Raw genomic sequence first — 64,091 nt, forward strand, 5'->3', positions numbered from 1 at the left:
ACGTTTCCTTTTGTCATATATGTTTCTTGTACTTCGACTCCTCGTCACATCCGTTTATAAGCAACTGAGTCATTTCGGGACAACAGAAATATTGTTTTTGAAAATTCGTGAATTCGTAAATACAAATTTAAACAGCTTACACAATGGTGTAATTTGTTTTAAGCCCTTTTATAAAGAAAAACAATTCGGAAAATTATGGTTTTCAAAAGTTTTGCAAAAAAGACTAGCGGGGCATTCTAACTGCATGTTTGTTAAAGCATGTGAAGTATCCGGAGCATTTCTTTGTCTCCCATGTTAAACATTTTCGTCAATGCACTAAACAGAAATCGCATTTAAGATTGACACATCTGAAGAGATTTAAAAGCTCCAACAACATTTAAAACATACATTAATTGATGTCTGCAAATGTCATCGTGAGGATGTAATTTATACACGAATAAGACATATGAGGCAACACTGGGTCCACCCAGTTGCCTTATTTATAAATGATGACACAGATAATTTATCAGAAGCATTAAAAATGTGTCTCACTTGTTACAAGGTGATGTCCACTGGGGTGAGCCCAACACGAAGCTATATGATCCAACAGGTAGCCGCTAATCTGCAGCAGTGTGCCCTACAGAACTCTCCCTGGGACTTGTACATATATATCATTATAAGATTACATTCTTCGATACTGACAGCGTGTCTGGTGTAACATTCAGCGACTGCATGTATTTGTCATTTTCTATGGCAAAGCCAGACGCTACGTGAAACGAATGAATGACGAGGACGACCATACACAGAAACATTTACGTAGTCATTGGTTACAGACATATTTTTTTGCCTTCTTCAGGTGGGCAAGTTTTTGCCCCTTCTTCATCCACCTGAAGAAGGGGCAAGAACTAGCCCAGAAACGTTGTGAAATATAAACCAAGAAGTTGTTATCCATAAGATTTGTCTTGTATTAGAGGGGGGAAGGTCAATAATGGGTAATAACAACAATCTAAGTTGTCGGAGTAAACTAAGTACTAAATACTAAGAGAACACTACATTAACCCTGATGCTAATTTTAGTCAGTTTTTTGCAATCAGAAAGGGTTACCCTACCAGTTCTGTTCCGGAGAGCAATGGGAACTTGCTTCATGTATTGAATATTCATTTCACTCCGTTTAGGAATACATCTCACTATTTGGTTCCGTCATTTCATCAGGCGAAAAGAAGGAATTCGTATTAACAGGATTAAAATATCAAATTATTTCTGAGCGAGAGAACACATGCAGTAAAGTCATGATGAAATAGTGAACTTTAAGCTAAACGTTTTGGGGAGTTGAAATAGTTGTTAAGAAACATGGACGCGGGAGAAGTAGAAATTCCTTTTAATGACTAGCTACAGATCATGCCTGACCCTAAAACGCTGGACGTCCTCGCTGGTAACATATATGTGTAATTTGGTGTTACAACATTAAGATACGAAGAAGGCATCTTCTTGGGTATCAATTGTGCTTCCCTTCATGCTGACCAGCATATTGGTGTATCTGAATCGGGATGTCTCCTTGTGCAAAACGTTTAAATGAAACTGCCACACCCGGTTCATGTTTAGATCTATGCATAAAGATTCAGTTTGAGGCATTTTTGTCAGGGCAACAGTAATATTGTTTATGAAAATACAAATACAAATACAAATTCAAACAACTTCCACAATGGTGTAGGTTTGTTTTAAGCTCTTTTATAAAGAAGAACAACAACTCAGAATGACCTCAACTGTCTAACATCACTTGTCCCTTTGTGTCAAGCAGTATTCTAGCAGAGGCACCATTTCTTTATGCGTTTCGATGTAGATGTTATCAAGCAAGGTATTCAGCAGTTCCATCCTTTTTCCATTTACGTCAAACAATATTCCAGTGATTCCAGCCATTGATCAAAGCAGGAGAGGCTTTGACAACGCATACTAAGTGTATATTGCAGAAGTATCTGAGTTGTCAGACAGACGTTGGAGTCTTGACTTGAACTAATAATTGATAGGGCTGTTCTGAGAACAAATGAACAAATTTTCCATTTCGAAAAAGTGGTTACTTCAAAAGGTAGGGAACCAAAGATTCCATACTGAAATGGCAATGAAATTGCTGGTACGCATGGACAAAATCCTTCAGATAACTGTTCCCTGTACATACTTTCCATTACAAGTTCCATTTCAATTTGGGGGCGGTGGGGTAGCCTAGTGGTTAAAGCGTTGGCTCGCCATGCCGGAGACCCGGGTTCGAATCTCCACGTGGGTACAATGTGCGAAGCCCATTTCTGGTGTCCCCCGCCGTGATGTTGCTGGAATATTGCTAAAAGCGATGTAAAACAAACTCAGTCAGTCAGTCCATTTTAATTTGAAGTCATTTCAATCTGCAATAGGAAATCGAGCTAAGGATTGGTAACTTTCGGCATATGTGTGTTCTCACAGGTGGAATTGTCCCTATCCTTGCCTCAGTGTTTTAGTCTAAGATCTTCTGGAGCCTTATCTTGCTAAGACTACAAGACAAGACCTTAAAGTGCTGCCGTGGCATCCATGTTGACTCTCCATGTTGCGCCTTCATAAGAATATATTATGGCTACCCTTGCCTCCACAGTAACACAACCACATCATATTAAAAGTGCTAGCACCATATTGGATTTATGCATGAGATGCCGTGGCATCCATGTTGACTCTCCATGTTGCGCCTTCCATGGCAGTAACACAACCACATCATATTAAAAGTGCTTGCACCATATTGGATTTATGCACCCGTGGCATCCATGTTGACTTGTTGCGCCTTCATAAGAATATATTATGGCTACATGCAATCAGACCACATCATATTAAAAGTGCTAGCACCATATTGGATTTTTGCATGAGAAACACATGCAATCAGATGTGTCCTTGAGGAGCCTGCATTATCACACACTCATTTGAGATGTCACTGTCTTCTACATTATTCCAGCTACATTAATCCAACACAGCTTTCAATATGTTTCAAACAACTTTTTACATGGTGGTTCATGAGTTTAGGTGAAACGGTCAGGACAAATAGACAGCAGCTATTGAAGTTCGAATCCGATATTCGCGTGAATATTATCATCTCACCAAATCCGGGGTCCTAACAAACTGGAAATCTCGTACCCATACTTCGGGTGTCAAAATAAGCTGACATGCTGCGATACTACAACTGTCACATTCGGGTTTCCTTTCAGTTACTTTGTAATAAGCTGCTCATACGCACTCTTGGAGTGATGTTACTTGGAGGCTTCTGCTGGTGCTCGTGGATGCTTCCTTTGGTTTTATGGTGCTAAAACACTGAAACAGCATTCTGCAGTTTATAATGACATAACACTCAGGCACGCTACACTGACTCACTTGTTATTCCGGGCAGGGCAACAAAAATACCGTTTTTAACCTATTTCGCGAACATCTGGTATTGGCACTACATGAAAGTGCTTCTTGAGCACATTGTTATAATATGCTTGGAACTGGACAATGAGTATCGATAGTGTTGTTTGCAACGTGCTTTTCGTGCTGAAAAACCGTGATCGATTTCCCTACACAACTACGCCGCCTCATAACTATCCTACTAATCGCGGCGTAAAATCATTTTCACTCAAAACTCAATGCATTATGCACAACATTATACAGTCGTACGACATAAATATTCCTTGAAGAGTCTTGATATCACGTCCTCACGCAAATCACAACACATTGTGCAATCTTTATGATGTAAATAACAGACACAGAACAAAATGGAATCCTTTAGAAATTCCACTCGGTATTCGTGACCACCCTTTGAACTGATACATAGTACTCAGTTCAAGTATTCTGCTGTCATTACCTTAAACACGCTTTGTCTGTTTTGTTTAACGCCAAACTCAGCAACGTTCAAGCTATACGACCGCGACCTTGAAGAGACAATCAAGTGGTGGATGTTATGATAAACGATGGGTATGGTCGGAAGGAATGGGTCCCTGAAATCCTGTTCCAACTCATGACAAAGTTTCTAAGCCATACAAATTCCCAGTTAGCAAAACCGTTCAGGAATACTGTAGAAAATAGCATTCGGGTTCTAAATGGTGTTCAGCAACCCATACTTGTCGTAAGAAGCGACTAATGGGATCGGGTGGTGAGGCTCCCTGAGAAAATATCATTCGGGTTCGATTGCTGTTCAGCATCCCATACTTGTCGTAAGAGGCGACTAATGGGATCGGGTGGTGAGGCTCGCTGACTTGATTGATGCGTATATCCCGATTGTGAGATTCGATGCTCATGATGTCAGTCACTGGATTGTCCGGTCCGGAGTCGATTGTTTACAGACCGCCGTCATGCAGCTGGAGCATTGCGTTAAACAACAAACAAACAAACAAACAAACAAAAGGCAATACTAGTACCAACCCTTTTAGTACTAAAAGCTGGATACGTTCAGTACTGTAGTTTGTCCGACAGTTGTCATAAATGTGATATGGAAGACAATGGCCACGCGTATTGTTTCAAAATGTGTGTGTCAACCCCACGTCCTTCCTACAGCCCTTGAGGGGCGGTGGGGTAGCCTAGTGGTTAAAGCGTTGGCCCGTCACGCCGAAGACCCGGGTTCGAATCCCCACATGGGTACATTGTGTGAAGCCCATTTCTGGTGTCCCCCGCCGTGATGTTGCTGGAATATTGCTAAAAGCGGCGTAAAACCTAAACTCAGTCAGTCAGTCCTACAGCCCTTCCAGAGTGAAACATGAATTGTCATGATGATGAACCAGACGCGGAACGCCCGGGTTTCTTCAAGCACCTTCAGATATGTTTGACTTTCCGTATGTTGTTGAGGCTCATACTTATCAACACCAGGCAGTCTGTTGTCTAAGCTCTGTAGCCAAGAGTTGCACACTTAATGTTTGTGTGATATGTTGGAGAAGGAGAAAAGGATGTGCCATTAAAACACGTCGTGTTTGCATACCTTTGTTTGCAAAGGTACATTTGAGAGCTACATATAAGATATGGCGTTACTACGTTGTGACCTTGCAACGTGACATCATGTGACGTCATCAGTGAAATGTCACTGCACGTTCGAAACTGAGGGAAATACGTGAACGCGCAAGTTGTTATCCACTAGCCCAAATTGCACACACCAACATAAAGAAAGAATTATGTTTTCGTGAAGAGAAACGCCCTATCTATGGCGTGTTAAAATATTTGTAACAATTTAAATACTATTTATCATATGTTAAAAGCAAAACTGTCAGGACGATATATGAGTTAAATATGAATCTGTCGGTGATTCACATTGAAATGTACAGTAAATCCTTTTTCTAATGTTTGGTGAGATTAAACAAGTATTAATTTACCAGCGTACGCCGCTCATTGGTAACAGCGAAACCATTACCACGATGACCCAGCATGGCAAACCCATCAAAACACAAGCACACACTGCGATCAAAACATCACAATATATTCATTACGTTCACATGGGCTTTTCAAACATCGTGTAAACGCCAAACACATTTTATTGTATGGAAGGTACATGTAAAGAAACTCAGGTCCTGAACCTATATTTACTGTTGACAGATCTTCAAGAAGATGGCTGGGGCCCCGTTACACAAAGCCACCATAGCTCTAAGGTGATCGTAACTCCCATACTTTAACAGAGGCTTACGATCATCGTATCGCTGATTTCCTCTTTGTGGGAAGGGGACCAGTAATGTTTACTCTTCTGATTACCTACTTATTACTATGAAATATGCCAAACAACCCCAAGTTGCTCCCCGATATCTTCATCCGTACCTAACAGCGGCAAATGAGAGGGCAACCCCTTTAGGGAGTGTTGCTAGATGAAGAGACGCCTAATACGACTTGACTGCCATACAAGCCCGGGGATAAGCGCCCTACAAGATTGCTTTCGTCCATTGTGTTAAAAGTCGCACTAGTAAACCGTGGTTGATATCTGACGGTTAAATTAAAACCCTCGTCGCTTGAATGTGTCATTAGGGAGCGATGATTATATTAATTTGTACTATTGTCTCTTAACTATAGGACAGGTGTGAAACACACTGGGTGAAAGGATTGCTCCCCCAACAATAGCGACACTATGGTGAGGCTCGAACCTTGTGCCAAAAAACGAGATTAATTCTTAGCCTTTTATTCTCCCATTGAACAGATTCAGGGGCTAATGGCAGTAATAGGCGCTCGGACTGCTGACAACCTCCGGCTATTGGGTCTATCAAAGGTTTGAGGGAGGCGATAGAGACCGGCCCTGTTCACTACAACAATACCCAACGAGAAAGAGTCCTTGGCGGAGAATTAGCTGGATGATAGGCGGCGGTGTTTATTAACCAAATAGGATTAGAGTAAATAAGCCTGCATGGGCACGCACTAGGAGAAAGCTGTTGACCAATATTTAAAGGATTAAATTCGATTTTAAAATATGAAATTGATGAGTAAAATATCAAAGTCAGAACTTAAAGTAGATTGACATTAAAGGATCTGAATGTAATTAATGTTTATTAATAAAATAATAATCATCCAACATGTCAACATAAGCTCTTTGGTCCAGATAGGATACTTAACAGTGCCTCTGGGGAAATTAAGAATGGCACTTGTTACCATGTCTGGGGCTCTATTTAGATAGGATGAAACAAAATGAATGATTTCTTAGCTGTTGTCTTGGATAATGAGTCAGAGCAAGTCAAAATATTGCTTACACAACAGTCTCGTTTCCTGTTGACTGAGTTCCGTCCTATTGCGCAACTTAGTACAATAACCAGTCCAAACTTTTGAGACCAATTCATTTAGCTGGATACATAAATATTAATCAGTATAATTTCATACATCTAAGCACTTGTATATTGCGACACTACGCTCCTTCTAATCCTTGCAAACACGTCGTGCAGCGTGCTCTGTCGTACAGCGAGCTCTGACAAACGGAAACCTGGAAATCGCGGAAATCTCAAAACGAGACTCTGCCGCTAGAAAGTTTGGCGGTCTGTTACGGAATTGATATTATATCAATCACATTGTGCGTTACAGAACTACACTGAATAAGTGCAAAAACACATATCAGGTGTAACCAGTGAGCCAGATGCATTGTGAATCATTTTACGACCTCATCAAACAGGGGCAGTCTGTGACGTCTTAGTTAAGGTCATGCTGCCTACACCTCGCCATAAAATATAGAAATAGGATGTTATTGAAGATTAAAATTAAAATTCATTTGTAAATACCATTTTCTTATGAAACAAGGAATTGGAATTCAGTGTAACCATAGTTGTTTGAGATGTCTATTTTCACTTCCACACGAGAAAATTCGGATCGGCTGAAAAGTAGGTCATTGTCTGAATAGGTTAATGAGACTCGGTTTGAGGGTATCCATATTAAAATTTGGATGAAACTGTGGCTCATATTGTCAGAAATTCATGATCACAGATGCAGTCAGCACATTATTGTTAATATAATTGTTCTTGTTTCTATACTACCCATCAAAAGTTTAGACTCACTGGTATACATATAGCCACTTACTTCAGGCAACTGTTCTAAACTAGATTTTGCAAAATATTCCATGCTGTTTAGAGGTACCGTTTACACATTAACTAATGCATTGTAAAACAAATTCATAACGTTGAAATGATTATTGTCATGAGTAAAAAAAATGAGGAAACTCAGTGAAAATTGGCGAATTCTTAACAAAACTTTACACCAAACGCAGCTGTTATTATATAATATTTGCACATGCTTTTCAGCAATTTACTGCATGATCCTCGTGCAATTCATCTGCATATGGTTTGCAGCTGGTTCCCCCAAGATAGTGGAGAAATTCATCTTTGATGTAGCCATACATATATAAATAACATATTGTGAGTGCTTTAAGTGAGTCTAAACTTTTGATGGGTAGTATATTTATGTATGTTTTAAACGTTTAGCAGTTGTTCGAGTTCACAGTTTCATCACGCTTGGACGATATGGTTTATTTGTTGTTTAACGCTGGACCAAACAATCCAGTGATCAACAGCATGGGCATCGATTTACGCAACTGGGATACGATAACATGTATCAACCAAGCCACCCGATCCCGTTAGTCGCCTCTTACGTCAAGCATGGGTTGCTGAAGTCCAATTCTAACCCGGATCTTCACGGGTCTGGAACATATGGGGTTGTTCAAGTAGATATCGGATTTGTCAAAGCAGTTGGTGTAAAGGTTTGGTGGTACTAGTACGTTCTCGTGGAGATCGCAGAGAGACTCCTCTTACTTCCTCTGACATTAATCATAGGTGTCATGATATACCTTAAATACCTTGAATGTGTTTCTAGGGTGTCCAAGAAACACTACGGGGCCCCAGCAGTTTGGGCCACCGGTACCCAGGAATCCATACTTCAGCTTCATTTCGTAACAACTACCTCAATCTCGCTCTTTGAGGAGTAAGTTAAAAAAAAGAAAGTTATGTTCAGAGTCGATCCGTTAAACTACTCGTCTGAGTTTTAACGTTTTATTGTTCAGGGCACGGTGGTAGAGCCAACTGTATTTCTTAAAAAGGTCATGGTAAAACAGTCTGGCATATTGTAATTTGCCCACAGTGCGATGTTAACCATTTATCATTGCCAAGACAGATAGTTATGAGATTACCAAGGACATCTGAATACATGAATCAAAGGTACGCCATAAATCTGGCGCTTCCTGTTGTCAGAGATTCAGTTGACAAACTGATCAGTTGTAATTGTCGCTGATATTTCAACCAAGCTGGCTAGCAAACTTCCGTAATCATTTGGCAGCTCTGGTTACACGCAAACATATAACATGCGAGAATGTTTCTTCAATGATTGAACGAACGGAATGACGGACAGACAGACGAATTAAATTGAATGAATAGAATTAAATTGAGCGAACGAACGAACGAACGAACGAACGAATGAATGAATGAAAAAGTGAATGAATGAATGAATGAATGAATGAGATGAAAGAATGAATGAATTGTGTGAATGCACAAATGCCGTTGCGGTGCATGTCGTAATTGTTTATTCATAAACACACACTTATGATATAATCGGATTCGTACAATGGACTATATTTTAGCAGATTTTAGCAGTTTTTATGATTTTGGTAATGGTTTGCGTGCTTCTTTTAAGGTGTACAGCATCAACAGTAACATGTTTGGATTTCACAAGCCTGTGTTACAACCGGTGGTATCTGATATTCTTTCCGGACATTTCGTAATACACTTTTATACCGTGGGAATATTTGAAGCTGAGAGATCTCACCGAACCTTTTACTCATCAAGATTCTAAAGCTAATGTTTAAAGGTAAAACCAAGTGTTTTCCACAGTATAATATGTTAACTTTGGCTCCATTAGGTGAACAACTGACAACACTTAGCATATGTTCATGACGGGTGCCACCGGTGAGTGAGGCAGGATACGCTCACCTTCTCGCGAACACCTGGTATCATAACTATTTCTCAGTAATCAAGACATGCTCTGTTATCGTATCGCAAGGTGACAATCACTGGATTGTCTGATCCAGGCTCGATTTGTCTACAAACAACGTCATAGAGCTGCAATACTGCTGAAACAAATATATGCTCATGATATAGTCACCATTGTACAATCGACTTTGCTTCAAGCAGAGATTTCTTATATATGAGTGAAAAGGGGGTTTGTCGTTTCTTTTTACATCATTCAACGAACACCACCAGATGAAATACATGAATTCATACGAAGGGGTCTAATTAAAGTCTTACACGATGTCCACACCTTGTCTTGATAGCTATGTAGTTTTACATTCTGAGAAGGGTGGACTGACTGAGTTTAGTTTTACGCCACTTTTAGCAATATTCCAGCAATATCACGGCGGGGGACACCAGAAATGGGCTTAACACATTGTGCCCATGTGGGGAATCGAACCCGGGTCTTCGGCGTGACGAGCGGACGCTTTAACCACTAGGCTACCCCACCGCCCCTTGGAGAAGGGTGGGAAACATTCCAGTTATGCTGACGTTTTAAAGAAACGCATAACAATGTATCACTTAGCGACATGTGTTCAGCTGATATAACTTTTGATTAAGTATTATACCATTAACTACCGATATCCATACATATTTTGTATATACGTGCGAATCCCTTGTTTCCACACTGGTGTAGCCTTGCAAGCCTTTCTCAATCTCTGAGAGTTCCCAAAGTCCCAAAACTTTCAAAGTTAAATTTTTGCTTACCCGATTTTTAAACGTTGTATATTTGTTCCTTTAAATTTCGGCTAAACTCGTCCTACAATCGCCAGCGGTTGAAGTGATGGTGTAAATCCAATTAGGGTCCATGCAGGTAGCAAAGGCACTCTAAGTCCCCATGGTCCCTAGTATGGTGATCTACCTTCAGTTGTTGGCGATCTTTAGCCCATTTTACATTGTATCGTCCAGAAATAATTTTCTACTTTTAAAGATATATGCTAGCTAGTTTTAACTCAATCTGTGATAATCTAGTGGTTTTAGTGTCCTTTTGTTGACAGGGTTTTATATATTATATGTATGTATTATAAATTTAGAACTAGTTTTAGTCACGATATGGCTGAAATATTGCCGATGTGACTTTAAATCTTAACTCACTCACTCACTTTCTCAAATTTCCATCAACTTTTCAACTGTAACGACCATTCAACTGCAGAACATATGTGTTGTTTGCAAACCCAGAGCAATTTGAAACATAATTCGATGCTTTACCGTCAGGAGAAATATATTCAAAACCATCTAAAGTTAAAATACAAGAAAGCAATATGACATTTCTGAAATGTGAGTCCTGTAACTGAAATTAACTACTACAGCTGTCATCTTTAAGATTTTATTATGATTGTTATAATTATCAAAATATTAATCGTATTATGATATAGAAAGTCAATGTCGAAATGAAGCCTAACTGATGCCTTTCACAGGCGTAGTGGACATGTCCAAATATGTCCGAAATATCGATAAAGCATACATCATTTTATTTCAGTAATAGAGCATCAGACCCACGTAGTGCTAATACAATAAAAGTAATTTGAAAAATGGCGCAACGGCACCAAAGTACAGTTGTAAAGATTTGCGATTCAATGTAAGTTAAGTTATTAAACTACCTCTTGGAAGTATACAATCCAGACAAAGAGATTATTATAGCCCTACCCCATGCAATGTTTTCTTAAAGTTAATTTGAATAAAGTAATAAAGTGGCGAGACTTCCGCGTGAGTTCATGTAAAGAACGCAATGATGAGACCTCGAACCCAAACCCAAGGGTTTCCACTTAGAAATTTTAATTAACTTCACCGTTGCTGAAAAGTCTCGTTTGCTCATTTAACGAGGCGCGGTGGGGTAGCCTAGTGGTTAAAGCGTCCGCCCGTCTCGCTGAAGACCCGGGTTCGATTCCCCACATGGGTACAATGTGTGCCGCCCATTTCTCGTCCCCCCCGCCGTGATATTGGGATATTGCTAGAAGCGGTGTGAAACCATGGTCACTCACTCATTTAAACGACATATGTCTCTAATCTGTCCCCGTGACTGATAAAATCAGTTCTGTTTCCACCAACAACATAAAGTACAGGAATATTTATTAACGCGCTCATAAGATTACAGATTGAAATCAGGATATTTTGTCCTTGTTTGTGAGTTAATGTGGTTGCCTTATTGAGCGAAGTCACTGTGAAAAAATACATGTCAGTATATACTTATGTAGGAATGAAAATATCCAATTGTTCAGGTCACGATATGTAATGTACATGTTATTTCACAAAAATAAGCCACATGATTTGTGTCTACCCATGCCCTTCAGACAGGCTGAAAGTAATTCTGGCAAAACGTATGATTTCAATTGAGTATATCACCTAAAAACGACAATTGTCCTGTTTGACAATGCATACGGCAACCAGAAATGTGTTGAAAATTGTAAACCAAACCCACTGATGAAATTGGAAACTTAAAACTTTGGGAAGATACTTCAACATATATTTGTAATCACTAAGGGCAGCATTATTATTTCTTGTGTTTCACATCGCCCGACCGACCCTTCTAAGATTTTTGACCCCCACAAAAACAAACCCAAAACAAAAACAAACAAAAAACAAACAAGACAAATCACAAAACAACAAAACTAACCCCAAAAACAAAACCAAAACAAAACAAACAAACAAACAATGAAAAAAACCAACAACTTTTTTCAATTCCAACACCGCCGACTCGAACCTAAAGCATACCGCCTCGTCATATAAAATGTTTATCTTTTAATCAGTTGCTGCCACAAGTCCAAAGAACGCGAGAAATTACAATAAGAATTGCAATAAATGAGAATCAAGAACATTATTCAGATAATTTGGTCTTTGTTAATTTTTATTTTTCCCGACCGACCGACCGACCGACCCATGTTCAGAATTTGGTGGGTACGTGAAACACATAAACAAAATGATGCCCTAACAGACATGATGAGGACATCCTTCTGCATTACTCATTACTTGTATAACAGACAATGTTTCATCATACAGTTGGTTGGTGTATCGACAGATATACTTTGAAAAACGATAACACATCTTCAAGAGTAAACATGGAGAGATGAGATCATCGCGTGTTGGGTTTTGAGATGATAAATGACTACTGTGTTTAGTTAACCATAGGTCTATTCTTCACACGTGAATTTCGTGCAGATAGCTATGTAAACTACAAGCGACAAGCTTTCCTTATTTATCAGATTTCTCCGTTTAAAACGGCCATGCGGCACTCAGTTATTAATTACTATCATTTTGGGCTGTTACAGGGAGTTCATGAAAGGGTTTGTCAGTCTTGTCATATTATATATTTGGGATTACACTTTTTTAGTAAAGTACACTTCTAGTACTTTTGTTGGGTTGAGTCCCTTCCGGGATTCGAACCCACACCCTCATGTCAGACACCTAATCGCCAGAACACAAAGTCAACCGCCGCTCAACCACCGCGACTTCTACAAAAATGGAAGTCGAACAACTGGTAGTCTTGACTGCGGACTTTGTGTATCCCTCTGATATGTCACCTGTCGCAATCACGATGACAAGAAGACGATGACGTGCGTTTTCTTTACGTCGTTCCGTTACATTGTCCAATATTGTAATAGCTTGGAGGAATAAGTAATATAAACTTAACAATATCAAATCTAATAAAAGTTAAATTATTAAAATATCGGTATTCTTTTTTTCTCAACTCGTTAACGTTAGATCTTCAACTATAAAGGGCATCAATGCATTTTATTTGATTTAAGTTCTTCATGTAATTTCCATATACCCTTTTTATTTTAAGGTTAATGCTATTACATTTAACTATGTTTGAATGTAATGTTATTACATTTCACTATTAAGAGAACATTTCCGACTTTGTGACCAAGTAAATTTGAAGTGATAAAGTACGTAACCCAGAGACCCTCGAAACCGCCTCACGAATACGGTTCCCTGGAGTATATCATTACACAGAATATTGACAAAACTCTTGTATAGTTCCTGGAGTGGAGTCTCATTAAATGTCATCACAAGTGGATTATTTGTTATATTGTTGTATTCCTTTTGGACAACGGCAACTTTAATGATGTTAGTTGGGTGAAATTTTGATCGGTGAGCATTAGATCGGTAGTTCGATAACCTGCCCGCTTCACGTGAAAAGGTCCTCATTTTAACCTGACTGGCAAGCGCGCGCACGCACGCACACACACACACACACACACAGAGCCATACACACAGAGCCCCCACACACACACACACGGACGCTCATACACACACGGACACACGCGGACACATGCATGCACCTAGTTTCTAATATTTACAGTAGTTGGCGTTAGACTGATTACTGTTCTATAATATGTGCCCAACACATTACATCTGTCACTAATTGTAGGTTGTCCACATATCTACTATCTGCAGTCTTCCACTTAATGAAACTAACATGAAAACACCTCACTCGATCGAATCTTAAACAATAAAATAATAACCTCATAAATTAACTTCTTTGAGAGGCATTTTAGAAGTTGTATAGATGAAGGAAAACTAAGTTCTATGGATAGTCAACTTCTTTATTGCAACGAGTGCGACGTTTCGTTGTAGGTACTAACACCGTTATCAAGCAAGCGATACATAGAGTTGTAACATGGAGAATATATTGAGTATTGCATTTGACAAGGTTGATATACATTGGATTGCTAATTAGTGATGAGAGCAGAGTAGGTCGATGTACAGAGTGATAGTGATTAAAAACAATATGCAGAATGAGTTTATACAATAGATGAGTTGATGTTCACTGAGATGGTAATAGTGAGTTGAAAAGAGTAGATGTGTACATCAACGTTTCCCTCATAAATTAAACTCATTTTTGTTCTTCTATTTGCAATACGTATAGCAATTGTATAGTACCATTTGATACTAAAGGTTGCAAGTTATCTCCAGCATGGGATCTCAAGATTCTCAAGATTCTTTGAGAAAGTGGGTGGGGGTAGGGGGTGCACACTCTTGAGAAAGGGTGTGTGTGTGTGCACACTTCATTTTCATCGGTTTTCACGAAAGTTTCAATGGTCATTTAATAAACTTTCAGGAGAAAAGGGGGGATGCGCACCCCCCCCCCCCTCCTATGTAACTGTGTGATGTTTTCAAATGAAGTTTATGTGCTGTGACATGCGTAGCCATCGTGACAGTAAGTACAACGTGGCAAGAACGCTGTCAAGAGTTACTTCCCTTGCATTAAAATCCCTCCACCGACAGTTGAATGAAATCAATGGAAAAGCGTGTGTCGTCTACAGTGCAGGCTTGTGAATCACACCAGAGGGACTTTTCTTGCTAACTGAAAAGAACTCACTTGCACCACAGATACATGTCTACAAACCTCTATACTATCTAAACCTGTTTGCTTCAGGTATCTGCGCCCATTACAATTACACTGGATGCATTAAACTTACCATACCCGTGAAGATCCGGGTTAGAGTTGGTCTTCAGTAACCCATGCTTGTCGTAAGAGGCGACTAACGGGATCGGGTGGTCAGGCTCGCTGACTCGCTTGACACATGTCATCGTATCCCAGTTGCGTAGATCAATGCTCATGCTGTTGATCACTGGATTGTCTGGTCTAGACTCGAGTATTTACAGACCGCCGCAGCTGGAATATTGCTGAGTGCGGCGTTAAAGAATAAACCAACCAAACCATCATCATCATCATCATCATCACATTTGTAATGCGCTGGTATCCATGCAGTCCATGCTCAAAGCGCAGATAGAATGTAACAAATTACACAGTTATAGTTGAAAAGGCTGTCCTGAACAAATGTGTTTTTAACTGGGATTTGAAAGTGACAAAGTCAGTACAGTCCCTGAGATTCTGTGGAAGTTTGTTCCAGGCCACTGGTGCTGCATAGGCAAGGATCTGTTTCCATACTGCACTGTTCTAGTTTTAGGGACAAGAAGAAGACTTTTATCTTGTGAACGGAGCGAACGAGAAGGCTTGTACAGAGAAAGAAGACTGGATAAATATGTAGGGGCAGTTCCAGACAAACAGCGGAAGACAAGGCAAACCAACCATTAAGCATATCCGCCACATCGCTATTTAAATAACCTATCTACAAGTCTCTACAGTACTAATTTTACACTGATCCTCAATGCACATACACGAGCGCTGGGGTAGACCGTTCGCTTGTCATACATACCAAGAACCACTGTCGATTCCCGATGTAGGTTCAATATGTGAAGTAAATTGTCGATCGGTGTCCTCCTTGATATTTTGGGGGCGGTGGGTATAATGGTTAAAGCGTTGGCCTGAAGACCCGGTTCGAATCCACATGGGTACAAATGTGTGAAGCCCATTTCTGGTGTCCCCAGCTTGATGTTGCTGGAATATTGCTAAAAGCGGCGTAAAACCAAAATCAGTCAGTCAGTCAGTCAGTCAGTTGATATTTTGGAATATTGCTAAGAGCAACTTAAAATACTCACTCATGCACTTCATTACATGAGAGTCTTTCGAGTATATTCCGATTATTTATGAGCGCCAGATTGTCAAACAGGCAACTAAAATTAGAATTGAAAGTTATCCATTTTTATCTCACCATTCCGAGCTACTTCCATTTGGACGTCGCTTTCGATTACATTCCCTTAAAACAAACAGAGCTCCACAGTCCTTCATAGCATCTTGTATTCGTATTATTAATGCAACAAATTTTTGAATAGTCATCATGCATGCGATAACTACTAACTCAGCATCTTTACCTATGGGGCGGTGGGGTAGCCTAGTGGTTAAAGCGTTGGGTCGTCACGCCGAAGACCCGGGTTCGAATACCCACATGGGTACAATGTGTGAAGCCCATTTCTGGTGTCCCCCCGCCGTGATGTTGCTGGAATATTGCTAAAAGCGGCGTAAAACCAAACTCAGTCAGTCAGTCAGTCTTTACCTATGTGGTTAATTGTATGGTATCTTCAGCATTCATTTTGTGCATGTAATTATTGTGTATATTTTTGTGAATTTTGTATATATTCATTTTGAGGTCGTTTTTGATAAAAAAAAAAGTTCCTCCAGGATAATAAAGTTATATCTTATCTGATCTTAACTGTGCTATACTAAACACGTTTCTTCATGTTTCAAACACATTGTGCAGGTCTCAGACATGGGAGCATAGTTTATGTTTGTTAGAAACATTTGTATCCCATTGAGTAGCTTCATGCAGAACTGACCGCATGCTGGTTTTAAGAAGCGACTACGGATCGAATGGTCAGGTTTGTTGACTTGGGTCGTGTAACTGTACTCACTCACTCACACTATAACCCACCCCCAACCAACACACACACGCACGGGGCGGTGGCGTAGCCTAATGGTTAAAGCGAGCGCTCATCACGCAGAAAAAACCGGGTACGATTCCCCACTTGGGTACAATGTGGGAAGCCCATTTCTGGTGTCTCCCGCCGTGATATTGCTTGAATATTACTAAAAGCTTAAAACCACACACACGCACGCACGCACGCACGCACGCACGCACGCACGCACGCACACACACACACACGCACACACACACGCACACACCTTAACACATCACAAGGTAACACATTAACACAAACACACATTATGTTCCGACGTTTTTAAGTTCTAGATTTGAAACTTCAACAATCATTGCTGCATGAACGTGATGTTTCTCATGTGATGCAGATGGTATAATATGTCATTTTGGTGTACATCTAAATCTGTTATGAGGAGTGAAAGTACACGGGTCACTATAATGACTGCAACATTCGCTGTCGACGTAATTATTACTTTCGACCCCAAACTGGCACTTCCAACGGACAGCGACTTCTGTAGTCATTTTACGCGCTTTACGCTTTAAAGGGAAACAGAAGCTCACCTGGATCGGTTGTTTCTTCATTATCGACTGGTTTTACTTGTGTTCAGCGCCATTCTCGAACTGTCAATCAGCGTATTAATCCTTTGAGGTGAGGTGCGGTGAAATTGGGTTTAACGTCGTGCTTGAGAATATTTCGCTCATATGACGACGTGCATGCGTGTGTATGTGTATGTGCGGCTGCTTGTACTAGCCCAGACTGAAGCTGGTTTTATAGTGCTAGCCCACTGAGATACCATACCACAGTGAAGCATGCATACCCCACTCAGACACATTATACTGACTCCGAGCCGACCAGTCCTTGTTGTACCCATTAATGCCGAGCGCCAGGCACGGACCAACAAGTACCATATTTTAACATCTTTTGGTATGACGCGGTCGGGTTTTGAACCCGCGACCTTCCGCTCTCCGGGCGGACGCTCTAACCACTACACCACGGAGGTGGTCTTTAATCCTTTGAATAAATTATGTTGTTTCTATGTAGGCGCCAACATACGGATGAATTCCGTTTGCTGCAGTATGTATATTAACACTTTTGAGTGAGTGAGTGAGTTTAGTTTTACGCCGCACTCAGCAATATCATCCCAGCCATATGGCGGCGGTCTGTAAATAAAAGAGTCTGGACCAGACAACCCAGTGATTAACAGCATGAGCATCGATCTGCGCAATTGGGAACCGATGATACCAACCAAGTCAGCGAAACTGACCACCGATCCCGTTAGTCGCCTCCTATGGCAAGCACATGGGTTGCTGAAGACCTATTCTACCCCGGATCTTCCCCTGGTCTAACACTTTGAGTGCGAGATAACATTGATTAAGCAATAACCGCATTATATACTTATATATATTTACTCACTTAAAACACTCACTATATGTTATGTACTCCGCCTCAGTGAGGCTTTACTATGTATAGCTACATCCCTTGATTTCTCCACTAACTTGGGGAAACCAACTGCAAACTTTATGCAGATGAATTGCACGAGGATCATGCAACAAGTTGCTGAAAGCATATTGTGTTAATATCGTGCATATGAACAGCTGCATTTTTGTTGTAAATCTTTATTACGAATTTGTTTTACAATATTTTAGTTCTTTTGCAAAATGTTAACAGTACCTTTTAACAGTATGGAATATTTTGCAAAAGTTAGTTTAGAACAGTTGCCTGAAGTAAAATGGCTATATTAACACACATGAGTCTACACTTTTGATAAATTTGAATGACATTTTAGAAGTCGATGAATAATAAAAAAGGTATGATACATTATGGATGGCAACCGTGCTTGACAACAGTATACCCGACTGACAGAGGTTTTACGCCGCTTTTAGCAATATTCCAGCAATATCACGACGGGGGCCTAAATAAAGCCGGGGGACACCAGAAATGGGCTTCACACATTGTACCCATGTGGGGAATCGAACCCGGGTCTTCGGCGTGATGAGCGAACGCTTTAACCACTAGGCTACCCCACCGGGGCTGACAACGGTATGAGAATCTATACCGAAACGGCACATCATAATATAATAAAGGAGTTGTTATCCATAAAGTATCATTCCTTTCTGACTAAAAGTTGGAATTTTGTTTCCCTTAAAGTTTCCAGGGCTAAGTTGCACTGGTTAGTCCAGTAACTGAGTAGTAACTGGCCTGTCGTTCCATATCCCTAATTCGCTGGGAATCAGTGTCTCTCCAACTGACCAATCAGAGTCCGCCTTTCATATCAAGTGAAAAGGCGGAGCATAGTCAAGACGATCGGACCAATAATCTTTATCGCAAAAAGACAAAAGAGTTTACCGAGCAAAGAGCATAAAGTCACTTGAGCTTTATGATCAAATACTCGAAACGATTTTAAAATTTTGAGTTCACCTGCTCTGCAAATCCTTCAATCAACCGAAATTACACGGCTTTCGCCATGTTGCTTATGACCCGGATGTCTGTTTCGTCGTTTCGAGTTTGATTGGACCATTCACACACTCGTTAGCCAAGCTAAAATATAATTTCATAACTTTAGCCTCCAATAGACTCCTCGGGTAGAAACGCATATACATGACTCGACACAACCAATGACTACACTAATTGAGACTTATTGTCTTCATACTACTATCATTCACTACAAATGTCTACAGAAGTCCATACCACTATCACCAAAACTCATCCATATGCCTCTTCAGCAACCAGGCGGGGGTAGCCTAGTGGTTAAAGCGTTCGCTCGTCACGTCGATGGGTCGGGTTCGATTCCCCACATTGGTACAATGCGTGAAACCCATTTCTGGTGTCCCCGCCGTGATATTGCTGGAATATTGCTAAAAGCGGCGTAAAAACTAACTCACTCACTCACTCTTCAGCAACCGTTGCTCAAAATATTGATCACTGACGTTTCTGGTCCATAGTCGATTATTTACAGACCACGGTCATATAGCTGGGATATTGCTGCATGTGGCGTAAATCCAACAACGAACAAATATATAACTTCAAGTCAATGTACATATATAATGATTCAGTTTCTAAATGAATATGGTCGACACAAAGAGTGAGTTAGTGAGTTAATATTTATCGTCACATCGGCAATATTTCAGCCATATCGTGACGAGAACATTTTATAATTATATTAAAGATGAATAAAGTTAGAAATAAAAACCTGTTGACGAAGAACAGTAAAACTACTAGTGTAGTCGACACAAAGAAAAAATATAGATGATTATCTTCTTCTTTCCGCGTGATTCAACAGGGTCACTGAAGCATGTTAGTCTTTATGATAAGAAACATTAGTCAAACTGACACTTGCATCCGATATTGACTTGTGTAATCATATTACGGTCCTGTTGATGATGCACGAAAGCGAGTTCCTCTAATTTTAGGCCGCACTCGGCAACATTCTAGCAATATGGGGGCACTCTGTAAATAATCGAGGGTGGACCAGGCAGTTCAGTGATCAACAGCATGAGCATCGATCTACGCAATTGGAATACGATGACGTAGGTCAACCAGTCGCCTCTTACTTTTGACAAGCATGGGTCACCAGGGTGTACACTCTTGAGAAAGGGGGATGGGGGTGCACACTTCAATGGTGATTTAATAAACTTTCAAGACAAAAGGGGGGTTTTCAGTAAACCCCTGCATCCCCGCCTCTGGATCCGCCGGTGGTTCCTGAAAACCAATTTCTGCACGAAAGTAGTGCTTCAGATGAGCTGACGCTGGTGTTTTAAGTTGAATAAAGTGAAAAACAAAATTACCTGATAGTTACATTGATGTGATCTGTTTATCCGAAATACTTTTCTTTCAACACCAACATCATTTGGTTCGACGTAAGTACCAAAACTGTGATATTCTTGCTTTGAACATGACATCGTGACCCTAGACATTAAATGCTGTTGTAGCGAAACGTGTCCTCTCACTTCAGAACACAGAGAATAAATGCTTAAATAAATCTCAGAGATTTACACTTGTTGCCCATTAGACATCGGGTCAGTTTCAAGTTGCTCGTCTTGACGTACAATGCTCTCTATGTTGAGTCATCGCCTACTTATTTCAGAGATGTACACTGGTTGCCAATTAGACATCGGGTCAGTTTCAAGTTTCTCGTCTTGACGTACAATACTCTCTATGCTGAGTCATCGCCTACTTATTTCAGAGATTTACACTGGTTGCCCATTAGATCGGATCAGTTTCAAGTTGCTCGTCTTGACGTACAATACTCTCTATGTTGGGTCATCGCCTACTTATTTCAGAGATGTACACTGATTGCCCATTAGACATCGGGTCAGTTTCAAGTTTCTCGTCTTGACGTACAATACTCTCTATGCTGCGTCATCGCCTACTTATTTCAGAGATTTACACTGGTTGCCCATTAGACATCGGGTCAGTTTCAAATTTCTCGTCTTGACGTGCAATGCTCTCTATGTTGAGTCATCGCCTACTTATTTAAAGGACCTTCTATCGGTCTACCGTCCATCTAGAACCTTACGTTCTGCCCAGAAGGAGGAACTGGTTGTTCCATCAACATCAACAAAGCTGGAGATCGTGCCTCCTCAGTTGCAGCTCCCGCCCTGTGGAACGCGGTCCCCTTGACACCATGAACAGTGACTCTCTCTCTCATCTTTTAAGAGAAAACTCAAAACATTTCTTTTCTCATCTAGTGATTGAACTGTAATAAAGTGACTTCTAACGTGTAAAGCACCATTGAGCAGCTGCATATAGCTGGAAATAGGGGCTATGCAAAGCAATTATTATGTTTTACAGATTAGAGATAGTATGCAGCAGAGAGTGTTCGGGTGATCCTGGCACAGTCAGAATGGTAAGGCTCATCATCAGCTCAGGATCCTTGTCCCCTCTACACGCAGCCCAGGCAGCGAATGGGACTTCTCCCAGGAAACGCTGCCTAGTCGAACCCACCAAGAACTTTCCGGAGAATATGAAGGCTCCCCAACACTGCAGCCTTCTGCATTACCCAGAGTATCAGAAGGGCTGTACTCCGGTTGAGAACCCGGCACTCTCCTGATCTGCGCCAAGAGATCAGGAGGTACCAAACCAAGGGCACCGATAACAATGGGGAGCCTGGCGACAGTGTACTTGGGATGCAAGCGAGAGACATTTCAAAGGCGAGGTCCGCATATTTATCATGCTTTTCCTGAATCTTGCCAATCACATTGGTGTCAAAAGGGACAGAAAATTCAATGATATAAAATAAATTCATTGTTTTATTATTATTATTGGTGTGTTGTTGGAACATTAGAAAGTACATACAAACATCTAGGGTACGAAATAGCCCGTGGCTTGTAAAATCCAGTGGGGCCAGTTAATCTCCACAGACTCAGTGATTTTCATGGAGTAATTCTGTAAATACAGCTCTCTCTGACTAAGTTGCAATACACTTTTAAATCATGCATGATTATGGCTTGAAACAAATGTTCATGATATTAGCAGCTTCCCATTGCATAATCTCTTGCTTAGTTTCTACATTCAAATGTCGGGCTAATGAATTATTTTGTGGGCTAGTAACTTTCAGGTACAGCTAGCCCGACTGGCAAGCAAAATTTGGAAACTATTTCGCACACTGCAAACATCTATCTCCAACGTTTTACCGTAAAAATCAAATAAGTCACTTTAAGTCACATGTTTTTAAACGAAGAATATGTTCACTCTGAGAAGAACACTGGATACGCTTCCTCGTCTTCCTCCGGCGTGATTCGGCGAGCTTTCTTCTTAGGCGGCACGCCATCTTGAATATTGTGTTCTTGCCAAGTTTCCATGTATGGATCCGGGTCAAATTCACCAATGTTCGGCAGATTATGGAAAATTCGCAGCTGGTCGCGCACTTCATCTGCTAGAAGACACTCCTCTTTGTTCCGTCGCTGAAGATAGTGAAATCCCTTCTCTACCTCAACCGACTGTCCAGGAATGGTAAGAATAAACGATAGAACAGCTAGGACATTCTCACACTTTCCCTTACAAGTCGGTATGATGCTTTCCCACGAAGTATTGGCAGGACTTGAAAATCTGTCGTGATCAAAAACAAATGTCAATACCCAACACTAATGAAAGCAGTCACATTTCAAGAATGTAATTTTAATTTTCTCTTTTCTGATTATCAACTCTACACCATTTATATCACACTGAGAACAAAGGCGTAGTCAACTTAATGAGCGACGCGTCGAAGAAAATAGATTCTATCACAGTCCCTCCAACATTAAGAATATCATATAAATGGTAACAATCAATCTATGTTATGTAGCCTGGCTTGTTATTGCCAGTTTGAACTTTAACATTTTTTACCCATCCTTTGTGTAATTGGCGGCGTGGATTTGATTAATGTCACCGCTGTCATACATACGTCATAGATAGCAAAGATGATGTGGGCTGCTGTTTGATCAAGGTTACAATATTCATGGCCTCAGTAAAGCTTTCAGAAAGTTTCATCGCAGACATCTGGAAGATATGTCCTAACTTGGTCCATAATTATAAGATAATAATAATAATAATAACTAGGATTGCCTCCTGGGCAATACTGACGGTCTTCAGACCTCCCCATAGACCCCTCCGTGGCTACCTTCACTTGTACCGTTTCTTTTGACGCCAGCTGGACCGTCCATTTGAACTCCCGGACTTACGGGTGTTTGAAGTGTATTGAAGTGCTAGAAAGCGTCCAAAACGCAGGCAGAACATGTTTTGACACGAGAGCGGATCGGTGAAATGCAGCCGGGGTCATGTAGCTTTTTAAGTAGTTCCCACAGAAGATATAGTTCTATCTTTAACTGGCCGTAGCTCCGCTGTCCTTGGGTGTACTGTTTAAACGATTAGTGTTCTGGAATCGCCACCATCCTGGGTATCTGACGCATAGACGTATATGCATATACTGCACTTGTGAAACAACCATAGATTTATGTGTGTATATAGAGTGCATTCAAAAATTGAAATAAAACTCATTTCTCACTCTGTATTTGCAGTGTTTATTAATGCAAACTTGTTCTCGGCGCTGTATGGGTAGGATAATGCCGATGTATAAATGTAAAAGGCCAATTCAAGGGAAACTATTTCTTTAGGCATTGAATAACGTTTCAGCAAAGATTTGACAGCTCCTTGTCATTGTCAATTACATCTGTCGGTGAAATTCACATCGTCTCCCATATTTGCACGTGGACCACGCTTTGCAATGGTAGTTTCTTTATAGGACGCATATACTACAAGATACATTACTGGTAAATGTTGCAGACTTTGTTGTGGTCAAAAAGTCAAGTGTATTCTTCTCACAGTGAGGCTGGTAAACAAAGTGCTGGAGAGATCGCATCCTGGCAATTCCAGAACACGAATTCTTTTGAATGTAAACCTAAGAACAGCGGAGTTACGGCCTGAAAAGAAGGAACAATTTCTGTGGGCACTGGAAAACCAGGACGTCGGCAGTGTTGCTAGATTTTACGACACTTCCTCCAGCCATATTACAACTCTCACAACTGAAAAAATGCGAAATCCTAATGTCCCTCCCTGTTTGTGGCGTAATTGTGGCGTAACTATTGACTTTACATAATAATAATGTGAAGCAAAATTGTTCCACATTTCCCATTGTGTACAGTTTGGTACCTTCAAACATGAAATACATTGTGTTTTCGCAGAGCTGTGAACACTATAAAACGCGTTTTGCCAAACATTGACCAACTTCCAAGGGCAATAACTCCGACACTATTCAAGATATCGACATGCATTGAACAACCTAAGTAGTCCGGAGTGTGGGCTTTAAAACGATATATAGAACACTATTGTACGATTTGCCGTTCAGGAGCAGAGAATTGTTAAACACAGGCACTGTCAAAAAGTGCGGAAATTTGCAAAATCGCGAAGGCTGTGTTTGTGTCGTAATGGTGACGTTATTATTCATTTTACATAACCATGATGTGAAGCAAAAATGTTTTCAATCCAATTACCTACAGGATGGTAATTAGAAAAATGCAATCCATAGATTTTTCGCAGAGTTGTGACATTTTTCTTAACCCTATGAAAATGCGTCTTAAAAAATATCACTGACTTCCAAGGGCCATAACTCTTAAACTATTCAAGATATCCATATGCCTTGACGGGTTTAAGTAGTCCGGAGTGTGGGTTTTAAAATGATATATCGAACGCGATTGTACTATATGCCGTTCTGGAGAAGAAGATTTTTAAAGACAGGCACCGTCAAAACGAGGAAATCGGCAAAAATTTAGTTTTTTCAAAATTGCGGAAAATTTATTCTGCCGCGAAACTTCGCCTATGGGTTGAATCGATGGGGAAAAGATGTTGTCTACATTGAGTGAAAATTTGGTCAATTTAGCTCTTATAGTTTTGAGTTATTCAGATGTAAAGATTTCGACATTTTGGGTTGTCTGCCCTTACCGGAAGCCGGAAGTCGGGATTTTTCGACTATGTATCAATTTCAGCACACAGGCTATCATCCCTGAAAGTTTCACGAAAATCGGCCCAGCGATTAGGTCAGGAGAGCTGTCACAAAAATTGTACAAATAATAAGAAAGAAGAAGAAGAAGAATATTCGGATAATAACAGTAGGTCTTCCAGACTTTCGTCTGAAGACCTAATAATAATAAATGGATATTTCTTATGCGCCATAGTCCATCAAGAGTCACCAGAGTTCAAGAGGAAGATATGACAATTCGTCAAAATGACCATGAGAATATTTCGCAGGTATAGGTTGTAGACTATTTTTGAAGAGGAAGGTTTTGAGTCCCGATTTGAATGCTTCTAAGGATGAAGCATTTTTTATGGGAGTAGGAAGACTATTCCATAGGGTTGGTGCTGCAAATTTGAATGATCTATGGCCAAAGTGTTTGAGACGAACTTGGGGAACTGATAGAAGATGTTGATTCTGGGGAGCGGAGAGAACGGGCAGGCATATATGTTGACAACATCTCAGAGAGGTATGGAGGAGCTAGGCCGTGTTTGCAGCGGAAAACAAGAGTGCAGATCTTGAAATGAATTCTTGTGGTTGGTTGGTTGTTGTTTAACGCAAAATTCCAGCTATATGGCGGCGGCCTGTAAACAGCCTAGTCTGGACCAGACAATCCAGCGATCAACCGCATAGACATCGATCTACGCAACTGGGATACGATGACTGAGCCTGACCACCCGATCCCGTTAGCTGCCTCTAACGACAAGCACGGGTTGCTGAAGATGCAATTGTAACCCGGATCTTCACGGGTTGGCGCATAAGAGTGACAAATGCTCGGTGCAATTTCCTACTTAGACTCGTGCCATATGTTCTCGTGTTTTGCGTTTGAATATGAGTGAATAATATGGTTTTACGTTTTACACCGCTTTCAGTAACATTCCAGCGATATCTCGTAGGGGACACGAGAAATCGACTTTAGACAATGTACCCATGTAGTGAATCGAACCCGGGTGCGAACGGTTTAACCACTCGGCTAGTCCACCGCCCTCGGACCGCCTCCGTGGTGTAGTGGTTAGAGCGTCCACCCTGAGAGCGGAAGGTCGCGGGTTCGATCCCCGACCCGTCATACCAAAAGACGTTAAAATATGGTACTTGTTGGACCCTGTCTGGCGCTCGGCATTAATGGGTACAACAAGGACTGGTCGGCTCGGAGTCAGTATAATGTGTCTGAGTGAGGTGTTCATACTTCACTGCGGCATGGTATCTCATTGAGCTAGCACTATGAAACCAGCTTAAGTCTGGGCTAGTACAAGCAGCCACACATGCACATACACACGCATGCGCGTCGTCATATAAGCGAAATATTCTCAGATACATTTAAACCCAAAAACCTCACCTTCACCGCCCTCGTGTAGGATATATATGTAGATTGGTTTAGATCTTGTACATTTGACCAATAGTTCAGGGATCTGTGAGAGACGTCGCAATACGTTGGAACAACCCAAATACTCATCATTCGGTTCTTACAAACATAGGGTAGAAAGAAGGCCTGTAAATACAGGCTACATATACGTTTGTCTCACGTCCAGAAGAAGGATGTTCACTGTATATATTGATCTTCTGAAAAACAATTGTTGCCAAAAAAGGTTCTACCCTCCCTTTCAGGCAATGGGCCTAAAGTGAAATCAGCCATGACCTCGCTAAAAATAGGGGACATAACTCGACCTACCTCCGCCGGACATGATTTTTCAGCTGAGACCACTCCATCAGGCACTTGTCAGTGTCGACTCCGCTGTCACGCAGGACGCCGCTGTAGGTCTCAACAATAAGTAGAAGGTCCTCATCGGCATAGTCTGAAAAGTTCCCAGATGGAAAAAGGTCTTACTCGCCGTATTGGCCGTACCAAAACGCCGATGACATGCAGGGCTCCAGATAAGGGCCGTATCGGCGTATGTACGGATAAAAAATATGCACGATACGGTAGGAAATAATTTAGAAAACGTAGCAAATAGCAATGGTGTACGGTCTTAGAATCATTTACAAACGTATTTATCTGAAAAAGTCTTGTTTTATTGTTCATTGACCTGTTTACACAAGAATCAATGTTGTGGTGCATACATGAAACGAAACACAAGATTACTGATACTCCATTAATTTCCATTCAGTACTCTACATGTACACTTAAGGTTTTCCAGTACTCCTATATTGAACAAATAAGGAGTACGTACTCCTGATGTTGAAAAAATATCTGGAGCCCTGACATGTGTCGAAAAAGTCAGGATATACGTTTCTTTTCTTGGGGGTCTTATAATGCTGACAAAATGTAACCTTTTTAAAAGTTTCCGTTTGCTGGTTCTTGTAATTCTGCTTTCATTTCAGTCTTAATCTTAACCAGTTCCCCATGGTGAAAACATCCTAGCACCTCATTTGTAAAGTATGATACTCGCCGTAACATAGACCAAGCACATTAGAACTTGTAGCTTCATTTTGTTAATTAACCAATTTGCAGATAACATTTGAAACAAATAACGTCTTGAGAGCTGCAGTAGGCAACAACATTTCTTGAATTATTGTAGATTAAAACCGTAACAGTAACGAAACTATACCGGGTTTTTTTAGAAATAAAAAATGGGTTTCCTGACGACCGATTATGTCGCAAACTAAAACAATTTTTGGTCCACACAAGCCATTGGCAAGGTGAGCGTCCACGTGTTTCCAGTATTTGCATCTAAATGTAAAATGCAGATTAACATTTCTTGGAAACATAACGCCACATTGAGAAGACTTATTTATTTTGTCATGAAACACAAATATGTCCTGTTTATGCTTCATAAAATTCATTCTAGATGTTATCTGCTCTATTTGGGTTGGAATGAGTATGTGAGTGAGTGAGTGTGGTTTTACGGCGCTTTTAGCAATATCCCAGCAACATCGCGGCGGGGACACCTGAAAATGGGCTTCACACATTTCACCCACGTGGGGAATAGAGGATTGGAATGATAAAACTAATACAAAAGGGGCAAAACGAAGCCTTGCATTACGTCTGAATCAAAGAACAGATATGGCAAGTAACATTTGGAAGGACTTATTAATCACCGTCCATTCACCGTATACACAAGGCGACGCACACGATGTTCGAGTAATTCAAGGTATCCCAGCTTGTCGTATAAGCCATATAAACATCGCCAACACGACCACTTCCAGATTCGTTTGAAGACCTCACAAAACTATTTATGCACGTCACATACACCGAATCAGCACATTCATAGCTAGGACCACGGACTGTTTATTCTAGTGTTCGTCACACAGCTGCAAAAAGCACGTTCCCTGAATGTTCAATTAAGATTATGGATGAAAGCAAAATTATTCACTTATCTTCACTGGCTTTCCTGATGTTGAGGGACAAATCAGAAGAAACATCAATAACCTAAGCTTACGATATGTCATCGACTTAATAAAGTGTAGTATCTGACAAACCAGATGTGCCTTTGGTTGTTTTGGATTTGATACTAACGTTGCTCGTACCATAACTTCATGATTGAAAACAACTGATTTCTAACCTTTCAGGTCTTCTGTGTCCTCGGGCCATTGTTGAAGACTTGCAAGTTTTGCCATGGCGGCCATCTTGTCTTCCTGAAGGTCACACAATCGGGGTGCAAGGTCAGCGACGAGTGACGTCAGAATGAATTCACGGTCAGTCTCAAAATCATCCATACCTTCAGTCGAGAGGAAGAAGCCTTGGAATTCTGGATCTTTTTCGACTTTCACAAGCTGTTGTCCCGATCTATATTGAGATACAGAAAGGTTAAATCGGTCTCATCCCAACAATCAAGTGGAGCTTGTAGAGGTTTAGTGTCAATAAAGACTTTTAGTTATGAATTTCAACATTTATATGCTTCAGTGCAAAATGTGATATCAAGCACCTTTATTGACACAAATGCTATCATCTGTACCCAACGTCATACTGGAAGGATATTTAATATAGATGTTGAAATGTATTGACATCCTACACGACTAATAGCATAGCTCTATTGCTGTCTCATATTTGCAACATTTAACAATTTCTTTCACAACTATAGGCGCAGAACGCATTAAAAACTCATATAACCTTTTACAATTCGGTATAAAATGTTAACCAAATAAAATATTACAACCTCCATACACCAACGATGTATAAACATCATTTAAACATTTTACGACATTGTGCAATACATTAACCTTTTATAATTCGGTATAAAATGTTAACCAGATAAAATATCACAACCTCCATACACCAACGTTGTATAAACATCATTTAAAGATTTTACGACATTGTGTCTACAATACAACGTTGCAAAAAACGTTATTGAAACATTTTGAAATGCACAATACATACATACAGTTTTATGTGACAATGCAGAGTTGAGAGTTAGGAGGAATCCAGCTGTATCGACTTAAGTCATGTCAAAGATCATTCAATCTTTTTTCTCTCAACCGAACTAAACTTCTAGCGGTTAAATCCGTTAACCAACCTATATTGTTCGGTATCCCCACGGAGACGTGAGCATCTCATATTACCTTTTTTGTAATTTCTTCACGTTGTCAATGGTGTCGCTGATGGTCTCGTACACCTCTCCAATGGTGGTGTCACTTTTCCCAAGTGTTTGGAAAGCATTGTCGAGAACTCCCAGAAGGTCAGACAAAAAGTGAATATATTTGACAAAACGATGGGACTTGAAGAAATGCATCACATCTGGAATGCTTGGACAACTCCTGTTTTCCTGCTGTTAAGATGAATAATATGTGGTTAAATAATCATTAATTAATCACTTTTTTGCAGTATTGCCTTAAATAATGGAAGTTTTCAGTACAGCGAAATGCAATAAACTAGAAAAAGGTGAAAAATTGATTCTGAGATGGATTTGTTGTTTGTTGTTTAACGCCTAACTCAGCAACCTTCAAGCTATATGGCGGCGGTCTATAACTATTCGAGTCTGGACCAGACAAACCCGTGATTGACATTATGATCATCGGTCTACGCAATTGGGATACGATGACATGTTTCAACCAAGTCAGCGATCCTGACCATCAGTTCCCGTTCGTCGCCGCTTACGACAAGCGTGGGTTGCTGAAGTTCAATTCTAACCCGGACCTTCACGGTGGGCTGAGATTGACGTGAGTGAATGTTGTTTCACGGCGCACTCACTGAATCAACAACGATTAGCTATATCATGAGTCTGTATATAACCGATATTGCTGTTGGTGGCCATACCGCAGCAATTAGATCACTCTCATAATATTCCCTGAGTATATGGCTTTTAGTGGCAGAGATGAAAACCTCGAACATTATTTGATCGGATTTTTGAAAAACCGAAATTAAGAGTGAACCCAACCCACCTTGTTTAATACTCCCATAATACTGGAGAACTTCTTTGTCAAAACAAGAACATCAGCAAGTCTATCTGATGGCCATGTTGTCTGCTCGCACAAAGACTCTCCGCTTTTCCGGGACAAGGAATTTGGGAACACATCCTCACAAAGTTGTTTCACCAATCTGAGACCGTCTGAGATTTGTTTATCGTAGGGAAGCGGTCTAATTGTCTCCGTCACAAACAGCTGAATTCGGTGGAGAAGACACCTATGTGCGAACAGTGGTGGTGGCGTCTCCGTTGCGGGTGGTGGTGGTGGTGGTGGAGGTGGAGGTGATGGTGATGGCGTGACACCTGGCTCTGTTTTTATTTTGACAGAAGCAATCTCTGGTTTAGCTACAGGAGGGTCCGGGACTTTCTTGGTCTCATACCACTTCATGTCTACATTATGGAGGACACCGATCAGCTTTGGTTTCCAGTTGATGCCATCCAGTTCTGTCCCCAAAGCCTTCTCCAACTGTTCTGAAAAGCTCCCTTCCTGCTTTGCTTCTACAGTTAAGGCGCTCACAACGTAACATCGTGATCTTCCTCGTTCAGTAGTTTTAATGTAAAAGACAAGCATGTCAGCAGTGCGTGTAGTTACTGTGTCACATATAACGGAGAAGTAACGGCACTTTTCAATGGCAGCTCGAAGTCGATTAGTTACAGATTTCGCAATCAATTTCTGTATTGTTTGGCATTCTTCAGCGTCGTGCTGGTCTCCCATGTCCAGTCCTTTGGCTTTATCCAAGTCGCACATCCACACGTAGTCCTGTTTCGACATGCCTCTCTTAGCGGCAGCATGTGCATTTAAAAACATGGCTTTCACTTTGTGCGAGGGATAACTTTGTGTGAGAAAACTCTGGGATGTCCTGGGGATTCTCTCAGACTGTCTGCAGATTCAGTGTTGTGGTAGGTGGAACTGGGGGGATACTGTTGCTTCATCATACCCTGGGTTGGTGCTGTGTAGGAACTGAGTTGCCTCGCAGGGAACACAGAACCTTCTGAACGAGTCGTGTCCATATTTTTTAAGAGTCTGTCGTGCATGGCCCTAAAGCCTTCATTAATCATATCAGTTGTGCTCTTGTATTGAGAAGCCCTGACGTTGTTGGTGAACAGGTGAATGGGATGAGCAAATTGCATGGGGTGTCCGGCTATTGCAGGTCCAGAGGATGATGATGGAGATGATGCATCTGTTGAAGTTTGGTCAGGGCTCCAGGTGTGGAACACGTCTACGCCTGCCCCCGACTTCATTCGAGCGACTTCCTCAGCACTGATGTGACCTTTGCTCTTGGCATGACTCTGAAGGGACATGATCTGGAAATTGGAACAACCACCTGTAAAGTATGCAGAAGCCGGATCCGAAACATCGGGGTTTTCTTTGCAGATTCTGCAGAACATCTTGCCCAATACCTCGTCGAAGAACACCCAGGGATATGCGTCCTGCCAGTGTGGTTGGAAACGCCGCATGCGTCGTTCTTGGGGTCTTGCTCTGTCCCCTCGGTCATCCGTAGGGCTTACGGAACCTGGGAATTGTACTATTGGAATAGTGGATGAATCTGACGTTTGAGGTCTGATCATCTCGCTATGTCGTTATCACAGATCTGAAAAGTGAGGGTTTAAGCTTGGATTAATCGATTTAATGGGTATTAAAGTGAGTGAGTATGTTCGGCTGAATTCTATGAGTGTGTTTAGTTGAATGTTGTGAGTGAGTTTAGCTTTACGCCGCTTTTAGCAATATTCCAGCAATATCACGGCGAGGGACACCAGAAATGGGATCCACACATTGTGCCCATGTGGGCAATCGAACCCGGGTCTTCCGCGTGTCGAGGGAACGTCTTAACCACCAGGCTACCCCACCGCCCCAGTATGTTGTGAGTGTGTTTAGTTAATCAATATTAATATTTATATCACATTGTCATGTTTACAGGGCAACAACCCGAAGTGATTCAGGTCTTAAGCTTTTACCCCTTGAGTGAGTGAGTTTAGTTTTACGCCGCACTCAGCAATATTCCAGCTATATGGCGGCGGTCTGTAAATAATCGAGTCTGGACCAGACAATCCAGTGATCAACATGATGAGCATCGATCTGGGCAATTGGGAACCGATGACATGTGTCAACCAAGCCAGCGAGCCTGACCACCCGATCCCGTTAGTCGCCCCTTACGACAAGCATGGGTTACTGAAGATCAATATTCTAACCCGGACCTTCACGGGTGGTTTTTATCCTGTTATGTTTCGATCATAGGTTCGATGCTGATAAACCTTGAAGCATAACACAGCGAACGCGTTCGTAGGGTTCTCGGGCGCCTAACAACCGCCAGTCTGCACAGCGATTTAGGGCGACTGTCTGGCTGTCTTGCTGGTTTTCATACACAACTAATTTATATGGGCAACAAATATTACATCATCATAAACGCATTAAAACATATTCTGATCAGTGATTTGTTCTGGGCAAATTACTGAAGAATATCAACGAAGCTGCAGTAAAATCACTGGTGTGCCAAGATCATAATCCATACCACGCAACGAGCCTACATGCACAGACCTAGCCTTTTACTGGACGCTCACGAATTGTTTGTTGCCAGGTTGTCAGGTGTTTTATAAACAACTAACGCACATATGACGCCATGCCTTCATGCAAATACGTACCTCTTCTACAACTGGTATGACAATTCACCCTGATCGACATAAGTGAACAAAATGGCTGCTAATCTGGCAAACCGCTACTGCTATATCGAATTAGTATAACTGTAAAGTCACTCTTCCTCTCGTCTAACCACACGCCGCGTTAAGCTGGTAGAGCTGTACTACTACGCGGGCATTGAAGTCACGTGACAACTACGGATATAGGTCACTTATCCACCGCTGTGCCCATTATTGACTCAACGTATAGCTTCGTGCAGTGTTGTTACAGTAGTCAAACCTATAACCGAGTCCTATTCGTTGAGGGGAGAGTGTTGATTTGGATGGCAGAGAAGTGGTTGAGGTGTTTTCGGATGAAATGCTTCATGCCACAAGTATCTGGTGCAATGGAATTTGTTTGAAATAGATCGTGGACACTGAAGAATATATTTCACCGATACATCGCATTTAGATGATATCAGACTATAAACTGGAGAAAACCAGTAAAAAAGTTTGTGATTGAGGCTCTAGAGGAGGGGTTAGTTACCATTTCAATTAAAATTCAACAGAAATTTATAGCTTGTATTTTCTATCACAAGAAGCCACATTTTCTCACATATTATGTTTCGTTATCTTAGGACCGATAGCAAGCTCCTTTGCACTTGTAAAACTGACGTGCGGCGGACCAATATTGATGTTTCAGATGAATGGTGTGAATTTAGGCTTTCGCTCAGTCGCCTGATTTGCCGTGCAGAGGATCGTTGTTTAGAACGCCGGTGATCGTTCAACTTGGTTCTACTCCCTCTTTATCTTGTTATGTTTCTTGATTTGTCAGCAGTTTCACTTGGGGAGGTCGGCCCACGTTAAGCTGGTAGACAGAATGACTGTCACAAGTCAAAAATACATGCATGCATGCATGCATACATACATACATACATACATACATACATACATACATACATACATACATACATACAGATACATGCATAGATACATACATACATACATACATACATACATACATACATACATCCACAGATACATGCATAGATACATACATACATACATACATACATACATACATACATACATACATACATACATAGATACATACATACATACATACATACATACATACATCCACAGATACATGCATAGACATACATACATACATACATACATACATCCACAGATACATGCATAGATACATGATACATACATACATACATACATACATACATACATACATACATACATACATACATACATACATACATACATACATACATACATACATCCACAGATACATGCATACATACATACATACATACACATACATACATACATACATACATACATACATACATACATACACAGATACATACATACATACATACATACATACATACATACATACATACATAGATACATACATACATACATACATACATACATACATACATCCACAGATACATGCATAGATACATACATACATACATACACATACATACATACATACACATACATACATGCACACATCCACAGATACATACAGACAGACAGACAGACAGACAGACAGACAGACAGACAGACAGACAGACAGACATACATACATACATACATACACACATACATACATACATACATACATACATACATACATCCACAGATACATGCATAGATACATACATACATACATACATACATCCACAGATACATACATACATACATACATACATACATACATACATACATACATACATACATACATACATACATACATACATACATACATACATACATACATACATACTCGACATTTCGTTACATAAAAAAACATGATTCTTGAGTGAGTGAGTGAGTTGGGTTTTACGCAGCTGTTAGCAATATTCCAGCAAAATCACGTCTGGGAACAGGGAAAAGGGCTTCACACATTGTACCCATGTGGGAATCGAACCCGGGTCTTCGGCGTGACGGGCGGACGCTTTAACCACGGGACTTCCTCGCCGCCCCAGGTTCTTGAGAGGCATATATGTAACAGAGGTATTCGTACACGTACACTGTATGTAGGTTCAATGATGACGAACACTTGTGTGGGGTTTCAGGGATTTATTCGGCGCTGGTGACGTGGGATAAGGTGATCCCCAGTTGGCAGAACTATAACAAAACGCCCTGAATAATAAAATATCCATCAATTAATACATGTCTCCTGTCATAAAATACGTATCATGTTATGCATTCAATATGGTTACAACTATACTGATAACTGTCAATCATCCAGATTTAAGTAAAGACATGTACTCTGATTATTACTCACATATATAACAATTATAATTACTAATATTTACAATCACATTCTGAAAACAATACCTCACCTCGTCTCAGGGACGCAGGCAGAATAGTCCAACAGGTACTAAAACATCTGATTCTTAGTGAACCTAAATAAACAAAATATTACCTAAGTATACTGCTAGTATATACAGATATACATCATAAATGGCATTAGCGAACACATAAATAGTTATTTACCCTAATACATACATAAATATGCATATAGAAACTAAACCTTATAATAAACATGCATGATACACATTACTGTATCATGCCAATCATAAAATATAGCTAATACATATACTTATACATACTACATGTGCATGATACAAATTAAAGCATCATGATGTATATACTAGTGTACCCTGGTACAATACATCATATATTTGTCTAAAATACTAAGCATGCATATATTTATAGACAAACACCTCACATACACTAAATATGATAAAACACTATTCCTTAAAACATGTAATCTAATACACTAAATCCTAATAGCCCTACTATTCATGTAATACTAAAGATCTAACTTAACTTACCCCATAATGTGCTGGTGCTGTGCAGGTATTGCAAGTCTCAAGGAGAAAATCTATACTGCCACAAATGAGAAGGCAGTAGAAGGCTTTAAATACGATGAGAAGCTGAAACCTTTGAAACAATAGGAACCTTGACAACAGGCCAATGCAGAGATTGAACCTGACACAGATCCTTAACCTTAACAATAGCAGTGAGTTAGTTAAACAGTGCAAGTGTTAGTGTTAACACAGGCCAGTTTAGTAATGATAAAGTTTTATACCTAAGTTTAAAATAATGAAGTTTAACACATTAAAATGACATTTATTTACACACTGTTACATATAGAAGATGGTATTCAAAATTATTATGGATGTCTTTTTTATTGTATTTTGGTCTCTATCACTTACCCAATTAATGTACTGTAACAATGCTGAGTTTAGCAATATTCCATCAATATCACGGCTGGTGACACCAGAAATCGGCTTCACGCATAATATTGCACTCATGGGGGAATCGAATCCGGATTTTGGGAGTGACGAGCGAACGCTTTAACAACTAGGCTACACCATCGCCCCAACAAAATGAAATACAGTCAACTCTCGTTAATCGGACACTTGTGGTTGCAGAGAAATATGTCGGATTAACGAAAATGTCGGATTAATGAAAATGTCGGATTAATGTATTTGTGTGAAAATATCAATGTTTACTAAATGTCATGATCGTCATACTGTTGCATGCATATCAGAAATGGTAGATCTAGTTATCTTCATCGTATGTAAAAATATTCACAGAAATAAAAAATACTAACAATACATACTTGTTTTCATTTATTAACATTCATAGATGGCATAACATACATACATAATCACATAAGCGAACAGTTTCATATCTATTTCATGACCACATTGGCACAAAACTCACGTTTGTTTTTTACCGCATATCAGCTGCCATTATGACCCGGATGTTGAATATGTTACAGTTTCCATACAACTAATTCCATAATAACATGTGGACGTCTAATGTACAATCAGGCGTGTATCATAACATATATAATTTATAACTTGAAAAAGTCATTGATGGTCATTAACATCAAACACTAGAATGAAAATGTGAATTTGTTAGTTACCCCAGCCATAGTGAGCCCCGTTGATAGTCAAAGCTCCTCACAGCGTGTTTAGACAGCGATGCACAGCAAATCAATACAGTGTGGTGCGTTGAGCTGTAGCACAAAGCGGGCGAGTACAGTTTCGTCAATCTGCGAAGGACATTGTTTCCTTGAGAGTTGATGAACGACGGTATGGTTTGTTTGTAAATCTCAAAGGCGTCTGTTTTCATTTCATTTGAATGTCGAATGTCTACTTACACCGAGAATCAAATAATAACATGAATATGAGAAGCAATGTGGGTAATTGAGAATCTCGATCAGTTCGGCAGGGTGTTTTCTAGACATTTCAGTGGTACAACGGACGGGTGAAGTCATTGTCTTTACTTGGATGATTTTCTGTTTATAAAAAGAAGTTATGAATGCCATGTAGATATTAAATTCATGTGGACAAAGATTCAGCTAAGTGTCAGAAGAAGTGTTATGTAGGCATGTATTTGTATAATCAACTCCTTTCATTCGTCGGTAGCGTGGCCGAGCGGTCTAAGGCGCTGGTTTAAGGCACCAGTCTCTTCGGAGGCGTGGGTTCGAATCCCACCGCTGCCACAATGTTTTTGATACTTTTATTTTTGCCTTTGATGGTGTACGTTAGATTTCCTCATTCCTTAACGTTTTGAAACATACTACATTTAAATTTTAAAATTTAAGAAAATCGTAGCTAAGACTCAATCGGTATCTTTGGCGAATGATGAAATGCTCTGTGACATAATTCGAATACACGATGCACCTCCACGCATTGAAAATAATTGTTGCGTACCAATTACGCATTTTAAATGTTAGATACGCAAAAAGTTTAAAACAAATGCGTACGGAATATATTTATAAAATCGCTTGCGTAATGAAAAAAGACATCGATTGCTATCAAGTTGTACTGTTAGTAGTATAGGACAAGAGTTATTACTGTCAGTATAGGATGAATGATTTTTGTGGAAATCATTTCCCATTAATATTTTAAGTTGTGTTTTGATTAGGTATGACATAAAACCAGAACATACCGGCTTTGTAAACTTACTCAATGACATAAGACTTAGGTGAGTAAAATGACTGAAATTCGCACATATTTGAAAGCAGTGGGTAACGGAAAATGAAATACCCACTCAACATTCATAATACCCACTCCAAAAGAATACAGTGGGTACAGTACCCACATGAGCTAAATCTTATCTGGAGCTCTGTATTATAACATCAGTGATACGTGTGTGTGTGTTGCTTACGCCGTACTCATCAATATATCCAAGTCCTATGGCGGCGATCTGTAAAAAAATATCGAATCCGGACCAGACAAGCCAGTGATGAATGTCATGAAAATCGATCTACTCATTTGGGAAACGATGGCACGCATCAACCAACTCACCGAGTCTGGTCACCCGATCGTGTTAGTCGCTTATGAAACAAGTCATATATATTTTAGTGTTTCATATTCTTTTCAAGCTATATTCTGTTGATAGAGAAAATCTAATCCTTATTACGGCTTTGACTGGAAAATGTGATGTTAGTTATGACAAGGGTTAAGGCTGGAATTAGGAAAATGAAATATCAGTTATGCCTAATAAATTGAAACTCAGATCTCAGTTATGGTCGGGATGTTTACATAAAAGCGCCTCCGTGGCCAAGACAGAGACTGTTTTAATTTGGTTATGGCCATATAGCAGGGAATTCGAAACTGGCCTTGAGGTGGGGAATTGGAAACTTCAAAACTTAATTGTGGATCGGAAATCGTAAAGAACATCTTAATTATTGTCGGTATGTAAAAGAAGTTACGAATGCCATGGAGTATTAAATTCATGTGGACAAAGATTCAGCTGAGTGTCAGAAGAAATGTTATGTAGGCATGTATTGTTTGTATAATCAACTCATCTCATTCGTCGGTAGCATTATTCCGAGCGGTCTAAGGCGCTGGTTTAAGGCACCAGTCTCTTCAGGCGTGGGTTCGAATCCACCGGCTGCCACAATGTTTTGATACTTTTATTTTTGCCTTTGATGGTGTACGTTAGATTTCCTCATTCCTTAACGTTTTGAAACATACTACATTTAAATTTTAAAATTTAAGAAAATCGTAGCTAAGACTCAATCGGTATCTTTGGCGAATGATGAAATGCTTTGTGACATAATTCGAATACACGATGCACCTCCCACAGGGGCGTGTCACGCTTAGAAACAGCGTTAGAAAGACATATAGGTATATAGACCCTACCCTAGTACTATATAAAAGGAAAGGGATGTAACGACGGAAACCACCCTCCTCAATCTAAGTTAGATTTCACCGATGTAAACTATTTTATAAGTCCTGTCAGTTTTTACGGATCAAAAGCGAGATGATTTCCTTACAAGAGTCGCGGCGCATAACTTCTTTGAAATAATGATCCTGATTGTGACCATTGTATAGCTCATTTTGTAGGGAAATCATCTCGCTTTTGATCCGTAGGTCTCGACGGGCCTTAAAATAGTTTACGTGGTGAAATCTCTCTCGAGGGTAATACGAAGTCTGATATACGCCTCTTTGTAGCAGTGTATCATCCCTCGCCTACCGGCTTGGGTGACACTGCTACAAAGAGGCGTACATCGCCTACCGGCTCGAGTGACACTGCTACAAAGAGAGAGAAGCATACAACGTATTTATCTTACCGCCATGTTAAATGTACAAACTATCATATTGTTTTATTTTAAAGATCGCTACCGACTATATGACAAGTAAACAAAATGGCGTCTGCCCCTCGACTGGATTTTTTAAATCAGTGAAATATATTCTGACAAGGTTAACACTGCTATAAAAATGGTTAATTATGTTTAAGTTGAGTGTACAAACGATGCAATGTATAACATAGTTTAAATAAAGCAGTGAAAGTCGGTAAAATAAATGTGTACATTGTGAAATCAAAAACAGCTAATCGAATGGTTTTAGAACTCCGGACACTGCATGCGTCATATTATGACGTCATACGATTGTTTGCGATACAGCTTCTCGGCGGAGAGTTTGGCGGTTACCGTGGCAGCGGGTAATATTTTTTCCAGTTGTCACCCTCCTGGGAGGGGTGAAACGGAAACTTGTTAAAGCGTCATTGGCCAATGAAATTAAAGTATTTCGCATGAAGGTAAGATAAAAACTTTTGTTTAGCAGCCGATGATCACATTAGCCAAGTCGAGATAACGGATATATATTTATATATATATATATATATACTAAACGCCAAAAGAACCGTTACCCGCCTACCTTAAAGGTCACATGCAACCAAAAAAATCAACCATAATTAAAACACAATTATCACTTCTTCATGACATATAATATACATTGCTGATTATGAAAAAACAAATAAACAAAATTATAAGCGTATAATCGCAAATCAAAAGTGCAATATTTTGTACTTGGGTTTACCTCCCTCGAAACGAAGCAGCCGGGATACCGAACCCAGTCAGAGCGGGTGGGTGTGCACTCAAGTGTAACGGCTGGTTCATTTGCAGATGCCGCCTTCACGGCTCATTGTGTGTGTATATATAGAGATGTTGGGTTTTGTAAATACATGCTTATTTTTTTGTGCATAACATTTTGCAATCAACAGACATCATAACATGTCATGTGTTCAAGTATCACACCTGACTGCCTGTGTAATTACATAATGTGACAGAGACCGAACTCGGGCCATAAATCAATGCATTTTGTTTATGGTGTATAGCCTGATTGGTGTTAAGTTCAAATTGCATGTGGTCAGTGATAGCAGCTGTGTATTGAATATTGTCATTAGCAGACAGGCAGGCAGACACACAGGTGTCAATAAAACAAGACATTGAGTTTTGTCTGTGACAACGTCATATCTATATCACAGTTAGAAATTCTGTCAACTCTAAATAATGACATTGCTTTTAAAAAGTATCGAACTGAGAAAGTGTCTCGGTAAGAAGAACGTGTGATGAAATAGACAAATGAAATTATATAAACAGTTAATTTACTGTCATAACATATAAAAAGCTCGCGCCTGTGAGATATCAACAAAACATTAGAAAAATAGCTCACACCAAAGCCTTCACCGAGTATTCACCCGACAACCCGCTTCCAAGCTGCGCGAACCTATTTACTTGCGCACGTGCTATGAGCGCAGCCCAGCTGTTGAAACCCAGCTGTTGAACACAAATGGTTCTAACGTTAAAAGTGGCATGTTACAGTTTATGATTGTTACATTTCCAGAAAGCTATTGTTTATCGTTTGTTAATATCATGTTTTTCTCCGTACGATTATTATATCTATAATATATCTGTATTCCCGGAGCGGTATTCATATAAGCACCATACTGCTTGTTTACCAATCCGGTTCCTCTTTTGGAAATAAATATGTTTAAACCAAACCCGTTTTCCCCAGAAAAGTCTGGGGGAAATTAGTGAAACGTTTGAACTCTGATTTCGCGCGTTTTTTTTCATAGCGTTATTTTTCAACTTTATAAGTTGAATTTGCATTTTGGACGATTTGTTTCGGTATGTCCATACCGAAAGGTATCAGAATCTGCAAAGTTGTGTTTTACGTTGCATGTGACCTTTAATGAATTACTGAAAAACTGTCAAAGATAATATGTTAGAAGGTATTGGTTTACAAGAAAGCTTAACAACACAGCTTTCTGCAAATCACGAAAATAAATTCTCAAATGCATTCAAATTTATTTGAAATGCATCTTTTTCAGAAGAGTTTAATTGTCCTATTTTCGTCCATGCCGAAATTAGCCAATAACAGTGATTTCGAGCTCCAATAGAAAGGTTGAAATAAAATTCTGCTTTGGGACAATGATAAACCATTTAAAGTGCCCATTTTTCAACTATTAAAACAAGAAACAACTGTTGTAGAGTGTGTAAAATTGTAAAAGAATCATTCCTACGATTTCAGTCTTTTAAAACATTTTCTGCTGATTTGCATTAGTGAAAACAAGTAAAACGTGTCTTTGATATTGTGAAAAAAATGTTTAGGAACATCTACAATTATCTTTGATAACATTTTTGCTTGCAAAGTAACATTTTCCATTTTCTGTTTACACATAGCAATATCTAAACACAGCAATGTTCAAGCAGTATTTGCATCCATTTCACATGTAGAATGATTCTATAGGGTATGAAGAGAGCCTAGAATACCAGATATGATACACAAGTACGAGAAGTATGCCATGATTAACAGCTGAAGAAAGAGGAAGAGCCATTTGGATGATGCAGATGGGGTCGACATACAACGCTGTTGCCAACACCCTCGGATGCCACCGTATCACGGTTATAAGATTTATTCAGGGCTTCAGACAGACTGGGGTCACCGCATTCTCTTCCCACAGAGCTTACTCCTGTCATATCTTCCTACATAACCTCTGTTCTAATACGGCCCTTTCATGGTGTGAGCGTTCAAGATTCGTGATTGGAGGCAATCAGATTTAGTTGTGCAATCAGCGACGTTCTTTCAAAAGTGATCATTCGCAAGGCCTCGGTAATTTCCGTATACTTCGAGAAAACTAAACCTCTTCCCCTGCGCGATGCGCAAACGTTTCTTCTAGACAGAACTCAGTCATGTTATGGCGGATCAGTGGCGTCTCCATCGCCCTAGTTGACAACGGACAAGCTAGCCATTAAACGTCTTGTGTGTAACATCAACACAAGTCCCCGGCAGATGGGGGGATATTTGTGGCCTCACATTTGCTTGTGTTAGTCAAGTTGAATCTAAGTCGATGTAACACGTGTTCTGATTGGATAGAAAGAAGGGAGATAATTCGTGTTGCGATCTTTGCCGCTAGGGGATTTTACGAGAACCGGGAAATATGGCCGTATTAGAACAGAGGTTCGTAGGAAGATATGACAAGTAACCTCTGTGGGAAGAGAATGGGGTCACCGTAGACAGACCAAGAAGTGGAAGGCCACGCATCACAACGCCAGCTGAAGATAGGTACCTCCGTCATTAAGGAAGGAGGGTAACGTTTCTTTTGGCGTTTAGTGTATACAATGTATTTATGTGCTTTGCTTTACTTTACCATATAGATGATTTATTAGGTGCGAGTGGTGATCGATGAGCTCTGAGCCTCACACATATATACTTGACCTAAAGACATTAAAGTGTTCTATTTTTATGATGTGGGAGGGATGTCATCCCAATTTCCAAAGTTCTTTTTTGGCTGTCTGGAAAGATAGCTATGACGCCAGTTGATTTGAGTGGGTTTCTCCTACAGCTTTATTAATGTTTCGGAACATATTCATGGATTGCATCTTGGCAGTGACTGATTTGTGGACTTGAGGAGCGTCCTGATTGAATGGCAGGCCTTTTCCAACTTCTCTTGTCATCTAATCTGAAATTCACCTGGTCTCCCTTAGTCTCAAATTCACTCAAATCTATGTTGCGTTTCCTGTTGGCCTTTTCGGAAGATAATCTAACCAAAACGACCCAATCTCCACCTTATGGAAGACCTACCCTTTACACCTGATGGAACAGTTTTCCCCTTCATTGGTGGTTCTGATGTCAAATGGATCCACTGCTTTGATTGGTGGTAGAAACTCGGGTTGGCGCGAACCAAGGTTTCATCCATAGTCACAAATCTCTCCACGAACCTTTCTGGATCATCTTCAATTAGAGCAATGTTATCCTGAAACACGTTGTGTCTTGAAGCCAAAGAGTGAGTGAGTTTTTGTTTTACGCCACTTTTAGCAATATTTCAGCAATATCACGCCGGGGACAACCAGAAATGGGCTTCACAAATTGTACCCATGTGGGGAATCGAATCCGTGTCTTCGTCGTGATGAAGCCAAAGCGCTTGCGCTTTGTTTATTGTCAAAGTATGTCATAATGGATTATGTATTCTGGGGAATGTCGACTTAATAAACAACACGAGGCTCATGTCTCATTCGCTTTGTGAGCACGTGGATTCGTGGGCTCTCAGGATTAGTTCTGACGCTGCTGACGTCACAGGACTTCCAGGAGCGGGCTCGTGTTCAATGCTTAAATTCAAGTTTGTCCATTTGTCACAGAAACAGACCCCTGCATATTTTATTGACTTGTCACATCATCACAACCAACGAAACTGAAATATTCATGAAAGCGGCGTTAAATTCAACTCACTCACCCACTCAATCATGGTACATAGAAACAGACCCGTGAAGGTCCGGGTTAGAATTGGCCTTCAGTAACCCATACTTGTCGTAAGAGGCGACTAACGGGATCGGGTGGTCAGACTCGCTGACTTGGTTGACACATGCCATCGGTTCCCAATTGCGCAGATCGATGCTCATGCTGTTGATCACTGAATTGTCTGGTCCAGACTCAACTATTTACAGACCGCCGCCATATAGCTGGAATATTGCTGAGTGCGGCGTAAAACTAAACTCACTCACTCACTCACATAGAAACAGCGCGAAGAACCAAGGGAAGCAGTCGTAATATATTTGCAACCTCCTGGCATACCGCCGAACGCTGTGCGAGATCAATGGTCGTCCTGACAGAAATATTAGTAGAAGTGTCAATGAAAGCAGAGGAGGATCTGTGTGGGGGTGTGGGGTTTGTAATTGAGTGAGGAGGGGGAGTTGTGAGAGGGGTGGGGGTTGCACTGGGGTGGGGAATGAAGGGGGCGTTAGTGCTGTAATGTGAGGTAATATGTTATGGATCATCGTCAACCAAAGCCAGCGGTGACTGCATTTAACTCATTTTTAAACTCTTTTCTCCCGCTTCCATATGATGTTCTCACTTCAACGTCATCACACAGAAGCCACACAAGGCTACAACTGCTTGAAGACAGGTCAGTTTCAACGTTGTCTAAAACAGCCATATAACTAATATACTTTCTTCACAACAATATAAGAAGCAGTTTAGAAAATATACTCATGCCAATAATGGTTGTCACCCCCTCCCCACCCCAACCACCCACACACCTCACACCCCACCCCACACCCCCTCTCCAATTAAAAAATTGCAGGGGGTGACAACCATTATTGGCATGAGTATATTATGTCCAGCAAAAGAAATTTCGTTTATTTTGGAGACTGAACCTTAACCAACATAAACAATCCACGTCAGCCACAACGTTGATCCATCAATGATGCCATGAGACTTTTTTGAGCCAATGATTTCATCAGAGTGCCCGTGTATATGTCCATCCCTCGAGAAACTCTCCAATCAACCCAGTATGAGGTGCATGCCAATAATATTAGCATCCGTTATGATAAAATTTGAATTTGAATGTGACTTTTCTGTTTTTGTGAGCCCGTTACGAGATTCATGCTTTCTGATGTTGAGGCTTCAGAAGATTCAAGATGGCTTCCTGACCCTCGAGAGGCAAAGACTGACAGGGCCATGTCTGATTTACTTAGATTGGATATTCACGAACACTGTCCTCAACCTGTCTTGCAATTGCAGCGAAGGAGAAAATGTCATGTTGAAAAGGCCATTCTAAAATGTTATTTTCAGGCTTTTAAGACCTGTAGAATATGACTATTCTACAAAATGACCAACAGCGCACCGTCCGCCTCTATTCCCTAGACACTCAATGTAACTTATTTATGAAATTCGATTATGGGCTTTAAGAACGTGACGTCTTTGAATTTCATTACAGAGAAATGTATCGATGGGAAAACTTGTTTGCTATAATTCTTCACTAAATGTATTTATATCTTTTTTCGGACGGAAAAATGTCAGCGGGTGTGATTCTTCAGTTTTGTTTGATCGTTTTTTGTGGAGGGAATAAGTTGCTTTGTTTTCTTTGCACATGTCCGTGGACTTCTCACGGTTTCCAAAAACGTGGAACAGATTTGTTTCGACGTTGGCATAGGCATTGAATGTGTGGTGGGCACCAGTGCGTAAATACGTCCATTACGAGACTTCACTTAACTAATAAACAACGGTCGTGTGCGAAGACTAACTATTGTTCAATCACTCAAACTTTAACGAGGTTATAGACGGTTTTACAGTTAAACGGCATCAAAGAATAAGCAGTGTGGACGCATCACGAGTATCCATACAGGGGCTGAGGGGTGGCTAAAGCATTCACTCGTCACGCCGATGACCTGGGTTCGATTCCTCATATGGGTACAATGTGTGAAGCCAATTTCTGGTATCATCCGCCGTGATATTGCTGGAATATTGCTAAAAGCGACGTACTCACTCACTCACTCCTTGTTATACAAGAAACAAAACCATTGCCATAATTTTGAAAACTATTTGTTAAGACCATTGTATGATTCTAGCTATATGATGCACTCGTGTTAATAACTCAACATAGAATAGTGATGGTGCTCATGCTGTTGATCACTGGATTGTCTGGTCCAGACTCGATTATTTTCAGACCGCATACAGCTGGAATTTTGCTGAGTGCGGCTTAAAACTAAACTCACTCATTCACTCATGTCATGCAGTCTTGTGGAGGGTTTTGGTGACATGGATTTAAATACAGACGAATCTATCTCACTGACGTCTTAGTTCAACCTCAAGTGTCAAGGATTGGCCTGTTCACCATTACTGGATACCAGACTATCAATATATCTGACGCACACGTTCAAACTTGTTTTGAATTTGTTTATTTGAGTTGACAATATTCATTACGAAAAGGAAGCAGGAGCTCAGAATTTGTGTCCATTGCCCGTTCCTGTCTAATGTCATCTAAATGTCAAAATCTCTGTTATCTATGAGATAGTCCAGCATTTCACATAATGTTACCTCATTAAACTTCAGATAATAGAAACCTTTAGAAATGCAGTATACAGTGTTACACCACCACACCACTTAAAACAACCTGTGAAGATCCGGGTTAGAAATGATCTTCAGCAACCCATGCTTGTGTAAGAGGCGACTATCGGAATCTGGTTGACAGATGTCATCCTATCCAAGTTGCTGCTGATCACTGGGTTATCTGGTCCAGACTCGAGTATTTACCATATTGTTGGAATATCGTTGAGTGCAGCGTTAAACAACAAACACATGGAATCACTTAAAACCATTGATAAGGGTAAGTCTTCACCCCAACGACTTGTTTCCTCGGACTACCACATGATACCATTTTCGCACTCCTCCAGACAATTCACTTTTCATTCGGTTCTAGATGAAAACTCAATCAGACTCAATCGTTCGACCAGCAGTTTTCAATAGATAGGGTTGAATGTAGATTGAAAAGTCTGTCAGCTTTGATCGCTTCATCTTGTAAAAGATTGTCACGGTTTTTCATTTTCCATCCATTGAGTAAATACAATGGAACATGCTTGTGCGGAACATTTAGTGCTGATGTTTTCAACATAATGACTGTTAAACATGACCACAGGTGTTTTTAAACAGGTGAAATTTGTTGCGGAAGTAGGGTAAGTGGGGTTAGCTTCCTGTTCTCAGAAAACGAATTTGGTAAGCCATTTTTTATTGCTGCTTTAAGGTCACACTGTGCACACAGACACATTTAACAGCTATTGAATGCAAAGTTGTTAAAAACATGAGAACGTGAAGTCTACGAAAAAACATTCGGTTTTGTGAAAACTCCAGCAACATTCCAGGAATATCCCAACACGGCAAGCCAGATGCCCCCAAACTACCATTTGTTTTTGAATGAAACTTTAAACTAAATGTTCTCTAAGATCATGGCTTCGAAACCCAACGGCACTAATTAAAATGCCTTTGAAATATTGATATGACAAGCTGGTTAAGACGTTTCATAAAAATGTCGTTTACCCCTTAGCTGGAATGCACAACGATATTAATTCGATCGAAGCAGTGATATTAGACTAATCAACCATCTAAAAAGTTGCTTAATGAGCCACAAAAATCATTTGGTAGATACTGGAATGTCGCATTAGTCTCCTGACCTATTAGTGCTTTGTTTCTATTGCCACAATGCTTAGTGTTAATTACTTACCTTAAAGAAATGCCTCTGACGCTTAACCTTAAGCTAATGTCATGACATTTGATTCCAGGCTCCTGTCAGTTATTCTTTATATTTATTTGCTTGTTATGATGTTTGACCATTGTGAATGTAATCTTTGACTTCAATACCACTTGGCCAGCATACATTGTAGAGAGCATTGTTCAATTAAACAGATGTTCTTTCAAAGATATATTCACCTGTTCCTTGGACACCCTTACTCAGCCAAAAACTTTCTTGACCAAACACGTCATTTTCATACATTTCCAATATAAATTTTACAAACATCATACGATTTTGTGGTACATGGTAGGTGAAGGCTGCCATACCTTAGGGATGTCATGTTTCTCGAGTAACTTTGATTTAAATAGTATTTGAGATGACAAAACAACAAAACGTTTTCCATGTTCAGAAGTCATCTCTGCTAAAGGTTCCTTGGGCGATTCTGACTATGTCATATGCATTTGTTTATGAGTCAATATGGAGTAATGGTGACACCAGATTTGTGAGGAAAGATGAGCGTATCCCGCTTCACCAGTTGTACAATCACAGGAGATGAAGAAGCAAATCAACTCACCACCTGAAACCTGGGACATAAGGACATAGGACATCATTACTGCTACTGGAAAGCCAATTTTGTTTTGCTTGGTAGTACTCAGCAGTATTCCAACTATATGACAGTGGTCTGTAAATATCCAGTGATCAACAGCATGAGCATCTATCTACGCAATTGGAATACGATGACATGTGTCAAACAAGTCAGCGAGCCTGAACACTCGATCCCGTTAGTTGCCTCTTACGACAAGCATGGGTTACTGAGGACCAATTCTAACCCGGATCTTCACGGGTATTCAATGGTGTAAACCAAGAGCCGGATGACCCTGTTTAAATTATTTCGAGCATTCTCGATTGTACTGCTTGGTATGGGATATGTCAGCTTGAAAGGATGGAAGGCGAGAAATCTGATATTTTTTACAAGCTAGACCATCGTACTGACAAACCTATTTACATATTCAGGGCGAGTCTGAGACTCGAACCCGCTTTAATTGGTTAAGACATAACACTGTTCCTGATCCTCCCATAACGTGTGAAGCTGTACCCTGACCAGGGCTTCAGAAAAAATGGAAACACTGACAAGATCGTGATCTCGTATCGATTTATGGAGCTACCTATCGTCACTGACCCTTCTAAATGGTACCTGAACAGTAAATTGAAGTATTCTCCCTCAATGTTTGTTATAGTTTCTGTGACCCATGACTTAATTTAAAACTGTGGCTTATTGCTGACCTTTACCTGACACATATCCATAACATTTTTTGTTCGTGATGTCACCCGGAAATCAGTTTCTGCAGGACGGGTGTATACCCTGCCATGCCATGCAATGTCGCGTTGAAATTGATCTACGTCTAATCCGTCAGCAACTTTTAGTGTAAATACGACTGAAAGAGAAAACAATTTAACTTAATGTTAAAGTAATGACATTACGTCTGTGAAGAACACAAAGACAGATTTAATTATCCTGACGAGAAATGTAATATTCCCGGCTTAAAAAGGACATGCCAAACGCATATTTGATATGTTAGGACATATCATGCAAGGGACTGAGCTGTTTTGATAGAAGTTGTTTTCTATCTTTGTAGTTTGGACCTTGAAAATGCCTTTGCCGTTTTGTTTGATAGCTCTATTTTTAAGGTAGTATTATTACCTGATAAATTAATCGTGAAAGAAAATCTGGACTTCTTGAAATCATGTTTACTTTAATTTGCGTTCTGTCCCTAGGGGCAGCTAAGTGCAAATTTTGAAACTTGATCATTGTTATTATTGTGGAAAGCAACAAAGTTAATCGTATTAAATGTTTTACCATCCGTTTCGTCTGGGCTAGAACCCCTTCTTAAAGTCTTAGCTTAATTTAAGAAAAGTCATCAATAGCATCCTCATCTTCATGATTAGAAGTAATCTTCTTTTCAGAGAGTGTTTGAAGGAAAGGGTAAAAGCAAAGGATTTGATGGCTTTCTTAAAGAAAACACGTACATCGAATCGATTGTATTGGCTGTACAATTTCACCGACCAGTGTCACATGTCTGATTTTTATGCATGTACATGTGGAAACATACATGTAATCATGGGGACTATTTTTACTAATCATGCCAGATTAGTTCACGATGACCAGACTGTCCAGATGGACGTGACTATGTCACGGTGCCCATTTCAAAAGGTGCACATTATGCCTACAGGTGATTATTGAAGGAAGTCTGAACTGAATAGTCTCGGGTCGATTTTCATGGAGTGTCTGGTTCTGGCTAACATAAAGACAGTCTTTAGCAACGTTTTATCAGCAAGGTCTGGGCTCGAAGTGTATGGACACAAGAAGGAGAATAAGATCCTCTGTCCCAATTTCCTGCAGTGAGATCCCTTGAACTTAGTGACGACTATCTCAAAGTGACTGAGCTTCTCATTTGGTTCATGGTTCTTTGAAAAGTTGGTTGAGAATGTTGTTCCCATTTTATGTTCATTGCTGCCAAAAATTGTCTGGATGGGATCAACGCGATCGTGTGCTTGTGGATTCGAGTAACGGATTCTCACCGATTACATTTAAAGGCTTGTTAACGCTACAACAAAAATGGTAAGGTTTGAACCTGTTTCACTTTGGGTTTCGGGCTCTGACGCTCACACGCCCTAACAGCGATGAAAGTCTTGTGAAGACCACACTCACTCTCTCTCGTCAAAGAAGGTTGGTTGGAGCACGTTCTGTATCTTCTGTCATTATTGTGACAGTTATAAAGTCAATACCATGGCAACATGTTGTAAATAGTGTAGGAGCAACGTGTTGTAACCCATGAATGAGGAACCTGTTATAACTTGTGTTGGAATAAAACATGACAAAATCTGTGTAGAAACAATATGTAGGAGAAGAATGCAGTTATTCTATCAGGAACAGCTTGTCGTGACTCATGTTGTAGAAGCATGTAGCAAATCGTGGTGGAGCAGGATATGGTAACTAACGCTGGAGCAACATGTAGTAACTCATGAAGAAGCAGCATGTAGTAACCCATGTTGGAGCGAAATGTAGTAAATCATGAAGAAACAGCATGTAGTAACTTATATTGTAGCGACATGAAGTAACTCATGTTGGAGCAGCTTGTAGTAACCAATGAAGAAGCAGCATGTAGTAACTTATATTGGAGCGACATGTAGTAACTCATGAAGAAGCAGCATGTAGTAACTTATATTGGAGCGACATGTAGTAACTCATGAAGAAGCAGCATGTAGTAACTTATATTGGAGCGACATGTAGTAACTCATGAAGAAGCAGCATGTAGTAACTTATATTGGAGCGACATGTAGTAACTCATGAAGAAGCAGCATGTAGTAACTTATATTGGAGCGACATGTAGTAACTCATGAAGAAGCAGCATGTAGTAACTTATATTGGAGCAGCATGTAGTAACTCATGAAGAAGCAGCATGTAGTAACTTATATTGGAGCGACATGTAGTAACTCATGAAGAAGCAGCATGTAGTATCTTATATTGGAGCGACATGTAGTAACTCATGAAGAAGCAGCATGTAGTAACTTATATTGGAGCGACATGTAGTAACTCATGAAGAAGCAGCATGTAGTAACTTATATTGGAGCGACATGTAGTAACTCATGAAGAAGCAGCATGTAGTATATTGAGCTATATTGGAGCATCATGTAGTAACTCATGTAGTAACCCGCGAGAAGCAGCATGTAGTAACATATATTGGAGCGACATGTAGTAACTCATGAAGAAGCAGCATGTAGTAACTTATATTGGAGCGACATGTAGTAACTCATGAAGAAGCAGCATGTAGTAACCTATATTGGAGCGACATGTAGTAACTCATGAAGAAGCAGCATGTAGTAACTTATATTGGAGCGACATGTAGTAACTCATGAAGAAGCAGCATGTAGTAACTTATATTGGAGCGACATGTAGTAACTCATGAAGAAGCAGCATGTAGTAACCCATATTGGAGCGACATGTAGTAACTCATGAAGAAGCAGCATGTAGTAACTTATATTGGAGCGACATGTAGTAACTCATGAAGAAGCAGCATGTAGTATCTTATATTGGAGCAGCTTGTAGTAACTCATGAAGAAGCAGCATGTAGTAACATATATTGGAGCGACATGTAGTAACTCATGAAGAAGCAGCATGTAGTAACTTATATTGGAGCGACATGTAGTAACTCATGAAGAAGCAGCATGTAGTAACTTATATTGGAGCGACATGTAGTAACTCATGAAGAAGAAGCATGTAGTATCTTATATTGGAGCGACATGTAGTAACTCATGAAGAAGCAGCATGTAGTATCTTATATTGGAGCGACATGTAGTAACTCATGAAGAAGCAGCATGTAGTAACCCATATTGGAGCGACATGTAGTAACTCATGAAGAAGCTGCATGTAGTAACCCATATTGGAGCAGCTTGTAGTAACTCATGAGGAAGCAGTTGTAAGCAGAATGTGTATTCCCATTCAGTTAGAATAAACCGCTGTCATGCTCTAAAGTGCACAGTGCTAAGTAATTGAAATATGAATGGTACAATTTTTTTCCTAAAAAGGAAATTTGCGATTGGAAAATGGAAATGATCCATTTTATCATACAGCTTGATACGGTTTGTAAGTTATAAGGTTTGTTTGTGTTTTCGTTTGGTGTTCAGCGTGTAGTAACTCAGGAAGAAGAAACATGTAGTAATCCGTGTAAAAGCAGCATATAGTAACTTGTGTAACTCACGTTGGAGCACCATGTAGTAACACATGAAGAAGCAGCATGTTGTATCTCATGTACGAGTAACATGTAGTAGCCCACCTAAAAGCAGCATGTGGTAACTCATGAAGAAGCAGCATGTTGTAAGTGAAACTTATATATGATCAACATGTAGTAACCCGTGAAAAGACGGCAAGCAGTAACTCATTAAGAAGCAGCTTGTAGTACCTCATGTAAGAGCAACATATAGTAACCCATGAAGACGCAGGGTGTAGTAACTTATTTATGATCAACATGTAGGAAACCCGTGAAGGAGCAGCTTGTAGTACCTCATGTAGGAGCAACATATAGTAACTTATATTGGAGCCATGTAGTAACTCATGAAGACGCAGGGCGTAGTAACTTATATTATGATCAACATGTAGAAACCGTGAAGGAGCAGCATGTAGTACATCATGTTGGAGCAACATATAGTAACTCATGAAGACGCAGGGCGTAGTAACTTATTTATGATCAACATGTAGTAAACCGTGAAGGAAGCAGCATGTAGTAACTCATGTAGGAGCAACATGTAGTAACCCATAGAGAAGACGTAGGGCGTAGTAACTTATTTATGATCAACATGTAGTAAAGGAGCAACCGTGAAGAAGCAGCATGTAGCTAGTGAAGTACCTCATTTAGGAGCAACATATAGTAACTCATGAAGACGCAGGGCGTAGTAACTAATTTATGATCAACATGTAGAAAACCGTGAAGGAGCAGCTTGTAGTACGTCATGTTGGAGCAACATATAGTAACCCATGAAGACGAAGGGCGTAGTAACTTATTTATGATCAACATGTAGAAAACCGTGAAGGAGCAGCTTGTAGTACCTCATGTAGGAGCAACATTTAGTAACCCATGAAGACGCAGGGTGTAGTAACTTATTTATGATCAACATGTAGAAAACCGTAAAGGAGCAGCTTGTAGTAGCATATTATATTGAGGCAGCATGTAGCAACTTATGTAAGATCAGCGTGTAGTAACTCAGGAAGAAGAAACATGTAGTAATCCGTGTAAAAGCAGCATATAGTAACTTGTTGTAACTCACGTTGGAGCACCATGTAGTAACACATGAAGAAGCAGCATGTTGTATCTCATGTACGAGTAACATGTAGTAGCCCACCTAAAAGCAGCATGTGGTAACTCATGAAGAAGCAGCATGTTGTAAGTGAAACTTATATATGATCAACATGTAGTAACCCGTGAAAAGACGGCAAGCAGTAACTCATTAAGAAGCAGCTTGTAGTACCTCATTTAGGAGCAACATATAGTAACCCATGAAGACGCAGGGTGTAGTAACTTATTTATGATCAACATGTAGAAAACCGTGAAGGAGCAGCTTGTAGTACCTCATGTAGGAGCAACATATAGTAACCCATTAAGACGCAGGGCGTAGTAACTTATTTATGATCAACATGTAGTAACCCATGAAGAGACGGTAACTTAAGATCAACATGTAGTAACTCATTAAGAAGCAGCTTGTAGTACCTCATGTAGGAGCAACATATAGTAACCCATGAAGACGCAGGGTGTAGTAACTTATTTATGATCAACATGTAGAAAACCGTGAAGGAGCAGCTTGTAGTACCTCATGTAGGAGCACACATATAGTAACCTCATGAAGAAGCAGCATGTAGTAACCCCATGTTGGAGCGAAATGTAGTAACTCATGAAGAAACAGCATGTAGTAACTTATATATTAGTAGCGACATGAAGTAACTCCATGTTGGAGCAGCTTGTAGTAACCAATGAAGAAGCAGCATGTAGTAACATATATTGGAGCAGCTTGTAGTAACTCATGAAGAAGCAGCATGTAGTAACTTATATTGGAGCGACATGTAGTAACTCATGAAGAAGCAGCATGTAGTAACTTATATTGGAGCGACATGTAGTAACTCATGAAGAAGCAGCATGTAGTAACTTATATTGGAGCGACATGTAGTAACTCATGAAGAAGCAGCATGTAGTAACTTATATTGGAGCAACATGTAGTAACTCATGAAGAAGCAGCATGTAGTAACTTATATTGGAGCGACATGTAGTAACTCATGAAGAAGCAGCATGTAGTATCTTATATTGGAGCGACATGTAGTAACTCATGAAGAAGCAGCATGTAGTAACTTATATTGGAGCGACATGTAGTAACTCATGAAGAAGCAGCATGTAGTAACTTATATTGGAGCGACATGTAGTAACTCATGAAGAAGCAGCATGTAGTAACTTATATTGGAGCGACATGTAGTAACTCATGAAGAAGCAGCATGTAGTAACTTATATTGGAGCAGCTTGTAGTAACTCATGAAGAAGCAGCATGTAGTAACTTATATTGGAGCGACATGTAGTAACTCATGAAGAAGCAGCATGTAGTAACTTATATTGGAGCGACATGTAGTAACTCATGAAGAAGCAGCATGTAGTAACTTATATTGGAGCGACATGTAGTAACTCATAAAGAAGCAGCATGTAGTAACTTATATTGGAGCGACATGTAGTAACTCATGAAGAAGCAGCATGTAGTATCTTATATTGGAGCATCTTGTAGTAACTCATGAAGAAGCAGCATGTAGTAATATATATTGTAGCGACATGTAGTAACTCATGTAGAAGAAGCAGCATGTAGTAACTTATATTGGAGCAGCTTGTAGTAACTCATGAAGAAGCAGCATGTAGTAACTTATATTGGAGCGACATGTAGTAACTCATGAAGAAGCAGCATGTAGTAACTTATATTTGAGCGACATGTAGTAACTCATGAAGAAGCAGCATGTAGTATCTTATATTTGGAGCGACATGTAGTAACTCATGAAGAAGAAGCATGTAGTATCTTATATTGGAGCGACATGTAGTAACCTCATGAAGAAGCAGCCTTCATGTATCTTATATTGGAGCGACATGTAGTAACTCATGAAAAGCAGCATGTAGTAACCCATATTGGAGCGACATGTAGTAACTCATGAAGAAGCAGCATGTAGTAACCCATATTGGAGCGACATGTAGTAACTCCATGAAGAAGCTGCATGTAGTAACCCATATTGGAGCAACTTGTAGTAACTCATGAAGAAGCAGCAGCAGAATGTGTATTCCAATTCAGTTAGAATACACCGCTGTCATGCTCTAAAGTGCACAGTGTTAAGTAATTGAAATATGAATGGGTCAATTTTTTCCTAAAAAGGAAATTTTATGATTGGAAAATGGAAATGATCCATTTTATCATACAGCTTCTTGATACGGTTTGTAAGTTATAAGGTTTGTTTGTGTTTTCGTTTGGTGTTCAGCGTGTAGTAATTCAGGAAGAAGAAGAAACATGTAGTAATCCGTGTAAAAGCAGCATATAGTAAGCTTGTGTAACTCACGTTGGAGCACCATGTAGTAACACATGAAGAAGCAGCATGTTGTATCTCATGTACGAGTAACATGTAGTAGCCCACCTAAAAGCAGCATGTGGTAACTCATGAAGAAGCAGCATGTTGTAAGTGAAACTTATATATGATCAACATGTAGTAACCCGTGAAAAGACGGCAAGCAGTAACTCATTAAGAAGCAGCTTGTAGTAAACCTCATTTAGGAGCCCATGAAGACGCAGGGTGTAGTAACTTATTTATGATCAACATGTAGAAAACCGTGAAGGAGCAGCTTGTAGTACCTCATGTAGGAGCAACATATAGTAACCCATTAAGACGCAGGGCGTAGTAACTAATTTATGATCAACATGTAGAAAACCGTGAAGGAGCAGCTTGTAGTACCTCATGTTGGAGCAACATATAGTAACCCCCTGAGAGACGCAGGGCGTAGTAACCAATTTATGATCAACATGTAGAAAACCGTGAAGGAGCAGCTTGTAGTACATCATGTTGGAGCAACATATAGTAATACCTGAAGACGAAGGGCGTAGTAACTTATTTTATGATCAACATGTAGAAAAAACCGTGAAGGAGCAGCTTGTAGTACCTCATGTAGGAGCAACATTTAGTAACCCTGAAGACGCAGGGTGTAGTAACTCCATTTATGATCAACATGTAGAAAACCGTAAAGGAGCAGCTTGTAGTAGCATATTATATTGAGGCAGCATGTAGCAACTTATGTAAGATCAGCGTGTAGTAACTCAGGAAGAAGAAACATGTAGTAATCCGTGTAAAAGCAGCATATAGTAACTTGTGTAACTCACGTTGGAGCACCATGTAGTAACACATGAAGAAGCAGCATGTTGTATCTCATGTACGAGTAACATGTAGTAGCCCACCTAAAAGCAGCATGTGGTAACTCATGAAGAAGCAGCATGTTGTAAGTGAAACTTATATATGATCAACATGTAGTAACCCGTGAAAAGACGGCAAGCAGTAACTCATTAAGAAGCAGCTTGTAGTACCTCATTTAGGAGCAACATATAGTAACCCATTAAGACGCAGGGTGTAGTAACTTATTTATGATCAACATGTAGAAAACCGTGAAGGAGCAGCTTGTAGTACCTCATGTAGGAGCAACATATAGTAACCCATTAAGACGCAGGGCGTAGTAACTTATTTATGATCAACATGTAGAAAACCGTGAAGGAGCAGCGTGTAGTAGTTGATGTTGGTGTGACATAGTAACCCTGAAGACGCAGGACGTAGTAACTTATTTATGATCAACATGTAGAAAACCGTGAAGGAGCAGCGTGTAGTAGTTGATGTTGGAGTGACATATAGTAGCTCCATGAAGACGCAGGGCGTAGTAATTTATTTATGATCAACATGTAGAAAACCGTGAAGGAGCAGCGTGTGAGTACCTCATGTAGGAGCAACATATAGTAAGCCATGAAGACGCAGGGCGTAGTAACTTATTTATGATCAACATGTAGAAAACCGTGAAGGAGCAGCGTGTAGTAGTTGACGTTGGGTGACATATATGGTAAGCCATGAAGACGTAGGGCGTAGTAACTTATTTATGATCAACATGTAGAAAACTGTGAAGAAGCAGCGTGTAGTAGTTGATGTTAGTGTGACATATAGGTAACCCCTGAAGACGCAGGGCGTAGTAACTTATTTATGATCAACATGTAGAAAACCGTGAAGAACGGCAGCGTGTAGTTACCTCATGTAGCAGAGACAACATATAGTAACCCATGAAGACGCAGGGCGTAGTAATCTTTATTATGATCAACATGTAGAAAACCGTGGAAGGAGCAGCTTATGAAGTAGTTGGTGGTTGGGTGACATATGGTAAAAATACAGCTGAAGACGCAGAGTGTAGGAACTTATTTATGATCAACATGTAGAAAACCGTGAAAGGAGCAGCGATGTAGTAGTTGATGTTGGAGTGACATCCAGTAACCCATGAAGACGCAGGGCGTAATAACTTATTTATGATCAACATGTAGAAAACCGTGAAGGAGCGGCGTGTAGTACCTCATGTAGGAAGCAAGATATAGTAACCCATTAAGACGCAGGGTGTAGTAACTTATTAATGATCAACATGTAGAAAACTGTGAAGGAGCAGCGATGTAGTAGTTGATGTTGGTGTGACATATAGTAAGCCATGAAGACGTAGGGCGTAGTAACTTATTTATGATCAACGTACGTGTAGTAGCCCTTGAAAGAGACGACAAGCAGTAACTCATTAAAGAAGCAGCTTATGAGTACCTCGATTTTAAGAACAACATATAAGTAACCCCTGAAGACGCAGGGTGTAGTAACTTATTTATGATCAACATATAGAAACCGTGAAGGAGCAGCGTGTGCATTACCTCATGTAGAGACAGCGATATAGTAACCCATTAAGACGCAGGGACGTAGTAACTTATTTATGATCAACATGTAGAAAACCGTGAAGGAGGAACGGCTTGTAAGTGCCTCATTTTAGGAGGAACATATAAGTAACCCCTGAAGACGCGGGACGTAGTAACTTATTTATGATCAGCATGTGAAAACCGTGAAGAAGGAGCAGCTTGTAGTAGTTCATGTTGGAGTGACATATAAGTAGCCCACGAGGCCATAGGGCGTAATGGCATATTATGATCAACATGTAGAAAGCGTAAAAGGAGCAGCGGTGTAAGTACACATCATGTAAGAACAACATATAGTAATACATGAAGACACAGGGCGTAATGCTTATTATGATCAACATGTAGAAAACCGTGGAAGGAGCAGCGTGTAGTAGTTGATGTTGGAGTTACATATGGTAAATACCATGAAGGCGTAGGGCGTAGTAACTTATTATGATCAACATGCTGAAAACTGTGGAAGGAGCAGCGATGTAGTGAGTTGATGTTGGTGACGCTATATAGTAACCCCACAAGAGACGCAGGGCGTAATGACATTTATGATCAACATGTAGAAAACCGTGAAGGGCGTACGTAGTACCTTACCTATGTAGGAATTGGCTTAATATAGTAATGGCCATGAGAGACGCAGGGTGTAGTAACTTATTTATGATCAACGTCATAGAAAACCGTGAAGGAGCAGCAGCGATGTAGTAGTTGATGGTTGGGTGACATATGGTAAAGCCATGAAGACGCAGAGTGTAGTAGCTTATTTATAGTCAACATGCGAAAACCGTAGGAAGGAGCAGCGCGAAAGTAGTTGATGTTGGAGTGACATATAGTAGCCCAGCAAAGGACGCCGGGGTGTAGTAACTTATTTATGATCAACATGTAGAAACCGTGAGGAAGGAGCAGCGTGTAGTACCTCATGTAGAGACAAGATATAGTGAACCATTAAGACGCAGGTGTAATAACTTATTTATGATCAACATGTAGAAAACTGTGGGGAAGGAGCAGCGATGTAGTAGTTGATGTTGGTGTGACATATAGTAAGCCATGAAGACGTAGGGGCGTAGTAACTTATTTATGATCAACATGTAGTAACCCTTGAAAGAGACGACAAGCAGTAACTCATTAAGAAGCATCTTGTAAGTACCTCATTTAGAGACAACATATAGTAACCCTGAAGACGCGGGTGTGGTAACTATTTATGATCAACATGTAGAAAACCGTGGAAGGCAGACGGCGTGTGAGTACCTCATGTAGGAGCAACATATAATGTTAACCCACATTAAGACGCAGGGCGTAATTAACTTATTTATGATCAACATGTAGAAACCGTGGAAGGGCAGCTTGTGGAAGGTACCTCATTTTAGGAGGAACATATAGTAACCCTGAAGACGCGGGACGTGGTAACTTATTTATGATCAACATGCTTAGAAACCGTGAAGGGAGCAGGTTGTAGTAGTTCATGTTGGGTGACATATAGTAGCCCATGAAGACGCAGGGGCGTAGTAACTTGTTATTATGATCAACATAGTAGAAACCGTAAAAGGGCAACATGAGTACATCATGTAGAGCAACATATAGTAAGCCATGAGAGACCTGGAGGGCGTAGTAACTTATTATGATCAACATGTAGAAAACCGTGAAGGAACTGGCGTATGTAGTAGTTGATGTTGGAGTGACATATGGTAAATAGCAAAGAGACGTAGGGCGTAATAGCTTATTTATGATCAAGCATGTAAGAAAACTGTATGAAGAACAGCGATAGCAAGTAGTTGATGTTGAGGTGTGACATATAAAGTAACCCTGAAGACGCGGGGCGTAATGCAGCATTGCTGATCAACATGTAGAAAACCGTGAAGGAGCAGCGTGGCAGTACCTTATGTAGAGACAACATAGTAGCCATGAAGGCGCGAAGTGTAATGTATTTATGATCAACATGTAGAAAACCGTGAAGGAACGGCGTGTAGTAGTTGATGGTTGGGTAGGCATATGGTAAGCCATATGAAGACGCAGGAGTGTAATGGCATATTTATGATCAACATGCTGAGAAACCGTGAAGGAGCAGCTTGCGTAGTAGTTGATGGTTAGGTGACATATAGTAAGCCATGAAGACGCAGGGTGTAGTAACTTATTTATGATCAACGTAGAAAAAACCGTGAAGAGACGGCGCGGTAGCAACTCCATGTAGGAGCAAACATATAGTAACCATTAAGACGCAGGGTGTAGTAATCCCATTTATGATCAACATGTAGAAAACTGTGAAGGAGCGGCGCTGTAGTAGTTGATAGCGTTGGTGTGACATGCCGTATCCCCTGAAGACGCAGGGTAGTAGTAACCTATTTATGATCAACGTAGAAACCGTGAAGGAGCAGCGTGTAGTAGTTCAATTTGGAGTGACATATAGTAACCCATGAAGACGCAGGGTGTAGCGTAGCTTATTTATGATCAACATGTAGAAAACCGTGAAGGAACGGCGTGTAGTAGTTGATGTTGGTGTGACATATGGTAAATACCATGAAGACGTAGGGCGTAGTAATCCCATGTTATGATCAACACGTAGAAAACTGTGAAGGAGCAGCGTGTAGTAGTTGATGTTGGTGTGACATATAGTATCCCACAAAGAGACGCAGGGCGTAATTAACCTATTTTATGATCAACATGTAGAAAACCGTGGAAGGAGCAGCGTGTAGTAGTTCATGTTTGGAGTGACATATAGTAACCTTAGCAGAAGACGCAGGGATGTAGTAACTTATATATGATCAACATGTAGAAACTGGGAAGAAGCGCTCTTATGAAGCAGTTGGTATTGGTGTGACCATATAGTAACCCCCTGAAGACGCAGAAAGGGCGTAGTAATCCCATTTAGCGATCAACATGTAGAAAAACCGTGAAGGAGCGGCGTGTAGTACCTCATATAGGAGCAACATATAGTAACCCCTAAGAAGACGCAGGATCTTAGTAATCTTATTATATGATCGGGCCATGTAAGAAACTGGGGAAGAAGCAGCGATGTAGCTAGTTGATGTTGGTGGCGACGCCATTAGTAACCCCTGAAGACGCAGGGCGTAGTAACTTCTATTTTATGATCAAAATGTAAGCAGAAAACCGTGAAGGAGCAACGTCAGTACCTTATGTAGAGACAGCATACAGTAACCTTATTAAGACGCAGGGTAAAATGCTTCTTTAGCGATCAACAATGGCAGAAACTGTGAAGGAAGCAGCTTGTAGTATTGGACAGTTCATGTTGGAGCATGACATATGAAGCGCTTACGCGAAGACGCAGGGCGTAGTAACTTTATTTATGATCAACATGTAGAAAACTAAATGAAGGAGCAGCGTGTAGTAGTTGTCGGTAAAGGGTGGACATATGGTAAGCCATGAAGACGCAGGGGTGTAGTAACTTATTTATGATCAACATGTAGAAAACTGTGAAGGAGGAGCAGCGTAGTAGTTGATGTTGGTGTGACATATAGTAACCCCTGAAGACGCAGGGTGTAAGTAACCCATTTATGATCAACATGTAGAAAAACCGTGAAGGAACGGCGATGTAGTACCTTATGTAGGGAGCAAATATATAGTAAATCCCATGAAGACGCAGGGTGTAGTAACTTATTTATGATCAGCATGTAGAAAACCGTGAACTGGCAGCGTGTAGTAGTTGATGGTTAGGTGACATATGGTAAACCATGAAGACGCAGAGTGTAGTAACTTATTTATGATCAACTTATAGTAAACCGTGGAAGGAGCGGCTTGTAGTAGTTGATGTTGGAGGTGACATATAGTAACCCATGAAGACGCAGGGTGTAAATCTTATTTATGATCAACATGTAGAAAACCGTGAAGGAGCAGCGTGTAGTACCTCGGGCGTAGGAGCAACATATAGTAACCCATTAAGACGCGGGCGTAGTAACTTATTTATGATCAACATGTAGAAAACTGTGAAGGAGCAGCGTGTAGTAGTTGATGTTGGTGTGACATATAGTAACCCCTGAAGACGCAAGGGCGTAGTAACTTATTTATGATCAACATGTAGAAAAACGGTGAAGGAGCGATGTAGTAGTACCTTATGTAGGAGCAACATACAGTAACCTATTAAGATGCAGGGGTAAAGTAACTTCTTTGTGATCCGCCATGTAGAAAACCGTGAAATTAGCAGCTTGTAGTACCTCATGTAGGAGGAACATTTTAGTAACCTCTGAAGACACTGGGTGTAGTAACTTATTTATGATCAACATGTAGAAAAACCGTAAAGGAGCAGCTTTGTAGTGGCATATTATATTGAAAGGGCGGCATGCAGCAACTTATGTAAGATCAGCGTGTAGTAACTCAGGAAGAAGAAACATGTAGTAATCCGTGTAAAAAGCACCATATAGTAACTTGTGTAACTCACGTTGGAGCACCATGTAGTAACACATGAAGAAGCGGCATGTTGTATGTCTCATGTACGAGTAACATGTAGTAGCCACCTAAAAGCAGCATGTGGTGACTCATTAAGAAGCAGCATGTTGTATGAAGTGAAACTTTAAATATGATCAACATGTAGTAACCCGTGAAAAGACGGCAAGCAGCAACTCATTAGGGAAGCGGCTTGTAGTACACCTCATTTAAGAGCCATGCGAATGAGGGCGCAGGGTGTAGTAACATTTATGATCAACATGTAGAAAACCGTGAAGGAGCAGCGATGTAGTACCTCATGTAGGAGCAGCATATAGTAACCCATTAAGACGCATGGGGTGTAGTAACATATTTATGATCACCATCATGAAACCGTGAAGGAGCAGCGCGTAGTAGTTGATGTTGGAGTGACATATGGTAAAGCCATAAAGACGTAGGGCGTAGTAACTTATTTTATGATCAACATGTAGAAACCGTGAAGGAGCGGCGTAGTAGTAGTTGATGTTGAAATGACATATAGTAACCCATGAAGACGTGGGTGTAGTAACTTATTTTATGATCAACATGTAGAAAACCGTGAAGGAACAGCGTGTAGTACCTCATGTAGGAGCAACATATAGTAACCGTATGAAGACGCAGGGCGTAGTAACTTATTTATGATCAACATCGCAGAAAACCGTGGAAGAACTGGCGATGTAGTAGTTGATGTTAGGGTGACATATGAGTAAAGCCATGAAGACATAGGGCGTAGTAACTTATTTATGATCAACATGTAGAAAAACCGTAAAGGAAGGAGCAGCGTGTAGTAGTAGTTGATGTTGGAGTGACATATATTAAAGCCGTAAAGACGCAGGGCGTAGTAACTTATTTATGATCAACATGTAGAAACCATTATGAAGGAGCGGCGATGTAGGGCCTCGTTTAGGAGCAACATGCAGTAACCCATGAAGACGCGAGGGAGTAGTAAGCATTTATGATCAACATGTAGAAAACTGTGAAGGAGCAGCTTGTAGTAGTTGATGTTGGTGTGACATATGGTGACCCCTCAGACGGAGGGGCGTAGTGAACATTTATGATCAACATGTAGAAAACCATGAAGGGAACTGGCGATGTAGTACCCTGTAATGCGTGAAAAAAAGA

The 64,091-nt window shown here is 40.3% G+C and overlaps 1 protein-coding gene, 1 long non-coding RNA gene and 1 other non-coding gene across 3 annotated transcripts; 2 read left to right on the forward strand and 1 right to left on the reverse strand.

Annotated features, from left to right (window-relative positions):
• The first annotated feature begins 11,281 nt into the window (after nt 1-11,281).
• LOC124285027 lies at nt 11,282-16,904 on the forward strand. Its single transcript, XR_006900706.1, has 3 exons — nt 11,282-11,312; nt 13,967-13,968; nt 16,798-16,904. It is a non-coding gene; the product is annotated as an uncharacterized LOC124285027 (long non-coding RNA).
• Nucleotides 16,905-21,981: 5,077 nt separating this feature from the next.
• On the reverse strand, nt 21,982-33,286 carry LOC124285021. The gene is made up of 6 exons (XM_046721163.1): nt 33,213-33,286; nt 30,550-32,164; nt 29,731-29,936; nt 28,734-28,957; nt 26,903-27,026; nt 21,982-22,796 (listed from the first exon to the last, which is right to left on the reverse strand). Exons 2-6 carry the CDS (start codon nt 31,378-31,380, stop codon nt 22,436-22,438), a joined length of 1,746 nt encoding a protein of 581 aa, XP_046577119.1. The 5' UTR covers nt 31,381-32,164; nt 33,213-33,286; the 3' UTR covers nt 21,982-22,435.
• Nucleotides 33,287-37,658: 4,372 nt separating this feature from the next.
• Nucleotides 37,659-37,740, forward strand: Trnal-aag. The gene has a single exon. It is a non-coding gene; the product is annotated as a tRNA-Leu (tRNA).
• The last annotated feature ends 26,351 nt before the right edge of the window (nt 37,741-64,091 follow it).

The sequence above is a fragment of the Haliotis rubra genome, unplaced genomic scaffold (assembly GCF_003918875.1).
Source record: "Haliotis rubra isolate DU_JTF1 unplaced genomic scaffold, ASM391887v1 Scf35, whole genome shotgun sequence".
Lineage (NCBI taxonomy): Eukaryota > Metazoa > Mollusca > Gastropoda > Lepetellida > Haliotidae > Haliotis > Haliotis rubra.

Excerpts from the sequence above, each read along its gene's own strand:
- LOC124285021 (XM_046721163.1), bottom strand. The coding sequence starts at position 31,380 with ATGTTTTTAAATGCACATGCTGCCGCTAAGAGAGGCATGTCGAAACAG. Across the intron at positions 28,958-29,730 it reads GTGAAGAAATTACAAAAAAG|ATCGGGACAACAGCTTGTGA; the intron begins GTAATATGAGAT and ends ATCTCAATATAG. Across the intron at positions 22,797-26,902 it reads AAAAATCATGTCCGGCGGAG|ATTTTCAAGTCCTGCCAATA; the intron begins GTAGGTCGAGTT and ends TGATCACGACAG.